General features: G+C 40.0%; 2 protein-coding genes across 4 annotated transcripts; one reads left to right on the top strand and one right to left on the bottom strand.

Annotated features, from left to right (window-relative positions):
• The first annotated feature begins 5,492 nt into the window (after nucleotides 1-5,492).
• LOC104210056 (beta-glucuronosyltransferase GlcAT14B-like) lies at nucleotides 5,493-33,026 on the top strand. The gene is made up of 6 exons (XM_070148286.1): nucleotides 5,493-6,023; nucleotides 9,478-9,653; nucleotides 24,243-24,826; nucleotides 25,630-25,705; nucleotides 25,804-25,919; nucleotides 32,527-33,026. The coding sequence occupies exons 1-6, from the start codon at nucleotides 5,493-5,495 to the stop codon at nucleotides 33,024-33,026; spliced, it is 1,983 nt and encodes a 660-aa protein (XP_070004387.1).
• A 983-nt stretch (nucleotides 33,027-34,009) lies between these two features.
• On the bottom strand, nucleotides 34,010-44,806 carry LOC104237108 (protein SPA1-RELATED 3). Of its 3 annotated transcripts, XM_009791194.2 has the most exons (8): nucleotides 44,222-44,343; nucleotides 43,713-43,904; nucleotides 43,360-43,517; nucleotides 41,590-42,538; nucleotides 41,366-41,512; nucleotides 40,923-41,234; nucleotides 39,399-39,458; nucleotides 34,010-34,581 (listed from the first exon to the last, which is right to left on the bottom strand). In XM_009791194.2, exons 2-8 carry the CDS (start codon nucleotides 43,887-43,889, stop codon nucleotides 34,393-34,395), a joined length of 1,992 nt encoding a protein of 663 aa, XP_009789496.1. In that variant the 5' UTR covers nucleotides 43,890-43,904; nucleotides 44,222-44,343; the 3' UTR covers nucleotides 34,010-34,392. The 3 variants fall into 3 exon arrangements, 2 of the variants coding, with proteins under 2 accessions (XP_009789496.1, XP_009789494.1); XR_011400456.1 differs by having other exon boundaries at nucleotides 41,320-41,512; nucleotides 43,713-44,806; XM_009791192.2 differs by having other exon boundaries at nucleotides 43,713-44,792.
• Between the last annotated feature and the right edge of the window lie 18,380 nt (nucleotides 44,807-63,186).

The following is a 63,186-nucleotide window of genomic DNA, read 5'->3' as shown; positions in this document are numbered from 1 at the left end:
GTGCAAAATGTTTCTTTTGTCGCTTTGATATTATCTGAACTGTATATAAACTGCTACGCAACCCTTCTCTTCTCACCTTCAGGGATGTGCTTACTGGTTGAGACTCCCTATTCTGTTAGTGTTATACCCTGAAATAAGAAAGAGGCCGGACAAGTTACAAAGCCGGACGATCTCGCGCGTCCCCGGTACGTAGCCCCCTCCTCGACTCGAGTTGTCCGCTCGAGTACACAGTCTAGAACAAATACCCAGGTTACGAACCTAGAATAACTCAGCTTCATGCCGGATCCCTAGTAGGAACGTTTGTTTGGATCATGTGCATTTGACTTTGGAGGCTCAACACAGGGGTTGGGTCTGTCTAGGACAGGTGTACCGAAACGACAAAAGACCATCCTGATGCATCCAACTTGCTACCTGTGCATTTGTTTGCACCGGACTTGCATGCTGGCCGACTTTTTAATACTTTGAGGAAAGAAAGATAGAGGTAGTTAATCGCCTGTTTTGAAAAAAAATCAATGTCCAAATAGCGTCGAAACTCTGCCGAATTTTTGAGAAAATAAAAAAAGGGGGTTTTGTTGATGAAAATGGTTTTATTTGCCATTGAAAAGAGTCTTGTTTTCAAAAGAAGTTTGTTTTATCTACCCGAACTACGCCGGTTTGATTTTCACAGGGTGCGGGATACGTAGGCAACCCTCATCGGATCCAACCTCCCCTTTTCAAAAAAAATGTCAAAATTTTAATTTTCGTCATAAATAAGTCGGGTGACGCCGTTTTTGTCAAAATAGCCGAATGTTCCCAAAAGGGACGCCAGAAGGCTGACTTTGCATAAACGACCACTTGTAGTCATTTTTTGGATTTTTGACCGGTTGACTCACCCAGCCTTGAAATCTTCGTTCCTGAAGTGCTGAAAGGCCGTGTTCGGAACCAGATCTTTCTTTTAATCTGTGAAAAATTAAAAATAGCCAATTGGTTGAGTCAAATAAATTTTATTTTTTTTGCTTAATCACCTTAATAAATGTGCAAGATGAGCACAATGCAAAATAAACCTTTTTCAATAATGACTAAAATCCTTTTCAAGTTGCGGCTATGGTGGGATGATTTAGGTGGTGAAGGGCAAGATGAGGTCAAGAAATATCTAAAGGTCTTACGGGTTTATTGGAAATCCAGCCGCGGGGGATATCATAAGAGCTTTGGTCACCTGCTGGGACCCGACACATAATGTCTTCCACTTCTCCGATTTTGAACTCACTCCGACTTTGGAAGAAATAGCCGGGTACATCGGAAATGCTGAAGTTCCATTGAGGCAAAAATACCTGGTTGCTCCAAGAGCTGTCACTGTGCATCAGTTTTTAAATTCGTTAAAGATACCCAGGACGGTCCATAACCCAGATTTGGCCGCAGGGTTTTGTAATCCGCGCTTCATATACGACAGATACGGTCATGTCGGAGGATTCAACAACCCGGGTAACAAGTTATGCAGCAAAAGTAACCGTCAGAAATGGGACGAGCATAGACGAGTGGTTTTTATGATAACCTTTTTGGGCCTTTTGGTATTTCCAAGGAAAGACGGAAACATTGATCTGAAAATAGCCGAGATCGTCAGTACCTTGCTCATTCAAGATGAAAGCACTCTTGCACCTATGATAGTATCTGATATCTTCCGAGCTCTCACAGCCTGCAAAACCAGAGGGAACTTTTTCGAGGGGTGTAACTTGTTGCTACAAATATGGATGACTGAGCATCTCTGCCACCATTCCCAGCTCTTGAGTTATGGCTTCTCGAAGAAAACTTGCATAGAAGAGTTCTACACAAGAATCAAGGGGGTCAGTCTCCCCGAGGGAGTTAGGGCATAGACATCATTCTTTCGGACCCTCATCGCCAGCAAAATACAGTGGACACTAGGATGGTTTCCCGTTGACGAGGTCATCCATATGCCGGCAGCTAGGACCCACTTTCTATTGATGGGGCTCAAGAGCATTCAGCCTTACACTCCATATCGGGTTTTGAGACAACTCGGGAGATGCCAAACAGTGCCACAAGAGGAAGATCTTAGTGCTCAAGTAATTGAGATTAGCCCTGACAGACAGTTTCTCGAAGCAAAAGTCCATCAGATCTGGAGTGAATGCCAATGTTTAAAAGCAGATACTTGCGTGCAGGATCAGGCCAAAGGCGAAGTGGCGCCAGGATACCTTGCTTGGTACATGAGAGAACTTGAGCACGAACGGCCGGCTAAAAGACCCCATCTCCAGGAATTCGTCAAGGCATCGCAAGAACAGTGAGATTGGTTAGCTAAAAAGCACGAGTACAAGGTTGCAGTATGCAAGTTGGAGAAACAAGTTATAGATTTGAAATTTGAGAAAGATTTGCATATCGCTGCAGATGAGGGAGACAAGAGAAAACTAGCTCAGGAAAACGAGGTCCTCGAAGCTCAAATCCAGGAAATGAAAATAGCTACCAGAAACCTGAAGAGAAGCCGGGCCGATGAAAGGCTCATAAACGGTCTAAAGAAGAAAGTCCTCGAGTATCAAGAAGATCTGGAAAAATCTAAAGCTGGTCTAGTGAGAATCCAGGTGAAATGGATAAAGAAGGTAGAAGAGCGAGCCCGGTCTATGCAACAAATGAAGAGGGACTACGAAAGGAACATCGCCATATTGAGAGAAACAATATCCACTCTCAAAGAGCGGATCTTCAGACAAGCCCGAGATGCCAGAGCAGATAGGAAGCGCTACTATGATCTAATGGCCCGAATGGAGAAACAGATGAATGAGTTTCAGGATCAACTCCTTTACAACGCGCAAATGCTGGGGACGCGGAATCAACAAATAGAGCGATTGCTTATGGAAAGGGACAGAATCAAGGGAAGAATCGACGATATCGGGCACTACATCACCATAAAGTGCCTAGCTTGTGAGGATATGTCCCGTACCACCTTCTTTGCTTCAACAATGATTTATGTCCACCGGATCATGGAAGATTTGAAAGATCTGCAAAGGGTCCTTGCACCAAAGCCCGCAACGAGGCCGAACGACGCCCCGCGGGCGCCAAAATTCAAAACTCTGAAACATTCATAGTTTGAGTCTGTATTTTCCTTGTCTTCAGAGTCTGTTGTCCGTCGGAGTTTGTATTTCCCTTTTGGCATAAAGTCTGTAGTCTGTATCAAGTCTGTCAATTTCCTTTCAAAAAGGTTTTGCCTTGTAATAAAACGTTTTGCTAGTAAAGGTTGAAAACTCCAAAAATGGTGTCTTTATTTTCCGCACTTGTGGCAGAACTACGCTCGGTCTGATTCATGCGGGGAAATAATACGTAGGCAATCCACATAAGATTCGACCACCACTAAAAGAAAAAGAGAAAAGGCAAAGTGAATAAAAGAAAGGAAAAGAAAGAAATAAAAAGAGAGATAAAGAAAGTTTCAGAAACACTTAAACGAGGCAGAAACAAAGTAAGCCGGAATGACGCATGCGGTCAAAGCAAAGACATGTTAGAAATGGTTAAACTGCCTAGGAACATTGTATCCCCCCAACGTGAAATTGCAATATCTGTTATACTCTAACGCTAACAAGTTTGTTGATTTCCAGAGATTTCGAACCAGTTAGTTTGTTAGAACGTTCTGGCAGATTACCATTACCAAACAAGATAAAAAAGGCCCATACTAAAAAGCATGACTAGTTCAGACCAATGTGTCGAGGATGAAAGGACGGAGAATCAAATGCTGAAGGAGGAAATGGATAAGATGAGACAGGAGATGAAAGAAATGCAGTTGGCCTTAGCTAGGGTACAAAAGGTGCCTGGCCCTCCCGTTACTCCCACTCTCCCACCAGGACACACGCCGGAATACCCTCCCCCGGTCCTTCGACAAGCTTACCCAGTCACCACTACTATCAGGGAAGAAATACCTATGATCCCCAAGCTTCACAACCCAATCAGAACCCTCCTCCACCAAATGTTCCTGTTTTCATAGCACCCCCACCAGCCACGCTGCAAAGATCATCCAACGAGCCATTGTTTCAGGCTCACGATAACCAATATTGCCCTCCTGAACCAACCTTCAAAGCACCCGAGCCTCATACTTATAACACTCACTTCGAGATCCCAGTAGAGACTGAAAAGACGGCTAAGATCCCATAGCAAGACGAAATGCTCCGAAAGTTTAAAAGCTTGGAGCAGTCCTTCAGGAATATTCATGGGTTAGGCAACCAAGTCAGTGTGGCCTACAAAGATCTGTGCCCATTCCCCGACATTCAATTGCCGGCAGGGTTCAAGATGCCAAAGTTTGATCTATACGAGGGGCACGATGATCCAATGGCACATCTGCGAGGTTTTTGCAGTAAGATGAGAGGGGCCGGGGGAAAAGATGAGTTGTTGATAGCTCATTTTGGTCAAAGTCTAAGCGAGTCTGCACTGGAATGGTACACAAGACAGGATCCTAGCAGGTGGTACACCTGGGACGATATGGCACAAGCCTTTGCAGGCCACTTCCAGTACAACCTTGAGATCGTCCCCGACCGTCTCACATTGTTGAAACTTGAGAAGAAGCCCGGGGAAAGCTTCCGAGAAGTTGGATTCCGCTGGAGAGAGCAGGCAACAAGAGTCGATCCTCCGATGAGAGAGGGGGAAATGGTGGACCACTTTCTGCAGACTCTGGAGCCAATTTACTTCGGTCACCTGGTGACGTCAGTTGGCAAGTCTTTTAACGAAGTAGTAAAAATGGGCGGTATGATTGAAGAGGGACTTAAGTCCAACAAAATCCTGAGCTATTCGGCGATTAAAGTAACCACTCAGGCCATCCAGAGCAACACGGGAGGTGCGCTCGGAAAGAAGAAAAGGGAAGATGTCGCAACAGTCGAGGCAGGTACTTGATCCAGATCCAGAGGTCCCCCCCTCACTACCAACCTAGACCCCATCACTCAAATCACCCACACATTCCATAAGGCCCTCCACAACCCTACTACCCACCACAAGAGACACATTTCTCTGTCCATCACGCCCAAACTTACACCCAGTCTCCGGCTCGCCCGCAATGGCGTGTGCTGGCTCCCCAGAATACATATCCACCTCCACAAAACACATATCCACCACCAAGGGCCTACAGGAATCCTTCGGGACCAGGTTTCCGTGGGAATCAGACTTTCAGGAATAAAAGGGTGCAGAGGCAGAGAACATTCATTCCGCTGGGAGAAACCTATACTACTCTGTTCCACAAATTGAGGCAGTTAGGCCTATTGAGTCCTGTGGAGCCCAAATTACCAAATCCCCTTCCCAAAAATCTGGACCACTCGGTAAGCTGTGAATATTGTTCGGGGGCTCCCGGGCATGATACTGAGAAGTGTTGGAAGTTGAAGACTGTCGTACAAGATCTTATTGACACAAATAGAATCGAGGTCCAGGAGCCGGAGGCACCTAACATCAATCAGAACCCGTTGCCGGCACACCATGAAGCCCACATGATCGAACTAGTGCACGAAGGAGGGAAGCTCAAGAAACCCTCACAAACGGTAATGATGATCCGTGCCAGTCCGAAAGAAAAGTTCATCAGTAGAAAAGCGGTAGTACAGTCGAAAAGGGTAGAAGGCAAGCCAGTGGTGGTGATAGGGAAGAGTTCGTCTGATGTTGCCAAGAATCCAGATCCGGTCAAAGTAACGATGCAAGGGATATCAAGCAAGCCAGTAGCCGTGAAGGGGGCATGCATAGGACCAGTTGCTATCAGGCCAGTAATGCTGTTGCCGATAATCAGCGAGAAAGTTGTACCATGGAGTTACAGTCAAGTAATGGTAATGCATAAGGGGAAGGAAGTTGTGGAGGAAATATGTGAGGCACAGGGGTTAACTCGTTCGGGAAGGTGTTTTGCTCCCACAGAGTTAAGAAAGGCCAATCCAGTAGCGACAAAAAATCCAGTTATCGAAGAAGAGGCGGAAGAATTTTTAAAGAAAATGAAGGCGCAAGATTACTCCATTGTGGAGCAGTTAAGGAAGACCCCGACACAGATCTCATTGTTATCGTTGTTGATCCATTCAGATGAGCACCGCCAGGTATTGATAAAAATTCTGAACGAAGCCCATTTTCTGGATAAAATCTCTGTGAATCATCTGGAGAAAATAGCAAACAAGATTTTTGAGGTCAACAGGGTCACTTTTTTAGAAAATGAGTTGCCCGTGGAGGGTACAGAACATAATAGAGCCCTTTATCTGACCGTGAAGTGCGAAGACTCGGTAGTCACTCGAGTACTGATTGATAATGGGTCCAGTGCCAATATCTATCCTTTGGCCACATTGAAAAAACTAAAGGTCGATGGTGATAGGATTCACAAGAACAACATCTATGTTCGAGGGTTTGATGGTGGTGGTACAGACACGGTAGGTGACATCATACTTGAATTAACAATTGGTCCAGTCGAGTTCACCATGGAGTTTCAAGTGTTAGACGTGGCAGTGTCATATAATCTTCTGTTGGGGCAACCCTGGATCCACGCCGCCAAAGCAGTGCCTTCTACATTACATCAGATGGTCAAATTCGAGTGGGATAGGCAAGAGATCGTAGTACATAAGGAAGACAATGCAAGCGCCGTAAGAGATGCCATCGTACCCTTCATAGAGACTGATGATGATAAAGGACCGTGGGTTTACCAGGTTTTCGATATGGTTTTAGTGGACAAAGTTCCCGAAGGTGAAAGGATCCCACTTCCCAAAATAGCAGCTGCAACTGTCATGGTAGCCTCGGAGATGTTGAAGAACGGGTTTATGCCAGGCAAAGGTTTAGGGGCTGATCTTCAGGGCATTGTTCAGCCGGTTTCTTTGCCCAAAAATTTGGAGACCTTTGGGTTGGGGTTCAAGCCTATAGTGGCGGATGTGAGACGGGCCCGCAAGTTGAAGAAAAGAGTCTGGGTCCTTCCAAGCCAATCCCGCGCCTATCCAGATCATTTGTCAGAGTAGGTATCAGAAAGTTGTCGGTCCCGAAAGTTCTCGGACCACTGATTGGGCCAGATGGAGATTTGAATGAGGGCTTTGAAAGGTTGTTCGTCGATGTCAACATGATAGAAGCTGGAGAAGGGTCCAATAGGTTAGATGTACAGTTTGTGGGGCCTAGGGCAAATATCAACAATTGGATGGCTACTCCCCTCCCTACCCGGAGGGAGTCTTGGTAGTGGGCTCTGATTTTTCTTTCTTGTTTTTTGGATTATTCCAGGGTTGTAATCCAGTTTTGTTTTGTATTCGGCAAAGTGTGAAACTCTGTTATCCCGTATTTTAATAAAGTGAAAGTTTTTCTCTTCTTATTTTGTTCTAATTTTGTTTTCTTCTTTTCTCTTTCTGAACATTTCTCTTTATATTGGTTCTAATGATATGGCATGCACAACAGATCTTCAACCCAGTCTAATAAATCAATCTGATTCCGAACTAATTGTACAAGAGGTCTATTATGATGATGAATCGGAATACGATGAGGATGAAGCCTTCGAAGAGATAAACAGAGAGTTAAGCCAGTTTGAAGAGAAATCCAAGCCCAACTTAAATGACACAGAAGCCATCAATTTAGGGGATGCAGATGATATCAGGGAAACTAAAATAAGCATCCACATTGCACCGAATATCAGGGAAGAACTAATCAAAGCACTTATTGAGTTCAAAGACGTTTTTGCATGGTCGTATGATGACATGCCGGGTTTAAGCACGGATTTAGTGGTTCACAAATTGCCCATTAACCCGGCATGCCCTCCCGTCGAGCAGAAATTAAGGAAGTTCAAAACAGACATGAGTGTGAAGATTAAAGAGGAAGTAACCAAGAAGCTGCAAGCAAAGGTTATTCGGGTCACTCGATATCCTGAATTGTTGGCTAATGTGGTGCTAGTGCCGAAGAAAGATGGGAAGATCAGGGTATGTGTCGATTACCGCAATCTGAACAGGGCAAGCCGAAAGGATAACTTTCCATTACCCAACATCCATATCGTGATCGATAATTGTGCCGGACATGAGATCGGGTCTTTTGTGGATTGCTATGTTGGGTATCATCAGATTCTGATGGATGAAGAAGATGCGGAAAAGACGGCTTTCATTACGCCGTGAGGGACTTATTGCTACCAGGTAATGCCATTTGGTTTGAAGAATGCTGGGGAAACGTACATGAGAGCAATGACTACTGTGTTTCATGACATGATACACAAAGAGATTGAGGTATACGTGGATGATGTGATCATAAAATCCAAGCATTAGGAAGACCACGTAGCAGACCTAAGGAAGTTTTTCCAAAGACTTCGAAGGTACGATATTAAGCTCAACCCGGCCAAATGTGCATTTGGTGTTCCATCTGGAAAGCTGTTGGGATTCATCGTCAGTCGGCGAGGCATTGAGTTGGACCCGTCAAAGATCAAATCCATCCAAGATTTGCCACCGCCGAAGAATAAGACAAAAGTAATGAGTCTGTTGGGAAGGTTGAATTATATCAGCAGGTTTATTGCTCAACTCACAGCAACGTGTGAACCCATTTTTCGGCTACTGAAGAAAGATGTTGTGGTAGAATGGACGGCAGGATGTCAGGAAGCATTTGACCAAATCAAGGGATACTTATCAAATCCACCTGTGTTGGTTCCACTCGAGTCGGGAAGACCGTTAATTCTTTATCTAACAGTTCTGGAGAATTCATTTGGCTGCATACTGGGGCAACACGACATTACAGGAAGGAAGGAGCAAGCCATCTATTATCTCAGCAAGAAGTTTACAGGCTATGAGGTTAAGTACAATCAACTCGAGAAGACATGTTGCGCCCTAACTTGGGTGGCCCAGAAATTGAAGCATTATCTGTCATCATATACTACTTATCTCATTTCACACTTGGATCCACTGAAGTATATTTTCCAGAAGCCTATGCCCACAGGGAGATTGGCGAAATGGCAGATATTACTCACAGAATTCGACATCGTCTATGTGACGAGGACGACCATGAAGGCCCAAGCGTTGGCTGATCACTTGGCTGAGAATCCTGTTGATGAAGAATATGAGCCCTTGAGGACGTATTTTCTTGATGAAGAAGTGATGCATATAGATGAGTTGGAAATGACCAAAGAACCAGGATGGAAGCTTTTTTTCGATGGAGCCGCAAATGCGAAGGGAGTTGGGATAGGAGCGGTACTTATTTCTGAAACAAGACATCATTATCCTATTACGGCTCAGCTGCATTTCTATTATACCAACAACATGGCTGAGTATGAGGCATGAATTTTGGGTCTACGGCTAGCTGCAGACATGGATGTCTAGGACGTCTTGGTCTTGGGAGACTTGGACCTCCTGGTGCATCAAATTCAGGGTGAATGGGAAACGCGGGATTTGAAACTCATACCATATAGACAATGCTTGCTTGATCTGAGTAAGCAATTTCGATCAGTGGAGTTCAAACACATCCCAAGAGTTCATAATGAGGTTGTCGATGCTTTGGCCACCTTAGCATCGATGTTGCACCACCCAGACAAATCATGTTGACCAGTTGCATATTCAGGTTCGTGATCATCATGCTTATTGCAACATGTTAGAGGAAGAACTGGACGGCGAACCATGGTTCTATGATGTCAAGGAATACCTCAGGATGGGGATATACCCAGGGCAGGCCACCGGAGATCAAAAGAGATCCATTCAGCGACTGGCAAATGGATTTTTCCTCAGTGGAGGAGTGTTGTACAAAAGAATACCAGATTTGGGATTGCTGAGATGTATAGATGCTAGTCAAGCCGCGACAATTATGACAGAGGTACATGCTGGAGTTTGTGGGCCATATATGAGCGGATATGTATTGGCGAAGAAGATTCTTCGAGCAGGGTACTATTGGCTTACTATGGAGCGTGATTGTATCAGTTTCATGCAGAAATGCCATCAGTGTCAGATACACGGAGATCTGATTCATTCTCCACCGACAGAATTGCATACAATGTCAGCACCATGGCCATTTGTTGCCTGGGGCATGGATGTCATTGGACCTATTGATCCGGCAGCTACCAACGGTCATAGGTTCATTCTGGTGACCATCGATTATTTCACTAAGTGGGTTGAAGCTAAAACTTTCAAGTCGGTAACCAAGAAGGCAGTGGTAGATTTTGTTCATTCCCATATCATCTGTAGATTTGGGATCCCAAAAGTGATCATCACGGACAATGGTGCTAATCTTAACAGCGGTTTGATGAAAGAAGTATGTTAACAGTTCAAGATTACACACCGAAATTCCACCCCGTATCGTCCCAAGGCGAATGGTACGGTTGAGGCAGCCAACAAGAACATAAAGAAGATATTGAGGAAGATGGTAGAAGGGTCCAGGCAATGGCACGAAAAGTTGCCATTTGCATTGTTGGGATATCGCACTACTGTCCGCACTTCAGTAGGTGCAACTCCTTATTTATTGGTATATGGAACTGAAGCAGTGATACCGGCAGAAGTAGAAATTCCGTCCCTCCGGATTATCGCTGAGGCTGGGATTGATGATGATGAATGGGTCAAAGCCCGATTGGAGCAGTTGAGCTTGATTGATAAAAAGAGATTGACAGTTGTGTGTCATGGCCAGTTATATCAAAAGAAAATGGCAAGAGCATACAACAAAAAGGTGTGTCCCCGGAAGTTTGAAGTGGGCCAGCAAGTGCTGAAACGCATCCTCCCACATCAGGCTGAGGCAAAGGGCAAGTTCGCCCCAAATTGGCAAGGGCCATTCATTGTAACCAGAGTGTTGTCCAATGGCGCTTTATGTTTAACAGATATCGAAGGGAAATGCGTCGACATGGCTATCAATTCTGACGCAGTTAAGAGATATTATGTATGATTTCTTTTAATTGTAATTGTTGTTTGTTTGCATTTGGCATGGTACCGGAGAATGAAATGACGGAGGAAATTTGTTCTTCCATCCAAACACTTCAACCTTTGCTTCCCCTTTTGAGCATTATTTATCCTTTCATATCCCTCTTTTGGAATCAGTAATGAAAATGAAAGAAAAAGAGAAGAGAAAAATAATGATAATAAAGACAAAATAAAAATGTCACAAGGAAAACAAAGGAATTGGGAACTACGTTTGACCTGATTCCTCAAAAGGATACGTAGGTGCCTCACCGCTCGGTCATAGTATAGCAAAAATAAAAATCCCCAAGCAAGAAACTGGGGTAGAAGTTGTGTTTGTAATTTTGGGAAGGAAGTTTGATTCCAAGAGTTGTAATGTTTTACCCATAAAAATTATTTTGAACCTTTTGATACCCTTTTTCTTTTAGCCATACACAAAAACCCATATTGATGTCCAAAAAGACCTCCCGATCAGTATCCGAGAAGTGCCAAGTCACGCAAATGGAAGTCGGGAATAACACTCTGATCCCCAGCAGAGAAGAGGATCATAAGCTGGAAATGAATTGATAGCCGAAAGAATCCCCAGCAGAGAGAGTCATATCGGTAACACTCCAATCCCCAGCTGAAAAAATAAAATAAAATGAGAGAGTCTTATCGGTGAAAACCTCCACAGGCACCATAAGGCGACGGAAGTTGAGAGAAATAAAATAAGAGAGTCTTATCGGTGAAAACCTTCACAGACACCATAAGGCGACGGGCGTTGAGATAAATGAGAGAGTCTTATTAGTGAAAACCCCTCGAAGGGCACTATGAGGCGACAAGACAAGATTGGTGGAAAGGATCCACATTTGGCAAAGAGTTGAGTGCCTGTTTATCCCCAGCAAGATGAGGCCGTCCGAAAGATTGATTGATACAAATAGACTAGGTTGATTAATCTGGAATGCACGACATGATCGTTGGGATCGGTTATATCATTCAGATAAGTTCTTTTCTTTCCTTTTCCCCAGCATTTGTTCAGAAAGACTTCTTCTTTTTCTATCTTTTGAAATCATCACTTTTTTATTTCTTGGTTTAAAGACTTTACCTCCCCAGCAGTTTGTTTTTGAAAAGGATTTTCAGAGCTTATTACCAGTTGCCAAGATGGTGAAAAAACACAATATGGATAGGACGGGCCAAAGATAATGCAATAGAACGAGAAAGACGTTTGTTGCAAGACCCAATGATGGATTGGTATAGGATTTCGGGGAGGGTATGGAGAAAAGTGGGAAGTACAATTGGTGAATAAAGAATCGCCAAGAAACAAGAGCATCCCTGGAAGATTATCGACCAAGTCCCAAGAGGGTCGGACAACATGGAGCAGGGAAAGAAGAAGGGGAAAACCATCCCCAGCAGGAATATGATCGCTAACAGAAATATCATCCCCAACAAGTTTTGGTAATGTAATGGAACACAAAGCTGGGAAAGAAGAAAGAGAAAACCATCCCCAGCAGGAGTGGCACGACCATTCACCATGTTTTAAACTAACAATTTTTTTTCTTTTTTTTTCTTTGATTTGAAGCAGGGACAGGAAATGTTATAAATAATGAAAAGACATCATGATACAAGAAAGATTGTCAAACTGGGGTAGAAAATTTTCTTTCATTTTTGAAAATTTTCTGGAAGTCCGGTACCCACTTGGGGAAGAAGCAAGATAACACAAGTTTGGGGAAAATGGTGTCCCCAGCAGTTTTCGGAAGAAGGCCAAACAAGTTTTAAAGGAAGCAATTTCGGAAGAAAAATAACACAAGTCTTAAGGGAAGTAGTTCCAGTGGAAGGAAAGCACCAGCTTTAAGGGAAGTAGTCTTTGAAGGAGGAAAATAACATATTTTTGAATAAAACACCGGTGTTATCCCCATCAGTTTTCAAAGGAATGAAACACCAGTTTTGAGGGAAGCAGTTCTGAAAGAAGATAATTTCAAGTTAGAAGGAAAATGGTTCAGGAGGCAGGAAGGAACAACAATAAAACGCATTTTTAATAAGTAGTTGAAGTCAGGAGCCCGCCTGGAGAATGGAGGTGTTATATCTTTAAGTTGCAGTCGAAGTCAGGAACCCGCCTGGAGAATGGAGGTATTATCTTTTAAGTCATAACAGAAGTCAGGAACCCGCCTGGAGAATGGAGGTATTATCTTTTTAAGTCATAACAGAAGTCAGGAGCCCGCTTGGAGAATAGAGGTGTTATATGTTAAGAAGCAGTCAGGAGCCCGTCTGTAGAACGGAGGTTGTTATGTTTTAAGTTGAAGAAGTCAAGAGCCCGCCTGTAGAATGGAGGTTGTTATATTTTAAGTTGAAGAAGTCAGGAGCCCGCCTGTTAGAACGGAGGTTGTTATATTTGAAGTTGATAAAGTGAGGAGCCCGCCTATAGAACGGAGCTTGTCATATTTTAAGTTAAAGGAGTCAGGAGCCCGCCTGGAGAATGGAGGTGTTATATTTTCAAGTTGTAGTTGAAGTCAGGAGCCCGCCTGGAGAATGGAGGTGTTATATTTTTTAAGAAGTCATTAAAGTCAGGAGCCTGCCTGTAGAACAGAGGTTGTTATGTTTTAAGTTGAAGAAGTCAGGAGCCCTCCTGTAGAACGGAGGTTATTATATTTTAAGTTGAAGAAGTCAGGAGCCCGCTTGTTAGAACGGAGATTGTTATATTTGAAGTTGATGAAGTCAGGAGCCCGCCTGTAGAACGGAGGTTGTCATATTTTAAGTTAAAGGAGTCGGGAGCCCGCCTGTAGAACGAAGGTTGTTATGTTTTAAGTTAAAGGAGTCAGGAGCCCGCCTGTAGAATGGAGGTTGTTATGTTTTAAGTTGAATATGTCAGGAGCCCGCCTGTAGAACGGAGGTTGTTATATTTTAAGTTGAAGAAGTCAGGAGCCCGCCTGTTAGAACGGAGGTTGTTATATTTGAAGTTGATGAAGTCAGGATCCCGCCTATAGAACGGAGGTTGTCATATTTTAAGTTAAAGGAGTCAGGAGCCCGCCTGGATAATGAAGGTATTATATTTTCAAGTTGTAGTTGAAGTCAGGAGCCCGCCTGGAGAATAGAGGTGTTATATTTTTTAAAAAGTCGTTAAAGTTTGGAGCCCGCCTGGAGAATGAAGGTGTTATATCTTTAAATTGTTGTTAAATCCAGGAGCCCGCCTGTAGAACAGAGGAGTACATTTCAAAAAACGAAGTCAGGAGCCCGCCTGTAAAACAGAGGAATAAATTTCAAGTTTGAAGTCAGGAGCCCGCCTGTAGAACAGAGGACTACACTCAATTTCAAGTCAGAAGTCAGTAAAGCGGAGGGTTACAACAAAATATCCCCAGCATAAATTCCGCTGCGGAAATCAGAAGGAAGACTACAAGAGCAAGTTTGAAGATAGATAAGATGTTGTAATCCCTAGTTTAGTCTAGCTTTTTGTTTTCTTTTAGCACGGTGTAATAAATAGGCCGGAAAGCAGTAGTAATAGCATGCAACAGCAGTAACAACAACATTGCAGTCCCATGGTAGTCCCAGCTACCAAAACTTCCCGAACTACATTAACCTGATTCCCTTTTAGCCAGGGATATGTAGGAAACCTTTGAAGCAAAGGTTCGATTAAGCCTTTCAAAAATGCTTCACACGGAGTATTTCCGACGGGCAAAAATCGCTCGAATCCGCTCACTTTATCTTTGCACGAAAACTCTTTGTGTTTTCGGACAAAGAGGGGCAGCTGTGAGCACGTGATTTTTGTTTCACGAAAACTACTCCAAAAAAATCGAAAAATAAAACAAATGTCATTTGGGTACAAGTTTAAGAATTTCGCGTGACATTTTTCATAATTATTTTGTCTGTGAGTGTTTATTTTGTTTTTAAGAGAAAGAAAATCACAAAATATGTATTTGTTGCATTTTTGTCATTTTATTGTCCCATTATGTGATTTTTTTAATTAATATTTAATCCTGGGTGTCAATTGTTATTTAGGTTTAATTAATATTTTTAATTTAATTTTGGTTTTACAACTTATTTTAGAATTTTTGGTAATTAGGAATTAAAAAGAAGTTAAAAGAAAAGGAAGAAATGAAAAAGTCCAAAGAAATCGGAACTGGGCCGTTTTATTTTGACCAAAATCAGGCCCAAACAGATGCCCAGACCGGTCCAAATCTCACAGACGTTCGAACGACGTCGTTTCAACGGCAATCAATCACAACCGTTGATCTTGCACGATCCAACGGCTCAAAAGTCGTCTCCCTTACCCATTCCCTGGCCCGACCCGTTACCCGGTTCAAACCGACCCCCTACTTAAACCAAACGACGCCGTATTGGTTAATCTCTTTGGTCCTAGCCGTCAATCTTCATTGATCCAACGGATCACATTAATCACCTCAATCTAATGTACCAAAATACCCAGACCCATTACCCCCCTCTCATTTCCAAACACCCCCCTATTCAGTCGTCTCTCTCAGAGACGACCCCTCGAAACCCTAGAGCCGCCACCCACACCTTCGCCTGAAACCCGGCGGCAACAACGCCGCCGGCCACCCAAATAACACCCCTGAACCCTCTGACCACCCTCATTACGAATTCGTTAACCGTTTGCCTCGAATTAACCTCTAGCTTCTCGAATCTTCAATCGAAGATTCGAGCAAAACCTAAACCTACCCCAACCAGTCCCAAGTTCACACCCCAACTCCACCTGACCTCCCTCGTCCCAAATCCCATGTTAGTCTTGCTCAAATCAAGCCGGAACTGGACGAATCCTAAATTGATCGCACGAGCCCTAGAAGAACAAAACTTAGGAATCGATCCAAAAGATTTGAGGTCTTAACCGACTTTAGTCAAGTGTTCTCAGTCGAGAACACTCGATTAAGGTCCGTTTTGGCTTCAAAGTCTCAAGACGAAGTTCAAACTGAAACGGATGGGGTTTGGTCTGGAAGTTTCGAGGTATTTCCTTTTGTTTTCCTTTTCCTTCTATTTGTTTGTTTTATTTTAACTGAGTAGTTCGTCATTTTCGTCAAGTAGTTCTTCCTCCTCTTTCGGACCTGTTTCTGGTCCAGTTTTCTCATCTTGGTCGATTGACATATGTTGAATTTATTAAATGGTCTCGTCAATTGACCCGTTCATGTATATAGTTCAGTTGTTCTTCTCAAGTTATTGTTTGTTGTTTTGTCTTCCGACCTTGGTATTTTCAGCCTCAGGGCTCATAGCCAGTATACTTGCCATTCCAGCATTTTTGTTCAAGGTGAATTTAGAATTGTATCTGTTCCCAATATAGATAGCTTACTCTCATGCATCTGTATGAATTAATTTCTTGACCTTAATAGTCCAGTCTGACTATTGTCCTGAATCATTGAGTCCCCATCTTGGTTGAAATGTTGTTGGATTGGATTTGAGTTCAATTGCTTATTAAGTTTAATGACTTGGATCTACTCGTTTGTTCTATTAAGTTTATTCTGATATGAATCTGGCTTTGCTGAATTGTCTTAAGGTTGTTAATTGGGAGTTAGTTTCATTTGTTTAATTAGTCAATTGTTAGGATTTCTAACTTAGTTGAATTGGTTATAGCTGATGGATTTGGTATAGATTGAAAGGGGTTGAGGTAGGATAATACACAGGGGTTAAGGGGGTAATTTGGGAATTGAAAAACTTTAAAATGGTTAGTTTAAGTATTCTGTCCAATAGGGTACTAAATTACCATTAAACTAATGAATTGTTTAAGTGCTAATGGGGAACAAAACATAATGGTAGGGGAAGGTTTAAAGGAAATGGATTAAGAAATAGGTGCCCATACCTATTTGAATTTAAATAAAGGGAAGGACAAGGGATAATGGAGAAAACATACTCTAGTGGGGAACAAGTGAATTAAAAGGAGAACAAAACATGTAGTAGTGGGCAGAAATACTTTCTCAATTAGCTAAGTGCTCCTTAGAGCTGGAAAGGGGCTGAGGTTTGGGTAGAAATAGGGGTCTGGACAGAATTAGGAGGGGGGCCTTTTTAGTCTGGTCTGGCTGTTCTTTTGGGCAGACTTTAGAAGAGAAGAGATTGGGGAAATCTGAAGGGGCTTGGGAATCTGAAAAAAGGTCAGAGTTATAGAGTAAGGTTAGACTGGATTTTTGACACTAATTAAAAAGCAAAAACAGGTTGGTTTTTTTTGGAGTGGAAAAACCAGTTTTCTTTCAGTTTTTTTTCCAGAGAGTCTAGGCTGGATTTTGACATCAGAAATTCAGAGTTTAAGAGTGAAATACAAGCTCAGTTTTTACCCTAAAGAGTTCAGTAGGTTGAGAGCTAAATACTGAAAAAGTGAGGTCTTCTTTACTACTGAAAATCAGAATCAGTTTGTTACTGTTTAATTGAGGTTCTGAGTGTCTTTATTTGAGAATCTGAAGAACAGAAATCAGAAAATCTACTATCCTGTCTCATTTCTGAATACATTTTGTTCATGTCTGTGAATTGCTTGGTATTTTCTGGTTTCACTCCTGGGTTTTGGACTGTTTGTGCTGGGTGCTATTTCTTCTATGTGTTCTGGGCTGAACTGGTTGTGTTCGTGGCTATTTGAACTCCAAATCTACTGTTATGCCTGCTGTTTGCTACTACTGACTGCTCTTTCTTCATTGTTGTAAATCCCAGGTACACGTCTCAAAACTATCTTGATGTAGCTGTTGAAATAGAAATGAGATCAGCATGTTCATGTTCTCTATGTGTCGTATACTGATGGCTAGATAAATGTAGTTGGTGTGTATATCGTTTGAGGCAAATCAGATTTGATGTGTAATAATCTGGACTTTGAACGATATTGGACTGTTAAATTTGAATTAGAATTTGTTTATTCTGAATAGTAGTTTTAGTGTAGTGTATTTTGAATTCATATGATAATTATTCATTACAGCTTAAAATTGGCTTTAAAATCAGAATGTATATCATGATAATGTTAAAATCGGGCCTAGTAATTGATTTAGTAAGTGCAACACTTTAGTTTTGACACCAGTAATTTGAGCTTAAGATCAGGGAATAGGCACTTGAATTGGTGAAGTGTGTTTGATAGCTCAACTAAGTCGTTAATCACTCCATTGCCTTCGGAATATTGTGGTAATACATTAGTTAGGCATAACCCAAGCTTAAAATTGGAATCAAAATTATCAGTGCTTGCTAATTTGAGTAGGTGTACCTTGTTCTTACTTGTTACAAATTATAGAGGGCACATGGAATAGCTTGAAACAACTTTAGTAGTATTCGTTTTAATTGAATTAAGCTTGTTTGGTACAAAGATCGAGGTCCAGCGGCTTGTTTCCGGCAGTTTGAGCTTCAGCTCCTCTGATGCGGGCCCAGGTCCAGTTTTAATTCCCTTCACGTTTGGACTTGGGCCAAGGTCTGCGACTGGCCAATTCTGGGGTACAAACCTGGATGTAATTTCTCTTTGTTGGGCTTATCATGGAGCCCGATGGCTAGACTGTGGTGCAGAATTATCATTTGGTCCAGTAACAAATTAATTAGGACTTTTTCTTTTATTATTAGAGACAATTAGAAATAGCAAATCATAGTCGCTTTTAGGTTTGCCTTTTAAATAATGAATGAGACGAGCCTCGACAAACAAAAAATACATAAGCTGCGGGACCCTCTATATGGGTTGGTAAAATTACTTAGACTTCGGGATGGGCCGTTTAGCAAAATTTCACGGCCTTACCCAAAATAATGGTATGCTAGTCGCTTTAGGTGCGCCTTTAATAATTTACTTTCTTAAACTCGGGTGCACATTTATGTGACCCAAATCCAAAGCTCATCGGAGTCGAAACGTGTCAATAACTACGGGTGCATTGATGTGACGTGGTTCGAGATGTGTTTCCATGACGTTGCAATTCTCGTTAAAAATAATAATAATAAAAGCGGTAAAAAGTTAAAATTTGCACATAGGTTCAACATGTATTAAAATCAGATAAATAAGCCGAATATGACAGTTGGGCGACCGTGCTAGAACCACGGAACTCGGGAATGCCTAACACCTTCTCCCGGGTTAACAGAATTCCTTATCCGGATTTCTGGTTCGCGGACTGTAATACAAAGTCAATCTTTTTCTCGATTCGGGATTCAACCGGTGACTTGGGACATCATAAATCTCCCAAGTGGCGACTCTGAAATAAATAAACAAATCCCGTTTCGATTGTCCTTTAATTGGAAAAACTCCCTTTGCGCCCCTGCGGGCGCGGCCTAAAGGAGGTGTGACATACATCAATTATATAACCATACTATCTATTACAAACAACAAAAATTAAAATGTTTAGATTTCTACAGATTCACTATCGATTACATGACTTGTTTCTCCTTCTAGGAGTGCAAAGTAATCAGCTACATCCAAATGCATGAAGTCTAAATTATCTTTAAAAATAAAATTTGCTTCACCATTTTTCTCTGTCTTCTTCAGGGCGGCTTGATAAAGCTCAACCAGGTGCTTTGGCGTACGACAGGTACTTGACCAGCACCCTTTTCCTCCACATCTATAACATACATTTTTTGCATTTGGTGCTTGCACCGCTTCATGCTTTTGTTCCTTCCTTTTTCACTGCTGGTGGCGAGGAAGGTTCTTTGGTGCATTATTATTACTATGATTAGAGTTTCTTCCCCGACCACGGCCATGACCACGACTGGGGCCACGACCTCTTCCACGTCTAGCTTAGTGGAAGTTCGTCTCATTCACTTTAGGGAATGGACAAGAACTAGTAGGTCGGCTTTCATGATTTTTCATTAATAGCCCATTATGCTGCTCGGCTATAAGAAGATGTGAGATAAGTTCAGAATACTTTTTAAATCCAATCTCTCGATATTGTTGCTGCAAGAGCATATTCGAGGCATAAAAAGTGGTGAAAGTTTTCTCCAACATATCATGATCAGTAATATTATCACCACATAATTTCAATTGGAAAATAATTCTGAACATAGCAGAATTATATTCACTGATAGATTTAAATCTTGTAGCCTTAGATGAGTTCAATCATATCGTGTCTGTGGAAGAACGACCATCTTCAAATGGTCATATCTATCTTTCAAATTATTCCATAGTATGACTGGATCTTTAACAGTAACATATTCCATTTTTAGGCCCTCATCAAGGTGATGGCGTAGGAATATCATTGCTTTGGCACAGTCTTGGTTTGATGCATGAATTTTGTCTTTGATGGTGTCTGTCAGACCCATCGCATCAAGATGAATTTCAACATTAAGCACCCAAGACATATAGCTTTTGCCCAATATATCCAGGGCTACAAATTCAAGTTTAGAAAGATTTGACATTATATAGGAAAAGAAAGTTCGTACCTCTAATATTTTCAAAGTATTTGCTCGAGATGGCAGAGTCTCGTGCTGATAACACGTTATTAAATAAAGATTGTAAAGTAAAGACAAGTATAGAGAGAAACTGATATATTATTCGAATTCAATCTGATGTACATAATGAACTGAAATCTCTTCTATTTATAGAAGAAAGGAACCTGCTGTGTAAGTTGCTACTATACCAGATATGGATAATCTTCTACTGAGAGTAATGTTTATCCATAACGGAGTACTGAAAGGATAAGCTCATTGTACCAAGTATAGATAATCTTCTACTGGGGGTAATATTTATCCATAACGGAGTACTGAAAGGATAAGCTTATTGTACCCGGCATGGATAATCTTTTATCGGGGGTAATGTTTATCCATAACGAAGTATCGAAAGGATAAGCTTATTATACCCGGTATGGATAATCTTCTACCGGAGGTAATGTTTATCCATAACCGGGTACCAAAGTGATAAGCTTCTTCAGGAAGCTTATTTTCAATAGAGTACTAAATAGATAAACATATTTACGGCGGAGTCCCGTATGGATAAGCTTCTTCAGCAGCAGCGGACCCAGAATTTATATAAGCGGGTTCAAATTAACACGACGATAGCCGCCAATAAAATCAACATTATAACAAGTAATGTTTGCTAGCTACTATGTTTTTCTTCTTTTTATTATCTATCTCAAAAAAGTCATTTTTAATTCTGCGCTCTTAATTTTTAACAAGTAATGCATTTTTTAATAAAAGAATTTTTAAAAAACTACTTAAATTTATCTTTAAGATAATTTATCTACTTAATTTGACAAATTTTGCTTTAAAATATTTTAAATTGATTAACAAATTGAAAGTATTTTAAACTCTGCGACACATAAGAAAAAATGAATTCTTGTCCTTGATATATGAGGAAAACAAATTGTTGTTTACAAGATACAAAATAATCAAACGAAGGAGTTGTCAAATAAACTAGACTGATACAAGATACAAAATAATCGAACGAAGGAGTTTTCAAATAAACTAGACCAATATAAAGAGAGCTTATAAGCCAAATAAGAATAATAATATATAAAAAAAAAAAAGACAACCTGGTACAAATAAACAATTTCAATATAGACCAAATTAGATTAAACTAAAAAATAATAATCATTTTAATAAATATTCTTGTATGTTTTGTTGAAAATCATGTGAGAAAAATAGATCAACTTTGAACTGAGTTTGAAGTAACCATTCAAGCATAAAGCCAAAAAAGTCCAAATAAACTAGGAATGTGTTCAGCCGATTGATCGAACACCAGACTTTCCGGTAGTTCCGAACCCGCTAGGACCATCACGCCACAACGACCATACTGTCAAGCGGGTTCAATTTTATTAATTTATGGTTTGTTCTGTTTTAGTCTTTTAGATAACATTTATATCGTGTATAAATTTTCGACGAAGCGGGTTCATATGAACCCGTTTGACATCATATGGGTCCGTCCCTGTTCTTCAGGAAACTTATTTACAATGGAGTACTAAATGAACATCCATAATATAATATATTTATAACATTAATAATAAATTCTTTTTTAAATTGGACAGTCAATTTGGAAGTTTGCTGGCGGAGTCAAGTTTGTAAGTAAAACTTAAAATTTAAATGTTGCTTTGTGGGCAGGGGGTGTACACAAAAATTTTTATAAGCGATATCGAAATTTATTGAAAAACAGGAATAATAACTTTAATTATTATGCTTTTGGATAAGAAATAACCTTATAGCCTGTTTGGCCAAGCTTCTAAAATCTGCTTAATTTGAGAAGCGTTTTTTTCAAAAGTGCTTTTCAAAAAGTACTTTTGGTGAAAATCAGTTTGTGTTTGGTTAATTAATTTGAAAAGCACTTTTGAGCAGTAATTAGTGTTTGACCAAACTTTTGAAAACTGCTTCTAAGTGTATTTTTCTCAAAAGTGCTTCTCAGAAAAGTGCTTTTGCAGAGAAGCTACATTTTTCTGTTTCTCAAAAATTGCTTCTGCCTCTCATCAAAAATATTTTTTTCCTTCTAAAAGCTTGACCAAACACCTCAATTTTTTATCAAAAGCACTTTTGGCCAAAAAAACACTTTTGACTCAAAAAAAAACTTGGCCAAACAAGCTATTAGTCTATTAATTTTGTTGAGTCTTAAGTTAGAAAAGGTTCAATTCTACTTAATCTATTTTTTAACCACAAGACTCTTTCAAATATTTGCAAAATAAAATGTGCTAGTTGAGGTTCGAACCTCTGACCTCCTAGAACCAAATCAAGGAGGTCAGAGGTTCGAACCTCAACTAATACCGAATACAAACGAGATCGAATAAGTTTTGCTAAAGAAATTCAGAAAGACCTTAATGAAAGAGGCTTTAACATGATATTCACTCTTACCTAAACACTCAATTGACTCTTTTGAAATGCTTGCAGATTCTTTTATTAAAGCTCACGCTGGAGCAAGCAAAGTTTGAGCGCAGAAAGCAAATATCTTCATAATAACTCAAGGAGATTCATAATTACTTTGGGAGTTCATGATCAGGTTCCAAAAGAAAGAATGTTATTACCGGCGGTACCAAATGAATGGATAGCGGAAGCATTTATCATGTGCCTTAATCCTTTAAGCTTAGATGTCTCAAGGAAGTTGAAGGAAGCTTGTTGGAGTTTTAGAAAACCACATGGGCTGATGTTCATACTCGTTATAAATTAAATCAGAATAGAAGATATTCAGTTGAGTTCTCCGGTTTCTTTAGAGTTTCTAACCGTGATCGAAATCTAAAAATGTAAAAAAAAAATAACCTCGACTTAGACCAGAGGCTTCTAGGAGCAAGTTCCAACTTCCAACCGTATGCATCAAACGAAAGGTCAGATTTTCTAGCAAGGCAAGGACGTGAAATTAGAGGTTATCAATCATTAAAAAGACCTGGACCTGACAGGAGAACTGATCGAGGAACATAAAGGAAGCAAGGTTCCTGAAATCAATTCGGTCGGATCCTAATAAGAGAGACACAAATTTGTGGTGTGAATTTCATGGTACACATGGTTATAAAACTGGGGATTGCAGGCGACTTATAAGACAATAATTTTATTCCTATACCAACATAAAACTTCTGTTAAATTAATTAATCATTCATTAATAATTTCAATTTTGATAATTAATTTTTAAGTATATCTTTTTATTTTACTAATAGATGTGCTACGAAGATGCCATTTGGCGGAACCAATTCGTCTTTAAGTCTTTGATTGTCTTATACACTTTTCTGCCAAGTGCAGAGCAGATACTCTTTGAGATAAAATTTAAGATTCTAGAATCAAGTACTTAAATCATTCTTAAAGTATATATAAGCAAGTAAATTTTGTTTAAATCTGTCAAACATATTAAACCTTTTATACTTGTTGCATACTTACATATTTTTCTTCAATAATTCAAAGTTATTAAGATTTTGACAAGACAATTGCCGTCTTGGGGTCAAACTAGAGAAGAAGTATATTTCTTTTGTGTCTTTATTCTGACTGAATTCAATCGAAGAGTACGTGGATATCAGCTGATGCAGGGTAAAATGCCGTTTGCCAATTATTTACTTTCCTATAAAATTCTCTCTATTTCGATATCTCCAAAGGCACCTTTTTATTTGTCTTTTATAGAAAACGTTAACACTAATTTAATAATAGTATTATACAGTACAACTTTGAAGACCATTTTAAAAAAAAAAATAACACTTGCAGATTCATTTATCTGTTCAATACTTAAATTTCATTTGATATTTCCTTTGTGAAATTGACTTTTCTATTATCACTTATATAATACATGTCTCGGTAACTAATGATTACGCCAGGCAAAACTATGGTTCATACTTTTAATATCAAATGAATATCTTAAAATACAATGTCCTATAAAATACTGTCATAAAACATAGTATGATACAAAGTACAAAGTGTATAGCTTCTAGTTCTAAGCTACTAGTTACGGAGTGTTTTGAGAATTTTCTTCATAGTGTCTAACTTCGTAGAAGTCGGAGAATTCTTGGTAATAACAAAGAACGAGGAATCTTTCGTCAGTAGTTGTGAATGACTAATTTTTCAATTTTTTCCGACTTTGGTCTCACAAGAGCAACTCAGAAATATTGAGAAATAAAACCATCTGATTTAATTCGTCTTCAATAGCCCGGGGTCTTTAAACATGGAGAAGAAAACATGTGCAAATCCTCTAGTTATAATCCTACTTGTGTGTTTTTTCCTTCTAGGGACCTCCTTCAACATAAGTCTTATTTTTCCATTTTACACAATCAATTCAATCTTCTCAACATTCTTAGCTTGTGTTATGACAAATAATCAAGCTAGTTCATATTTTGTTGAAGCAAAAATCAAGCAATTAGCTCCATCTCCTCCTGTTAATCCTTCAATCCCGCGATTCGCTTACTTAATTTCTGGATCAAAGGGTGATCTTGAAAAGCTATGGAGAAGTTTAAGAGCATTGTATCATCCATGGAATTACTATGTTGTTCATTTAGACTTGGAATCACATGTACAAGAGAGATTGGAACTTGCTTTAAGAGTGGAAAAAGATCCAATTTTTTCCCACGTTGGAAATGTGCATATGATTACTAAAGCAAATATGGTGACCTATAGGGGACCAACTATGGTTGCTAATACTCTTCATGCTTGTGCTATTCTCCTTGAGAAGCATAAAGATTGGGATTGGTTTATTAATCTAAGTGCTTCTGATTATCCCCTAGTGACTCAAGATGGTCAGTTCTATGGTCTTTTATTTCTCTCTCTCCCTCCTTTCTTTTCCTTTTTTTTTTTAATTTAAAAAGGACAGCCCGGTACACTAAGCTCTCGCTATGCGCGGGGTTCGGGAAAGGACCGGACCACAAGGGTCTATTGTATGCCGCATTACTCTACATTTCTGCAAGAGGTTGTTTTCACGACTCGAACCCGTAACCTCTTGATCACATGACAACAACTTTTATTTTTTTAATTTTTAAAATTTAATTAGACCTCTCAGGTTCTGTTCGAACTTTGAGGATAGAGAATCTCTTGTTCCGGAGGATTTAGAGTCCTGAAAATGAAGAACTTCTTAGTAGAGAGTGCTTTACCCTTCTTAGTAGGTTTACACTGTGCAAATCGGATTAATCAGTCCACCTTTTGATAGGAAGTCCTTTACCCCTCTTAATGGACATATATTGTTCGAACCTAGATTTATTCAGGTCACCTTTTGGTAGAGATCATTTTACCCCACAGTGAGTCTAAATTGCACGAATCGGTCGATTTAGTCGGGCCATCTCGTAGTAGGGCGTGGTTATTGGCCTACACGGCCTATTGCGCGAATCAAAATTAGTCAGATCAATGAGTTTTCAATATTAAAAAAAATAACTAACACATATTGTTGAAAGTACGAATATCTACCAATTTAGCCTTCTCATACCACAAGTTGTCCAGTACCCATCTTTGGGTTACTTTTCGGTCTCGCTTATATATATATATATTTTAATGTCTCGCTTATTTATTCTTTTGTTTAGAAGAAATGTTTGATTTCCCTTTTTTGTAGATCTTCTCTACACATTTTCCGATTTGAAAGGAGAATTAAATTTCATTGAGCATACAAGCGAGCTAGGTTGGAAAGAGTATGTTTTAATTCTTCTCTTTCTGTTTCTCACTTTGTCCTCGATCTTGTTGCTGTATTTTACCATTTAAGCTTTAATTTTCATGTTACCATTTGCAGGGACGGAAGGGCAATGCCAATTGTTATAGATCCTGGGCTGTATAAGACCACAAAGTCTGATATATTTTGGGTCACACCAACGAGAAGTGTTCCCACTGCCTTTAAACTCTTTACTGGTTAGTTTGTGCAATTGTATATGTATTATTGACGTTGTTAACATATGTTCATGCATCACGACTGCAAATAGAAAACTGAAAATGCCATGCCAATATACTTCAATTTAATGCCATAAACTATTGCATTTTAGATTATACATTCTACTTTTCCCGATGATTTGCATATGTTGTACATACGTGCAACATGTTTGACAGGATACGTAGTTTAAGAAATACTGAAAGACTTCTAGCACACACCTAAATTACCCACACAACTTGTTTTGTGACTGATGGAGCATGTCATTAATGATAAAATAGTGAAAGAGATTCCGAATAGAGAAACGTATCTTCTTTTTAAACATATTAAAAAGGAAAATATGCCATATTTAATGGAACAGAGTGAGTAGTAATATTTTTGTAATCTCATTAGTTCTGACAGTTGAAATACCTGTGTGTTAATAAAACATTTGCAATTTATTCCGTGAAAGTTTTTCCCTCAGGTTAATTTTTGAATATCAAATTATCAATATGCAAGTGAGCACATTTTGGATAAGATGACTTGCTCTGATGGTAAGAAATCTCCACTTCCAACCAAGAGGTTGTGAGAAACAGCCTCTCTACCTCAGGGTAGGGGTAAAGTCTGCGTACACACTACCCTCCCCAGATCCCACTAAGTGGGATTATACTGGGTTGTTGTTGTTGCAAGTGAGCACATTTAGCTTTTAGTTTTGATGAACCAATGATAGTTTGCATCAGAATTTCAGTTTCCAGAACACTTTTCGGTTTTACTAAATTTGTCTGTCAGATTTATCAATTTTTGTTGATTTTTAAAAAGATGGGGTAACAAAAAGACTAAAAGTATTGATTGAAAATGTCTCTCAATGATTTTATTAAGCATAACAAGATTTTAAATAGCCAATTAAACAACAACAACAACAACAACAACAACCCAGTATAATCCCACACGTGGGGTCTGAGGAGGGTAATATGTACGCAGACCTTACCCCTACCCCGAAGGGTAGAAAGGCTGTTTCCAGGAGACTCTCGGCTCAAAAAACAACAGAAGCCGATATATTAGTACCATAAAAATGCATAATAAAATAACAGCGATACAATAGATATGAAATACAGAATATGAAATACGAAAAAGATGGCTGGTATAGTAAAACTAGCAGGTAAAGCCCTGCATCAATAGACGACCAATAACCTTCTTAGTCTAACTCCTAACTGGCTAGTCTCACTCTATTGTGCTGTAGAAATATTCACAACTCTCCCCTAACCTACAATCTTAATACTCGACCTCCATAATTCCCTGTCAAGGGCCATGTCCTCAGTAATCCTAAGTCGCGCCAGGTCCTGTCTGATCACCTCTCCCCAATACTTCTTAGGTCGTCCTCTACCTCTCCGCGTGCCCACTACAGCCAGTCGCTCACACCCCCTCACCGGTGCATCAGTGCTCCTCCTCTGAATGTGCCCGAACCATCTGAGTCTTGCTTCCCGCATCTTGTCCTCTATGGGGGCCACGCCCACCTTCTCTCGAATATCTTCATTCCTAATCTTATCCATTCTTGTATGCCCGCACATCCACCTCAACATCCTCATCTCCACTACTTTCATCTTCTGGATGTGTGAGTTCTTTACCGGCCAACATTCAGTTCCATATAACATGGCAGGCCTAACCACTGCTCTATAAAACTTACCTTTTAGTAACGGTGGCACTTTCTTGTCACACAAGACTCCCGACGCTAACCTCCACTTCATCCACCCCACCCCTATACGGTGTGTGACATCCTCGTCAATCTCCCCGATCCCCTGAATAACCGATCCAAGGTACTTGAAACTACCCCTCTTGGGAATGACTTGAGAGTCAAGCCTCACTTCAACTCCCGCTTCCGTCGGCTCAACTCCAAATTTGCACTCGAGGTATTCCGTCTTCGTCCTGCTCAACTTGAAACCTTTAGACTCAAGAGCATGTCTCCAAATCTCTAGCCTCTCGTTGACGCCGCCTCGTGTCTCGTCAATTAGAATAATGTCATCAGCAAATAGCATGCACCATGGCACCTCCCCTTGAATATGATGAGTCAGTGCATCCATCACCAGGGCAAATAGGAATGGGCTGAGCGCAGACCCTTGGTGCAACCCCGTAATAACTGGAAAATGTTCAGAGTCGCCTCCTACTGTCCTAACCCGAGTCTTAGCTCCATCATACATGTCTTTAATCACCCTAATATAGTCGATCGGGACCCCTTTATCCTCTAAGCAGCTCCATAAGACCTCCCTAGGAACCTTATCGTACGCTTTCTCCAAATCAATAAACACCATGTGAAGATCCTTCTTCCTATCCCTGTACTGTTCCACCATCCTCCTAATAAGGTGGATAGCTTCTGTGGTAGATCGCCCCGGCATGAACCCGAACTGGTTGTCTGAAATAGACACCATCCTTCGCACTCTCATTTCTACCACTCTCTCCCAAACTTTCATGGTATGACTTAGTAATTTGATGCCCCTATAGTTGTTACAGCTCTGGACATCACCTTTGTTCTTATACAACGGGACCATTGTACTCCACCTCCACTCTTCAGGCATCCTATTAGTCTTGAATATAACACTAAACAATGCAGTAAGCCATTCCAAGCCTGCTCTACCCACACACCTCCACAGTTCAACCGGGATTTCGTCTGGCCCGGTAGCTCTGCCCCTTCTCATCTTACGCATTGCCTCCATGACTTCATCGATCTCAATATCCCTACAATTACTTAATTCATGGTGACTGTCGGCATTCCTCGATTCCCCAGGTCTAATATCTTGAACTCCTTCTTCACTTAGAAGTTTATGAAAGTAGGTCTGCCACCTCCTCTTAATCTGGTCATCTCCCATCAAAACTTTGTCGTCGTCATCTTTTATGCACCTCACCTGGTCTAGATCTCGAGTTATCCTCTCTCTCGCCTTAGCGAGTCGGAATAACTTCTTCTCCCCGCCTTTGTTCCTTAGTTCCTCATACAGACGAGCAAAAGTTGTCGTCTTAGCCTCCGTCACTACCATCTTTGCCTCCTTCCTAGCTACCTTATACCTTTGACTGTTCTCTCTCTTCTCCTCCTCGTTAGTGCTCCCTACTAACCGCAGGTAAGCCGCCTTCTTCGCTTTCACTTTACCTTGGACAACTGCATTCCACCACCAATCTCCTTTGTGACCACCATTGCGGCCCGTAGATATCCCTAACACCTCTCTCGCCGCCTTTCTTATACAGTCCGCCGTCGTCGACCACATTGTGTTTGCGTCCCCACCTACTTCTCCAAGCTCCCATTGCCGATAACCTTCCTTCCAACTCCTTAGCTTTATCCTTAGTTAAGGCGCCCCACCTAATCCTGGGGCGTCCTTGTACTGACCTCTTCTTCCTCCTTATCCTAATACAAATGTCCATCACCAAAAGCCTATGCTGCGTTGAGAGGGTCTCACCTGGGATAACCTTGCAGTCCTCGCACAACCTTCTGTCGCATCTCCTGAGGAGGAGATAGTCAATCTGAGTCTTCGCCACCGAACTTTGGTAAGTAACCAAATGTTCATCCCGCTTCGTAAAACTCGAGTTCGCAATGACTAGATCGAAAGCCTTGGCAAAGTCCAACAGTGCAATGCCCCCTCCGTTCCGCTCTCCGAAACCAAAGCCGCCATGCACCTCAGTGTACCCACCTACAGATGACCCAATATGACCATTGAAATCTCCTCCTATGAATAACCTCTCAGAAGGCGGTATACTACGAACAATCTCATCCAACCCCTCCCAAAAGCGCCTCTTAATATCCTCATCTAAGCCTGCTTGCGGTGCGTACGCACTAACGACATTTAAAGTACCCTCACCTACCACCAACTTAATAGTCATTAGTCTATCATTCACCCGCCTGACCTCTACCACAGACTCTCCAAGATGGCTATCTACCAGGATACCCACTCCATTCTTACCCCTCAAGATACTAGAGTACCACAACTTATACCCATCCACGTTTTTCGCCATCGATCCGACCCACCTAGTCTCCTGGACACACGCTATATTAATCTTCCTCTTCTGCAGGATTTTCGCCAACTCTATGGATTTACTCGTTAGTGAACCTATGTTCCATGACCCGATTCTCAACCTATAGGCTCCCTTGCCCCCTCTACCTCCCCTGCTACCCGACCCACCCCCTAACCCCAGCCCCCCACTCTGCCCCACCTGAGGACATGCCCTTATTCTATCATTCCAGACTGCAGCCACTACACCTTCAACAATCTAGAGAAGACTCGCTAGTGCATAAATAGCCAATTAAGAACAAAAAAAAAAATTCACATAATTTAAAATTCAAAAAACCTAAAATATCTCAACTAACTTAAACAATCTAATAGAAATTTAAAATTGAAATTCATCCTAAAACTAAGCAACTTATTTTGCTACAAAAGTTACCGAGTAACTTAAAGCAACAAAATTTCAACACTCCTCCTGTGTTTCAGTTGCCGCAATTCAAAAGGTTCCTCTTCCTCAATTCTTGCTTCTGTTGTTTGTCCTTGAGGATTGTTTTGAGCATCGGTGAAATTGTACACTGTTGTAGTGCAATTCTTTTTCTTCTTTTCTTTAAGCTTTTTCGTCTTATGGTTTTGTGCATAAAAATACCCTTATTGACCTTGTCTTATTTGAAATCTCTTTGAAAGTATTTGATTCCGGACAATGATAGAATTTTTTCATGGATTGCTCGTAAGGATTATTCTTCCATTATAATATTCAATAAATCATAAGGTTTTTAGATATGATTTTATTTTCGGAAAGCCACTCAACTTTCTGAAATGGTCTATCCATGCCATCCGTTAAAAAATGTTATTTCCATGCCATTGCCGTTACAAAAATGGCCCATCTATGCCATTATTTGACTAACGATTGGAATTTTTTTTTAAAATATTTATAAGACTTGAATTTCTACGTGTCCTCTCGTCATTAATCCGAATTAACCCATGCCTCACTTAATTTTAACCTTGGTTAGGTCCATCTAATTTTAACCTTACCCAAAAAATTAACCTAACCCAACCCTTCCAAATCCCTCTCCACTCGTCTTCCCTAAATAAAAAATCCCTAAAACCTCCATTAAATTCAATGGAGGTTTTAGCATTCCCGACTTTGACCAAATTCTTGAAAGCGGATAAGACTACGTACATACACGTACCTTAATAATAACCAAATGTGCAGGAAGGTTTACACCCCATGCTAACGTACTTGTACAGACCAACATTTAGAAATTTGCAGCCAAAATGACTCAAATATAAGCTTCAATTTCAGTATATTATTGCTCCTAGAGATCTAAAATTTTCAGATGATATAGTTGCCTGAATCTTGTTGTTTGCAAATAGTTCCTCGACCAATGATCTATCTTTATCATTCAGTCCAGCATGGTGCAATCCAATTCCAAATTGTAAGGTGTGCTTTAAGTTCTGGTCTGTGACTTGAGAAAGAACCATCTGAAGTGCATCTTCTGGCATGTTATGAACTGCCTCGGGTGCTCATCTGAAGCTACAAACTTTGAATTCAGAAAGAAAACAAAACCGATTAGGCAGAAATTAAATTTAATGGAGGTTTAGGGATTTTTGATTTGGGGAAGATGAATGGAGAGGGATTTGGAAGGGTTGGGTTGGGTTAATTATTTGGGTAAGGTTAAAATTAGATGGACCTAACCAAGGTTAAAATTAAGTAGGGCATGGGTTAATTCAGAACAATGACGACAGGACACGTGGAAATTCAAGTCTTATAAATATCTTTTAAAAAAAAATCCAATCGTTAGTCAAATAATGGCATAGATGGGCCATTTCTGTAACGGCAGTGGCATGGAAATAACATTTTCTTAACGGATGGCATGGATAGACCATTTCAGAAAGCTGAGTGGCATTTTTAGGCCTTTTCCATTTTATTTTTACTGAGCAAATCCAATAGTTTTCACCGGTGAAAGTTTGTAGGGCATTCAAAGAGAGGCTGCTTCTTGTCATGTTTGAAAATGGGTTTAGAATTGATATTGGTTAAAAATAATTTGAAAATGGTTATTTGGAAGAACTCACAGATCCTGTAAGACCAATGAAGCTCTGATACCACTATTGGTTTTTTAAAAGATGGGGCAGCAAAAAAATTAAAAGTATTGATTGAAAATTTCTCTAAATGATTTTATTAAGTATTATACGACTTTAAATAGCCAATTAGGAACCAACGAGAGTTGTGGTGGAGTGGTAAGTACTCCTTCATCCTTAACCAGGGGTCTCGGGTTCGAGTCCCTGAGTATGGAGTTGCCTTTGTTAGGGAGAACTTTACCTCCAATATGGGACTTTCCGGGACGAAACTGAAAGCAACAAAATTTCAACAATCTCAGGTGCAGAAATAGAAATGGATATGTTACTATTTTACCACATTGGGAAACAAATACACCATCAAGTGAATTTTGACCTAGTGTGCATCATAATCGTAATATTGTTTTTCTTTTCTTAATTATGAAACTAATTACACTATGAGTGTAATTTAGCACGTGATAATATGCCCGTTATAATTTTTATGTGTAAATTGTATTTTCTACACCGACAGTACATAGAACTTAAACTCTGAAGCATATTACAAACTTGATTACAGGTTCAGCTTGGATGATCCTTTCACGTGCATTTGTGGAATACTGCATATGGGGATGGGATAATCTCCCTAGGAACTTACTTCTATATTATTCAAATTTTGTTTCCTCTCCAGAAGGCTACTTTCAGACAATTGTATGCAATGCACCAGAATTCTCTTCAACTGTTATTAACCATGACTTGCACTATATTTCTTGGGATGTTCCACCAAAACAACATCCACATACTCTTTCCCTAAATGACACTGCAAAAATGATTGCAAGTGGCGCGGCGTTTGCGCGTAAGTTCAAGAAAGATGATCCTGTTTTAGACAAGATTGATATGGAATTACTTAACAGGAGTAATGGTAGTTTCACATTTGGTGGTTGGTGTGCTGGAAATCCTCCTTGTTCTAAATTTGGAAATCCAACAAAACTTAGACCAGGTCCAGGGGTTAAAAGGCTTAGGAGACTTATTGGTAGACTAGTTTTGTCGGCTAAATTTAGTCAAAACCAGTGTAATTAGAGTTTTCTTGTCATTCTACCCCTCTTTAGTTTTTTTAGTAATATTGTATTGAGACGAGCTTAAATGGTATAACATGGATGATGAGGATACATATAGTGAAAACAACTTGCTTGGGATTGAGGAACAAAAGTTGTCGTTATTTTATCTCCGGTTGTTACTTGATCCAAAAACATGAGTGGGGCATTACATTGACATCACATATCAACATTTGTCACTATTTTAGTGTCAACATTTTCATGGATGATTATTTAACTTTTAATTTACTGCACAAAATTTATTCTGCAGCAGCAAATGCTAGTTACAATATGGGTTCCAACGAAGCCAATTTAGTCATTAGTAAAGCCGAAGTCAATGTAATAAAACTAATTGTATAATGGAAAAATAACTCAACTATGTTTACATATTATAAAAAGTAAAAACGACAAAACATGCTAGATCTTACCCCAAAAAACGCAAGTAAGCGGCCACATGTATAAAATTGCTATATAACTATAGCCACGTCACAACTCACGTTACATAATATCCACATGACACTACTTAAAAAATAAAAAGTCAATTTTCCTACAATCATAAGATATAAAGATAAACTATTTATGCGTCACGTGGTGAAGCATCAAATATTAGGTTGGATCTTAAACCAATTGACTTTTTGAAGAAACATGTCTTCTATGTTCTCCTTTGCCATTATCTTTGCCTTTCTCAATCAATCTTGACACTTGCCGAATTAACAGGCGGCAGGCCAGCAGATTAAAATATAACACTGAAAATGTTACCATCAACTGGCTAAAAATAACAAAAAAGCAAATAAAACAATCAAAACAGTTTCAGAAATGAAATGAAATGGAACAGAGTTATCAAATCTCACCGGCCAACAACCTCCCATTGGAAAGATACGCTCCATAACTTAGTAGTTATAATTTGTGCATGCTTTATGTCAAACCAATTGGCTGGTCATGAACAGCATAAACATCCTAAACAAAATATGCTGGAAAATGAACGCGCTAAGACGTCATCACGCCAAGATCTAACATTCCGAAGAATTTCTTAAGAACTTCAAAATTATAGAATATACAAACAGAATAAACACTTGCAACTCTTCACTCCTCTCCAAAACCAATATTTATTTACAACACTTTCCACCACGAGACAAAATCTCATATTTCCAGAGAGTTGCTTCCGCTATGAACTAACTGCAAAAATATTTGTTTCTTGATGGCAACTTGTTACCATGGGATTGTATCTAGTTTATATCAGCTACAACAATATATGTTGGTGTAATCCCCTCATTTACCCGTGCCGAACTCTTCCCCTTCACTTCTTTCCTCTTGTTAAAGTAATGGTCAAGACTTTAGGGACTTGAACCACATTAGGCCATCTCCAATAGCTTGATATTTCCCATAGAATTTGCAGCAACTAAGGTAGAGGACTGACCACGCCAACACACGGATGAGATGAACTGTGCACTGTCATCCACTTCATCACCAGAAAGCGGATCTGTGCTATTAAATTTAAATGATAATGCTGGCATAGGAAAAGCTTTATGGTAAATGACAACCTGCAGCATGATATAAATCACCAAATCCACATTAATAATGGAAAATTGAGCAGTAATCAGAACTAATAGTTAGGATACAGTCGCACAAAGAATAGTTTCTTCCTTTCTCTCTGTGTGCATTATCTAAGGAGAGAATTACCAGATTAAAAAGGACTGTTCAAGATAGTCACACAAAAGTAGTTTTCTTCCTGTTGGCAGACTGTTGAATAGTTAAGATTTGGAGTCGGGGGCTGGAAAATATGGGACTTAGAGAAGCTTTCCGCACAGAATATTTAGAGAATTATCCCAGAACTACATATTCTGCTCTGGAATGTACCAGTCTATCACTTCATCTCTTTGTGTAATAATACATTTCAAAGAAGAATGAGCACTTTGTTCTCTAAAGGATCAATAAAGGCTCAAGAATACAAGAATCAATGTATGTAATCAAGTTAATGAGTTAACTATATTGGATAGTTATCAATTTTTTACTTTCCCATACTTTCCATTATGCAAGTTGTGTTTAAATTGATACGGTTTTAGTAGTACATTTTAGCTGGTTGCAGCTGATAAACGTTTGTCAGAGTTAGTTACGCTCGGCGTAAGTTAGTTGGATAGTTAGTTTTCAAATTTAATTTGGAGGGAAATTTGTTAGAGTTGGTTAGCCAAATAACTACTTATAATCATTCATTTGGAGCTCATCTAATACAATAACACCCACTTCAGCTGTCGATCTTTTGAATTTGCCGAATCTTCCCTTTCCCTGAGCTATTCCACCCCCTTTCCTGAAGGTTAAATTTTCAGTTTTGATTCATTTGCCTGTATCAATTGGTATCTGAGCCATTCGATCCTGACCTCCAGCGTTTAAGATGCCCATAGAAGCATGATCGATCATGGATATGAAGGAGGAGTTAATGAAGAAACAATTCAGAGATCTAAATAGGAGATAAGATCAATTGGGATTACAGCATATGCAAATGATTGCACAGCACATGGATAAAATGAATGCACAAGAGAAAATGAAGAATCTACAGCAATTCGAAAGGAATACTTCAACCATCTATGAGTATGAAAAACCCCGTTTCTTGGTCAATAGATTAACTTTTCAGTCCATTTACTTTCACTCGTTTGTCAAAGTCGAAATTCTCCCAACTTTGATGGGTCTGATTTGAGGACCTAGCTATATAAGATGGATCAGTTCTTTTCAATTGACGGCACTAAGCGTGGAAGGCAACATTTTGCTTATTTACCCAAACACTGAACTGTTATTCTCCCAAATACTTCACTGAAGATCTATGTTGGCACTGACACTTCTCACAATAGGCAGATTTTGATAACTTGGCCAAACGGGCCAGAAGTCAGTATAAATTCTCAGAGATAGTAGATCTTTCGAAAAAGCTTAGCATTATGTGATTCCAACTCTACCTCGACTCATTTTATCACATTCAACCATCATATTGTCACAACTCCAGTTTATAGAGGTCTACATACACCCCATTATATGTGATCATTTCTAATCTTATTCAATCTTTATACAACCACATATCCATCTTATCATTCACATTTATAAAACCTTCATCTTGTTTGTGCCAAGATGCACTCCCATATAACACAATGGTTCTCATTCGTTTTATATTACTGGCCTTTCACTTTGTTAAGCATCTTCCTATCACATACTTCTCCAGTAGCACCCTCCATTTCAATCATTTCTATAAAATTAAATTCTTATGCTTCTACGGAGTTGGCTCTTCCTCTGTAACTTCTTTTCCCTAAATACCCTAACTGGTCTCCGTTGACCCAACTTCAACACGTGTAAATTTGTCAGACAAGTAGCCTGCACTTGCATTGAGGACCAGCAAGTTACTTAAGTTGGCACTTCAGATGAAGAGACGTCCAAAGCTATTCTCTTAGGGATATAAGGTGTACATGAAATTGCCACATGGTGCAAGAGATCAACTTAAGGTACCAAGGGGGAACACTCTGGGGCATATAAACAGCTATCGCTAGGTATACATGCAAGGATATAATTGTCCGATTAGGGGTGGTTATCCCGTTGATGGTACAGATGTCAAATATATGGTCTAGACCAATCAGGTATCCAACGTTGTACATGCTCAATATGATTCAACGGCATATCTATACACATCTGGATAAACACGTTTACTATAGTACACAATGACAATTGTCACATGGTGGAATATGCACAAGGCCCAATGTGTCATCTATAACATGCAGACTACACCCTGCCTTGAGGGTGCCGATGCCAAAATTTCATTCCATAGGCAGCAGCATAAGTGGAAGTTTTGACCAGTTTATGCTTTCTAATTTTCTTCACCACATGGAATTTACTGTTAATAAACTGATTTCTACGTGTAGAAGCAGTTCAAGACGCAGAACAATCAAAGAGTTAGGCCAGTATAATAAACTGTGTCAAACTATCTAAGTACAAACTTAGCATCTAGAACCAGACATATTGAACTGCTAAAACACAAAATAACTGCCAGACCTTACATTTTGCATTTACAGTCAAACTTCTCTATAAGAGCCATCTTCTATAACATTGATGTTTAGCATAAAGCATATATATTTCTATGTATATCGCCTCATATTTTACTTTTGTTTCATGAATTTGGGATGTTAAATGTGATGATTTATATTAATTTGAAGTGTTTTATGTGTAGGAATGATTCGGGAGCAATTGGGGGCGAAACGTGCAAAATTAGAACCAAAACGAACGAAACCGAGAAACTTGCGAATTTGGGCGCCACAGGCAGTGCCTTGGGCCACCTGTGGCGCCGGAGGCAGTAGCTAAATTGTGAGCAGCGCCCTGGAGGGCGCTACCCAGGACGCCGGTGACGTGATTTTGTCCTATTTTGCCCGGGACACGGTTTATTCGGCTCTAGACCTACCCAACACGTATAAAAGCAAGATGAAACCTATTTTTGAGGGGTTGGACGCCACTTTGGAGGAAAAAACACACACGAGATCGTTAGGAAGCGGAGAATTCTCAGTTTTCTTCATCTTTTTCTAGTATTTCCAATTGATTCAACACTTATGCAATTATTTGATTACATCATGAGTGGTTAAACACTCATTGTTCTGGGGTTGTGATTTAGCCATGAATATTGTTGTTTGACATTAGCTTGACCTTGATTATAATTCACTAATATATGGTTGTTTCTTCAATTCTGTGTTTAATTGCTTAATTGTCTGGCCAGCAGTTAGGTTCTATTTACTATTTATGCTATGCTTGGGAAAGTCGTGTTTAGATTAGAGAAGAATTGAAGAGAGCATGATCTTAACCCTTGGGGGGGGGGCGGATTTGTGGCTAGGATAGGAATATACCTAGTCACCGTGCTTAATTAATTATCGTAATCTTAATGCGTTCTTAATAGATTGATTTCATAGGAATATAGGCGTTAATCTATTTTGAATAGGCGAGTAGTACTTCGGGAGAAGGCTATGAGAGCAATTATCGATTAATTAGCAACCATGAGTGAATTATATGAAAGAGAGAGTTAATTAGAACACAATACGAATGGTGAATCGATCACAACCTTGGAATACTTGTCTCTACTGAATACACAACAATCAACTCGTTACTTGATAATTTAGTTATTATTTAGAATCGTAGTATAATATAATCATATTATTGGACTTTGATTTTAGCTTGATTGAATCACAATTTTAGTGATTTAGTGAGTAGTTTATACAAGTCTCTGTGGGTTCGACACTCAATTTATCATTATATTACTTGTCACCACGTATACTTGCGTGTGCGTTTGGGAGCAACAAACATCACTTCACTATAATGGCCAAGTTTCCTATGTAACCAATTTTTCATGTTATGTTGTACGTATGTTCTCTATAACAGCACAAATAGCATCCAAAAAATGTTCGGAAAAAACGAGGAGGTTTGCATGTATTAACTATAGAGATAGGCTTTCCTTTTAAATGACTTTTCTGAGCAATTATAGATAAAAATAAGATGCACCCAAAAGTCACGGATGCGGAATATATGCAGCCCTGATATCCACTAGGGCTATATCACCAGGTCTTGGACTAATTCCAAGCAATCGACACTTTACAAGATGACACAACTTAAATGGAATCATTTAGATAATCTCCTGGAAATTCTTCACCAATTGAATCTCCGTGTGAAGCATAACCGAAATTACAATGAAGTTGAGCTATACATGAAGTGGACTCTTTTCAACAACTCAGCTATCATAACAAAAATGAACTCTTTTGAATAAATCGGCAATTCTAAAAAAAGTTTATTCCTCCGCGCCAAAATGAGCACAAGTATATTTTTGAGATTAGAGATCTCTAGTAGAACCCCTATTTTTGCTTCTAAAGATTCGGTATTGAAATGAAATGTCCGAATTGAGCAGAATATGTGTAGATGATTCATATGGCCGACCCCAACTTGTTTGTGAGGGAGGCATAGTTAATTGGCTGATTGATTTTAGTGTGTATGTAACAGGGAAATGGTCATTGTGAACCAAGATAGTATGTTATAAATGTACAGAAAGCAAGTGTATTACGCTGAAATACAATATCATTGCTGTATGTCATTTATTTAATTTATTTATGGACTGCATTCAGCAACTTCACCACTATGTTTAAAAGTAACTTGAATTTTAAACACAAACTGCAGCCTCATGTATCTGCCTTAGATATGATGCTCAAAGATCCAGTATTAGTCAGACTATTTATCCTTATATATATAGATGTGAACAAACATTTTCTATTACAATGTAAATATTGCTCAAAACTCATTTATAATGCACTCAAGTACGCAAGTAAAGATTCAACTTTGTGGTAATAAATGATACCTCATTTGTCTCTGAGCCAGTTGCTATGTAACCATCAGCTACAGATAGGCCAACGAAGTTCTGAAACAAAGAAATGCTTTCATCAATAGCAAAGTACATTCAGGCACAATTACGCTACCATGGGAAAGGGAAGATACAAAGTACAAGTCAGGAGTAACTTGTAAGAAGAAATTAGAGACACAGTTTGGTTACTAACAATCATGTCTTAAAAAGAACAAATTGGAGGTAGTGTTGATGATACAAAGCATCTAAATTTATATGTATGGCGGAAAATCATTTACCCTTGAGCACATATACACACCTGTTTATGTAGATGCACAAGCTTACATTAGAAAGCAATACAAGTTTCATGCCAGTACTCTACCATTTGAATAAGTGCAATCAACCCATGGTGTATAAAGAGAGTACAATATGACATAAGAATGCTTGACGTGCCTCACAGATTTGACTCGGACTCGATTGTCTAGCTATCCTAGACAAGCTCGAACAAGAAATTCATTAAGCTTATGTTACGTATACACATTTTATCCCTTCCTCAGTCCACCTCTTTTTCTTTGTCTACTATTCTGATTTAGGCCCTGTTGCTGCCCCCACTCCCACTTTCTTTGTCGGCCTCTCTCCATACATTTATTTAGCCTACAACGAAAAAAACTATTCAACTCTCCGTTTCTAACTCATCTATTTAAAGTTCGTCATAAAAGTGGAATAGGAAGGTCCTCAAAGGTAGACTTGTTGCAGTTGGACCCATAGGTAGATTCTACAAAGGGTTGTAAACGAATCAAGCTGTTCGTCAAACCCGACTTCGCTTGTGGTATATAAGGGGGGATCAAAACTGAATTTGCGGTCATAAGGAGGATTGGGGTATGTTTGGGAGAGGGATGGGTTGACACTCATTTGGTGAAAGGCTACTAGCATGAGGAGGATTATGCAGGTATGCTAGCGATGTAGTTCGGAATAGATGATATACAGAGAATCAAACAGTTCAAAATTTGACTATGATTTTGTCAAACTTCTAAAAATATTATGACAATTGTGATTCACAGTATTTCGAGCTTGTACTACTCACAAACAAATATCCTATCCGAGTCTAGCTCAAATAAAGAATACGCTAAATAACTTAGGAACAGCCCCAAATATACATATTGATCTTATACTTGAAACTTGTGAGTGGGGCATGGTTGGGAAAATGGCAAATTCATCTGCACTCGATTTTGAGCTCACGTATCAGGTGAATAGAATTCACAAATTGTAGAGAAACTTGCAGAAAGATATATATTTTTTAAATATCAAGGGTGTACCTCACCTTCTTTTTCTTTAAAGAGATAAAAGAAGGAAAATTTAAGAGAATTGAACTCGTGAAGGATGTAAATGAGATGGCATTTTAGTAGATTGGATTTAACTTAATTGTACGGGCAACTTAGATTTCTCTAACTATACCCCGGAGAATGTTAAAAGACAACATACTGTTCAATGAGGTCACAGAAACAAGATCTTTATTCAGGTGATAGGATCAAAGTACAATACCTTTACATTCATATGACCAGTATAAGACTGAAGAGGAGAATCAAGAACACGAGACGTGCACGATGACAGATCCCACAGCTTTATCGTATTATCTGTAGATGCAGACACAAGAGTTGTTGAATCTATGAACTTGACATAGCTCACTGTCTTGTTGTGCCCAACTAATGTGCATAGCGGCAATTTGGAGTTTCGTAGATCATAGTAATATATCTTATGATCTGCTGAACCAAAAGCAAGGGCCCGTCCAGAATCAACGGGGAACTGAACACAGCAGACGTTAGCTTTTGTTTTTATGGTTCCAACACTTACTCCCTGCAGCAAACCAGGTAAGAAAAACCAACTTATTACACATCCACATTCAATCTATACAACAATAATAATTAGATGACTGTAGTACATTTAGTTTTAAAGCTGACATCCACCAAGTGCAAAAGTAGAATTGCCTGATTGATATTCCAAAGCTTAACAGAACCGTCATCGCTCCCACTCGCCAACATGGTTGGATCTGCTACGGAAAAGTCAACAGACCAAACGCGTTTCTCGTGCTCTCTCATCTCCATGAAAAGCTGACTTCTTGTGACATCCCATACCTGTATCATATTTCTAAGCGAACTTCTTTCGGATTCTGTTAAATAAAAAAGCAATAATGATCATGAATTTGACATACCTGCACCACACCTTCAAAGTTACTTGAGGCGAGCTGGCTCTTGATATAGCCATTCCAACATATACTGCTTAACTTTGATCTATTAGCCATTTCAGCGACTGGATAGTGTATATCACGATCCGCATTTAGAATTGAGTTATATTCAAAAACTTTGATCTTCTTATTTACGCCGGCAGTTGCAAAAAATTCACCATCACGATCAAAACCGAGAGAACATACAAGATTGGAAGAGTTCAGAAGATCCCCTTGCCTTAAATCTGCCTTCACTTCTAACTTGCTAAAAGAAAAATACTTGCACAGACCCTCTAAGTACGAATTGATAAATCCACTCTGTCCATCCTCCTTACACCCTCTTTTTGATGACAAATTACTCAGAGAACTCCTTTCAGTAGCTGTGCCGGAACTTCTACATTCCGTACTTGTTTGACAACGTCTACTCGTAGATTTGTCCATTGTTTTAACAACCCTGCGCCTTGTCATGAAATAAGCTGTCTCCAATTTTCTGAAGTTCTTCATCAAACGGGAACTTTTTGCTAAAATGCTGCCTTTATATTCAATTTGCCTTTCGGGTTTCTGGCTTTCATCTTGATGACCATCGGATTCCTCTCCTGTGCCAAGCCTAAATCTCTTTCTAGATCCAGAGCTCTCGGAATCATCATCTTCAGTAATATCTGTCCTCCGCGGATTTAAGCGCTTAGCTGGTTCTAAGCTTGAGCCTCCTTTTATCTTAAGGGTTGTCTGCATCTTAAACGCCTCTTCTATATCAGACGATACAAAAGAAACAATTTCTTGCAAATTTTCTACAGCTTCCTGCTTTCTCTGTTGGATTAGCAAAAGGAACTCCAGCAATAATTCCTGCTCATCTATTTTTTCTCTAAGCTCTATTGCTGCTTCACGTTCTTCTAAGTCATGTCTTGGAGTTCTAAGGAATTCACTTTCTAGCAACTCGCTGTCATCAATTGAAATGAACAAATGAGGAGAGACTGGGAAAGAATCAAGGATATTGGTGTTAAAATCACTACGGATTAAGATGATCAATTGCATAATATCCATTTTAATGAAAATTCGATGAAAGAAGCAGAGATAGTAGAAAGTTCAAGAGAGTGATGAGACGTCCGAAATGCATTTCATCATTAGAAAGGGACTCACAATATTCAGATAGTACTCATTAGTAGATACCTCTTTTGTGTCATTATTATCTATTTTCTTTTACTATCAACAAGTCTTTAGAATTCTTTTCCCTTACCCTTCTTTCTACTTTGGATGAAACAACAGATCTCCTTATCAATAATCAATAAGGTTCAAGATACACATTGAACCGGAAATCAGCAATGATTTTGCATATTGTCACTGAGACAAGGCCTAAAGAAGAGATTGCAAGATGCAGAATCAAGCTGTCCACAATAGCTAATTATGTGTGAAATCTAGTGCTGTCATATCTTCAACTATAGGCACCCTCAGTGGGTGTAATTAGTTAACTTTCTCACAATGTATATGATCTTACTCCCAAGACGTAAAGCCATTGCATCGACCAATTTTCTTAATGAAAAAAAAGGGATACTGCTGTTGCAAGACATGTAATAGTTTTTCTGGTTTGATAGCAAAAAAACTAGAATCAAGGTTCTTAAGGATGATGTTATAAATCAGAAGTACATATTAGAAGACTACAAACTGATTAGGTTGCATAACAAATCGAGAATGGAATGAGTTAAGGGAAACTTTCCGAGGCAAAAAGAATAAACCAAGTGGGCGTGAAAAAAGAATGCTCACCCCATTTTTGGCCGACTACTTGGTTCCGGATGTAATAACCATAAGCAAAATGAAGCTTCTTTAGGCCATTTCAACAACAATTGTGGGGGTAGGACACGATGTCTTAAACACGACATAGTTGCAATTTTCTCATCCGATGAGTTGAAGGTACAAAATAGCTGCTCACAAATTATAAGCATCAATAAGATAAAAAGATCATCATAGAACAACAACAACAACAACAAACCCAGGGAGGGTAGTGTGTACACAGATAGAGAGGCTGTTTCCGATAGACCTCGGCAAAAAGATCATCATAGAGAACACTAAAATTTAACCAAACACATAAATTTTGCTAAATGCTACTAAGTACTAACCTCAAAGAGAAGGACTCCGAGTCGATAAATGTCCGAAGCACAAGTGCCAGGAGCACCATCAACCTCTTCTGGACTATTATACCAATTAGTTTCCAAGTGCAATATCTGTTTCATTGGAAAAGTATGCTTCTTTTCTTCAACTTGTCTGTTCTTATTAGCTTCCAAAGTCTGCACCATATGACCTGAACTTGACTGCAAACAACTGCTATCAGATACTATGCCAGATTCAATAGGCAAAGGTGAAGATGAACTATTTAGTCCATCTTCACACGAATCGGACCCCGAATCGGAGCAGGATGCAGATTCAATAAAAGCAACACGGTTGAAAGAAGACATGACAAAACATGATGGTCTCACATTATGAACAACTATCCCCTGAGTATGTGCCAAGTTTACAATCTCTACAATTTGAGTAAATATGTGCAAACATTCAAGAACATCAACATTTCTCTCTGGATTATCCAACCAATGTCTCAAACTAACATCTTTACTACTACTACTATTATTACCTATTGTTCTCCTGTCTTGTTGATCTTTAAGACAATTCACATCAGAAAATCCAGAATCATAACACAATCTTGAATTCCTATCCACAACACCTGAAGAATTCAAACCCCTTGAATTTTCAGACCTCTCCCTACCAGACTGAGATGAACCCTCCATTTTTTATCCACGTATAATTGCATGTAGCTCAATACTCAAACCCACAAAAATCAAGAAACTGTGAAATTTTCATACTCCTACCACACCCTTTTACTAAATATGTACAAATATTAAATTTCGAATGGAGCTCATAAACTCCTGTATGATTCCAACATAGCCATGTTGAATCAAGAACTCATTTTTACAACACAAATAGTTCAAATCATCAATCCCACAAAATTCTGTGATATCAGTTATCTTTCCTTAAAAAAGCACAAAACCTAGCTATTTTTAACAAAGAAGCATTAGATATCTGAGGAAAGACTAAACAGCACCGCCAAAAATAATATCAGCAGAAAGAAGCTGAGTTTGTACTACCATTATATCAGCTAAAAGCAAACAAAAAAACAAGAACCACACAACAGATACTGTAGTTTTAGAAAATACAAAACATTTTGATTTATTTTATTGTAATAAAGAAGTAGTAGTGTACTACAGCCTCACAAAATTAGGTGAAAATCTTTTCCTTTTCTGACAGGATGTATGAAAAGAAAACAAGTCTTTCCATATATGGAAAAAATGATAAAAAATAAAAAGAAAAAGGAGTTTATTTTATTAGAAAAAAACACAGTGCTACTGTACAGGACATTAATTTAATGATGTCAATTGATTTTTAATTTTTATATTCCTCAAAGGGGTCCACTCATTATCTACAATCCACTGATTTTAGCTTCTATTACATCTCATATACGTGGCACTTTCACATCCTCAAAGCTCGCTGTTGGCAGTGAGGCCAAATAGTAATGTAGCTCACCTCCTGTGGACCAAATTCCAAAAAAAGAAAAAAATGGTTAAGTGCATATAGTCATTCTCGCCATGTTTATTTAGAGGTTAGTTAATATTTATTTTATTTTAAAATTTAAAATTAAAATTTTTAATTTTAAAATAATTTAAAGTATTTTTATCTCGAAGATTTAAATTGAAAAATTAAAATTCATGATACACTAGTTAATTTTTAAATAGCAACCTTTTAAAGTAGCTATCTGGTGTCATTTCTACGGAAAAAAATCTCATACCAATTTATATAGTGTTTGATTGAACATAATTTTTTTTTAAAAATTAAAATTTATAATATGACAAAGATTGCTCTAGTGGTGAGCACACTCCACTTCCAACCAAGAGGTTGTGAGTTCGAGTAACCCCAAGAACAAGGTGAGGGTAGAGGTAAGAGGAGTTCTTCGAGGGAGGGATGCCGAGGGTCTACCGGAAACAACGTCTCTACCTCAGGGTAGGGGTAAAATATGCGTACATACTAGTCTTTCCAGACCCCACTGGTGGGATTATACTGCGTTGTTGTTATTGTTATTGTAAAATTTATAATTTAAAATAAGTTATAATAATTTATATTCTCTAAATTATTTCATTGAAAATAAGGAAAAGTTTATGTTGCTATTGAAAAGTCATCTCCCTGTGGAGTGTGGACCAAATTCACATAAAAAAAGTTTTGCCATCGCAATTTATGTTCAAAATATATAATATAAAATAAATTATAAATATTTCTGTGGCTTTAGTCTCTCAACTAAAGTAAAATAAAAAATTTAGAACTAATTAATTTTTAAAATAATAATATTTAGATATTTTTTTTAACAGACTAAAAAAAATATACCAATTAAATTGGGACGTAAGGAGCATATTTTTTTAAAACATCAACAGGTGAGTACTGGGAGCATTGAACAAGGACCGTTGATTTTCAAGATGACGAAGTACTCATTGACTATATTTTCTGCTTTTTTAATTATTAAATTCTTGTGGTCATAGTGCTAAGTACTAAGTATCTGTAGAAAAAAAACGTGCAGGTCTATAGTACATATTTATGAGGCATAGTGATATTGAATAAAAAATAGGGTACCGATTTTACGTCATCGCTTAGATAGAAATTTTGAGCCACTTGAATAAAAAAAACTAAAGATAACGCAATTGAGAGGTTTCAGATTTGATTCATTTCATTACTTTAAACTAAAAATGGCACTTTTTTCTTGAACCCTTTTTAAACCCTTGTCAGCAAATTGGTTCAATAGAATATTTTTACCATTTCATGCAGTCGAATTCGAATCAGTCTCGTTACGGTTTTACAAAATATTCAGCCTTAGATTTGTTCCAACTCTATGAAAATAGCAGCTATGCCCAAATAGTATTTCTTTATTAAAAGGATATGCACAACATTATAATATGATATACTTATAATTGATCACGGAATACGTGTGTGTGATTATACTATATAAGAAAAATAAAACTATATAGCCGCTCTTAAAATAATAAGCGAAATATATATATAATTTTGTATATATATACATTTGGTATGTTATGTACAAAAATTATACAAATTTTATATACTTTTTCGACTATCGAATGTCAATAGTTTCTGGCGCAAGCTAAAGTATTAATATGCTTATATATCAACAATAATAAACTCATTGTAATTCTACAAGTAAATTCTGGAAAAAAAAATAGCTTTATGAGCTAAAATTCTAAATATATAATGACTAGTAAATTAAACCGCGCGAGCAAAATGATTTGAGTATTTGACTATCTAACTAGAGATTTGTAACTTAAGTAGTTTTGTTACAAGCAAGAAGAGGAATGGAGAAAGCTGACGATTACATGAAAGTTCGTACTATCAATGTGGAATTAAAAAATGAGGCGGTAGTATCATTGTTCTCCGCACAGCATTCGCAATCATTCTGTATAAATAAAAAAATTGTTTTCTCTTTATCCTACTTTATGTATCATATTTTTATTTTACTTTATTTTAAAAAGAATTTTTTATTTGTTATTTAAAATAATTTAATTTAAAATTTATACTTATTCTTAATGAGATGGTTTATAGTTGTTTACCCTTAAAATGGATAATAATTAGATTTGTACGCGGTTTTAAGGATATGTGGATAGATTCAATACAAGTAATCATGAATGTTAGATAAACGAATTAAAGATGAAATCAATAACCAAACCAGTTGTGACATTGAGTCTGGGCTCGGATTTAGCTTAATAGTGGTTTTACCCTCAATCGGGCCCTCGATTTGAAGCCAAATTTGTATGGAGAACTATGAATAAAGTAAGAACCTTTCAATGGCTAGAAAACAGAGAAGTTTGTATTGCCTTGATATGCGTGTTACAATATATATATATATATATATATATTGAATAAGAAACCTTCCCTTTATATAGTAAGAGAATTTTACTCCTAGTACAACTCTAAAAAGGGTAAAAATCCTTCTTGTACATCAAGCACTGATACGCTACCGGCGTCGGGCGAGATCCACGCCGTGATATCCGATTGGATGCGAATATCACGACCCTCTGTTAGTTGTGTGCAACCGTTTGTAATGTTTTTCGAGGTCTTCGAACTCGTTCCGGGTTCGGGGGTGTTGTATTGTCGGGCCCGGTGGCGAGCACCCTGTTCCGGCCTTAAACCAAAGAGTTCTCAGATTTGTTCTCTATCTCGTACATTCGTACTTCGTCTAATTCACCGAGAACTCGGGGTTTGTGCTGACCCCGAGTTCACCCGTATACAGATAGTCCCCTCGTTTCTCAGAGAGTAGGTTTGGCGAAATGATGGGAAACGATAGATGTACCACGGTTCCTTACTTCGTACGTTACAACCAAGACAATAAAGAAGCCAAAACTGTTTGTTAGTTGTGTGCAACCATTTATAATATTTTCCGAGGTCTTCGAACTCGTTCCGGGTTCGGGGGGTGTTGTCTTGTCGGGCCCGGTGGCGAGCACCTTGTTCTGGCCTTAAACCAACGAGTTCTTAGATTCGGTCTCTACCTCGTACATTCATACTTCGTCTAATTCACCAAGAACTCGGGATGTGTGCTGAGCCGAGTTCACCCGTATACAGATAGTCCCCTCGTTTCTCAGAGAGTAGGTTTGCCGAAATGATGAGAAACGATAGATGTACCACGGTTCCTTACTTCGTATGTTACAACCGAGACGATAAAGAATCTGAAACCGTTTGTTAGTTGTGTGCAACCGTTTGTAATGTTTTCCGAGGTCTTCGAACTCGTTTCGGGTTCAGGGGGGGTGTTGTCTTGTCGGGCCCGGTGGCGAGCACCTTGTTCTGGCCTTAAACCAACGAGTTCTTAGATTCGGTCTCTATCTCGTACATTCGTACTTCGTCTAATTCACCGAGAACTCGGGGTGTGTGTTGACCCCGAGTTCACCCGTATACAGATAGTCCCCTCGTTTCTCAGAGAGTAGTTTTGCCGAAATGATGGGAAACGATAGGTGTACCACAGTTCTTTACTTCGTACATTACAACCGAGACAATAAAGAAGCCGAAACGACCCATCAGTCGCGTCATTCTGACTTTGGACATGTTTCAACCATCGGTTGGTCACCTCTGAATGTGAAACGTCGCATAATGATTAGGTTTTCTCCTATAAAAGCTTCGACCTTTTGTACTTCTTCCACTTTCTGATCTTAGATTTTATCTTCGTATTCCCTAGCAGCCACCAACTCTTTTAAATCTTCATCTCTTTACCTTTGATCTTCAAATCTTCATAACTGTTCTTAAGTTTCTACCCAGATCTTCATCCTACCTTCAAACCTTTATATCCTTTCCTTCAAACCTTCATATCTTTCCTTTAAATCTTCTTATTCTCAGATCACAATGGCCAAGACTTCCAAATCAGTTCCTCAGCAGGCTGCCTCTTCATCTTCTCACCCGGCCATAGGTGTGAGCACGTGATTTTTGTTTTACGCGACAATCGCTCCAAAAGAGTTAAAAATGTATGTGTCATGCGTAATTTAAACCATGACCCGTTTGTTAGATGGAAAATTACAAAAAATACGCATTTTTTCTTCTGTCCTGATTTGTTGCCTTGTTTAATTTTACCTACTTTTAACATTTTATACGCGTGAAATAAATATGTTAAGTGTTAATTAGTGGTGCTTAGTTTTATTTAATTAGGTTGTGTGTTTAGGAAATTAGAAATAAAGAAAAAGAAGACAAAATTTGTTGTAAAATGAATTTGGGCCGTGCCCATTTCAAAATCTGGAACCCAAGCAAATAGCCCAATCCACCGGTCCACACAGCCCACTCCCCAGGCATCAAAACGACGTAGTTTAACACCAAAACTACGTCGTTTCAATGCCAATCCATCCCAACCATTCAAACCAAGCTGATCCAACGGTCCGGATCTCTCACCCATAACCCCATTTGCCCGACCCGTTACCCGAACCAACTCTGCCCCTAACACTTGAAACGACACCGTTTCCCTCAAGTGGAAGGATCTTGGCCCTTCGTCATGCCTCATCCAACGGCTGAGGTCCATCCACTCACTCCATATATAAGCTGCCCCTCATACCCCACCCCCTGTCCAAATACCCCTGCCCTTCATCGTCCTCACAAAGAACCCCGGAACCCTAGAGCCGCCCCCATCTCCCTTCACCAGGAACCCGGCGGCATGAACGCCGGTGACCTTCCCCTGAACACCATAGAACCCCCATGCCATCCTGAACCCAAATCTACCAACCCCATGCTTCGAATCTTATCCCACCTTCTCGAATCTTCATTTGAAGATTCGAGTCGGAACCTAATCTATACCGATCTGCTTCAAATTCATACCAGACACTCCCCAGACCCCCCTCGTGACAAAACCATACTTGGTTTGGTCCGAATCTGATCAGGGAAGCCTGAATCCCAGATCTAAGTTTGAAAGTTTTGTTCCTCCGTCACTGGTTCAACCGAAGAGATTAAGGTCTAATGGACTTTAATCAAAGTGTTTCTCATCTGAGAAACACTTCGTTTAAAGTCCATTCAGCCTTAAGAAAGGTTGGTCCAAATCCAAGTCAAGGTTTTGATTTTTCAAAGATTTGAGGTGAGTCTTGTTTTCTTTTCTTTATTTTTGTTTTAGTCCGTTGATTTGTTTTAAAAGTCTGTTCATATTTGTTTTAATTTTACCAACTTTTGTTTGTCCACTTTGCCTGAACTTCTGTTTGTTTGAATGAGTCTTTCCATTTGTTCTGATAATGTGTATGTAAATGTTGTGCAAGTAGCTGATTTTCAAGTTTGGACTGACTAGTTGACTCCTCGAGTGTATTTCTGCTTAGTCAGTATAATTCGAACCATGTATCGATACTGTTTAAATGTCTGATTTTTGGCTACGATTGTGTATGTTAATGCTAATATAGTCGAGTCAACATGTGTCGTCAATTAGTTTCAACTGTCTGAACAAAGTAAATCGATTTGCTTCTGATGAACATTTGCCTGGATCAATTAAGAACCAGTTTTGTTTACTTATAGCTGTTGAATTGGATCAGTAGTGCTTAAATTCTGAATTGGAAGGCATGTGCACTCGTGCACAGCATGTGCATTGGTGCACCTCATGTGCTTTGTGCACAGCCTGTTTCCTTCATAAAAGGGCTTTTAATTTTAAAATGTGTTGACAGCATATGCTGTCAGACATATTCTACTGCCCATACCTTGCTTTAAGTTTCAAAAGTATTAAACCTTTTAAAAGTAAGTCTGCCAGGGAATGTTGATGGAGGTTATATACTTAAATAACTAATTGGGATCTGAAAATGTAAAAGACATATGGGAGGGGTACTGTGACATTTTGAAAACAGGCTGTTAAAAGAGATGGTGTTGAGGATTATAAAAGGAGGAGGACCTGGGAGATAAAAGATAGACAGAATTGAGGGGGAGAGACAGAATTGGGGGATACAAAATTAGAGAAGAAGAGGATATACACATTGAACCTTAAAAGCTGAAAAGAAAAACACAAACACAGATAGAGAGAGTTGAAATAGAAGCTGTACAATCAACAATCAGAAACTGTTTCCTCCTATTATTGTTCGGGTTTCAGCTGTTCAATTTGTTCAAAATCAATTCTGATTCTTTGAAATTCCAGTTGTGTCTACTAGTCGAGTGTTTTTGGTTCACTACTGGCTTGGTCTGTCTGGAGTCCTGAGTCTACTCCACTTGGGTGTTGCTGTCATTTGGCTACTGCTTTCTATTGGCCATAGTTGCATTTCTGCACTCGAGCTTGTTTCTTGCTGTATTGCTTTGTCTGCTGCTATCTTGCCCTGCTGCTGCTGCTATTTTGTTTCTTGCTGCTGCTGATTTCCCCATCTTTTTCTTCTTCTCCTTTGCATTTTCAGTGTTTCCATGTACACATTTCAAACCCAACTTTGGTGTTAACTGTAACAATTCAAAAGCATGAAATGAAAGGAGTTTCCTGAAGAAGATTTAGATATCTGTTTTGTAATGCTTGTGATATACTGACTTCAGATTGTATAAATTGATTAGTGTGATTCAGTAATGAAAGATTAGTTAGATAATACTCAATCAAGTTTAGCCTCTAGCTTCTTAGTTTGTAGTTGTTTGCTGGTACAAAAATGTAACGATACAATACAGAGAGGGCATGGAGAATTAGTATAGATTTTGACTGGATTCCCGTTCAACTGAACGACATGCATAGAATAGAATATTTCCACCTTACACAAATGTTCTTTGTTCATTTTAGTTTTCTTTTATCATAACTCGTTAGGCAGTACATAATATTATATTCAAATCCCATTAGTGACAATGCCTAGTAGTTAATTCCTTTAATTCAGCCCCAATCAGTCTAGTAAATTTCAATTCAAGAAACGTTTGGACACAAGTATAATGTTGGGTCAATCTCGAGTGTAATTTCTTTGTCCAATTAAAGTATGTTTCATAAGTTATGACATCCCTCCACTTTGTAAATAATCAATCAGAAATTGATAAGAATCCGAATTAGGCAAAAGCCTATAGTTGAATTAGCACGTACCTTTTCTTCTAGTTTTAGAGACAAATGCATTAGAAATGTAGCCACTTTAGGATATCCTTTCTAAAAATAGAGATGAGCCTCGCCAAATAAAAAATGCAAAAATTGCGGGGCCCTCCATAAATAACCATGATAATTATTTAGAACTCAAGATAGGCCATTTGATAAATTTCATGGCTTTCTACAAAATAATAACGCGTTAGACTCTTTAGGCACGGTTTAAGTAAATTATATTCCTAAATTCGGATGCACATTGATGTGACCCAAATTCAAATCTCAACGGAGTCGAAATGTGTTAACAACTACGGGTGCATTGATTGTGACGTGGTTCGAGATGCATTTTCACGACGTTGCAATTCTATAAAAATAAATGATAATAATAAAAGCGGTTTAAACTTAATAAAAGCACATAAGTCACAACATGTATTTAAATCAGATATTTAGCCATTATAACAATTTAAGCGACCGTGCTAGAACCACGGGATTCGAGGGTGCCTAACACCTTCCCTCGGGTCAACAAAATTCCTTACTTAGAATTTCTGGTTCGCAGACTTCATTTGGAAAAGTCGAAAATTTCCTCGATTTGGGATTCAAGATAAACCGGTGACTTGGGACACCAAAAACCAAACCTTTCCCAAGTGGCGACTCTGAATTAAATAAATAATCCCATTTCGAATATTGTCACTTAAATTGGAAAAACTCCACCCGCGCATCTAACCCTTCGGGGCGGGGCGCGCAAAAAGGAGGTGTGACAGCTCTGGCGACTCCGCTGGGGAAATTGAACCCAGAAACACTGGTTCAGGGTTCAAGAATTCGAGCTTAGAATAATTGTTATATTTGGCTTTATTATCTGGTCTTTATTACATGTTTTTTGCATAACTTGCTAAATGTTGTCTTTTACCGCTTTGATATTATCTGAACTGTATATAAACTGTGCCGAAACCCTTCTCTCTTCACCTCCGGGGAGAAGCTCGCTGGTCGAGACTCCCTATTCTGTTAGTGTCAATACCCGAAATAAGAAAGAGGACGGATAAGTTACGAAGCCGGACGGCCTTTTGGTTCCCGGTAAGTTGCCCCTCCTCGACTCGAGTTGTCCGCTCGGGTACACAGTCTAGAACAAATACCAAGGTTTAAACCTAGTATAACTCGACTTCATGCCGGATCCCTAGTAGGAACGCTTATTTGCATCATGTTGCATTTGACTTAGGGGGCTCAACACAGGGGTTGGGTCCGTCTAGGACAAGCAACCTGAAATGAAAAGACCACCTTGTTGCATCCTATTTGTTTTGCGCATTTATTTGCTTCGATTCCGCATGCTGACCGGTTTCTAAAAAAAAAAGAAAAATAGCAGCGTAGGGAGATAATTACTTATTTTGGAAAATAAAACCAATGTCCAAGTAGTGTCGAAACCTCGTCGGAATTTTTCTAAAAAAATATAAAACCAAAAGTTGTCTTTTAGTTTGATTCATTAAAAAAAAAAACATATAAAAATTGTTCTTTTCTTTTTAAGAAAAAAAGGGTATTTATTTTTTTTAAAAAAAAATAAAAAAAATGGAAAACTCATGATTCAAAAAATGTGTTGTTTCTTTTGTAGTACCCTTTTATAAATTCGGACTAATAGTCCAAATATTGCAAAAAACAAAAAAAAATATTTTTTTTAGTATTTATCTTTCTCCAAAAATAATACTTATTCTTGATTGCTAGGTTTATTTGATTTTCTCTATTCACGATATGACCGAACTACGCCGGTTTGATTCTCGCACGGGGTGAGATACGTAGGCAACCCTCGGCGGGTCCAACCTCCCGTTTTTGCAAAAAATCTAGATAATTTTAATTTTTGAATCTAATAAAGTTTATCACCCTAAATAAATGTGCAGGATGAGCACGATACAAAATGAATCGTTTTCAATAATGACCAAGATCCCTTTTGAGTTGCGATTATGGTGGAACGACTTAGGCAAAGAGGGGCAAGGCAAAGTGAGGAAATATCTGAAAAATCTCCCGGATTTACTAGACATTCAGCCTCGGGGTGATATTATCAGATCATTGGTCACTTACTGGGACTCGGCGCACAATGTATTCCATTTTTCAGACTTCGAACTCACCCCGACGCTGGAGGAAATAGCGGGATACATTGGGGGTGATGAAGCTCCGTTAAGGTTCAAGTACTTGATTGCACCTAGGGCCGTCACGGTACACCGATTTTTGGATTTTCTGAAAATACCCCGAACATTTCACCATCCAGATCTTGCCAAAGGTTTCTGCAGTCTCCATCTCATGTATGCTAGATACGGTCATGAGGGCGGGTTCAATAAGCCGGATTTCAAACTATGTAGTAAAGGCAACCGACAAAAATGGGACGAACACAGGCAGTTGGCTTTCATGACGGCCTTCTTAGGTCTTATAGTGTTCCCAAGGAAGGACGGCAACATCGATCTAAGAATAACTGGGGTTGTCAGTACTTTGCTTACCCAAGATAAAAGTACTCTGGCGCCTATGATTATGGCTGACATTTTCCGGGCTCTCACTGTTTGTCGAGCCAGGGGTGACTTCTTCAAAGGATGTAACCTACTGTTGCAAATGTGGATGACCGATCATTTATGCCATCGCTCCTCACTTTTGGGTTATGGTTCGCCAGAGAAAACTTGTATTGGAGAATTCTACACGAGAATCAAAGGGCTCAATTTACCTGAGGGAGTCACATCATGGACCTCATTTCTCCGAACTCTCACTGCCAGCCAAATCCAATGGACGCTCGGATGGTCACCTATCGAGGAAATCATATACATGCCGGCAACCCGGCCTCACTTTCTGTTGATGGGACTGAAAAGTATCCAACCCTATGCACCGTATCGGGTTTTGAGGCAACTTGGGAGGTACCAAGTGGTACCGAAAGATGAAGATTTGAGTACCCAAGTGATTGAAATCAGTCCGAACGGTCATTTCCCTGAAGAAGAAGTTCGCCAAATCTGGAGTGAATGCCAACATCTGACAGCAAACACTTGTGTGATCGATACGGCAAAAGGGGAAGTCGCCCCAGGATATCACGCTTGGTTTAGAGGTAGCCTGTCTTACGAAAGACCGGCTAAGAGGCCGCATCTCAAAGATTTCGTAGAATCATCCCAAGGGCAATGGAACTGGTTAGCAAAAGAGAAGGGTTATCGAGCAGAGATTGGCGATTTGAAGCTACAAATAGATAGTTTGAAATTCGATAACAGCGTACAAATCGCGGCGGATCGAAGCGAAAAGAATAGGTTGATCCAAGAGAATGAAGAACTTAAGGCCCAAGTCCAAAAATTGAGATTGTCTCTTGATGAGCAACCCAGAAGTCAATCAGACCAGCGGTTGATAAAGGGTTTGAAAAGAGAGATCACGGAATGGCGAGACAGGTTAGAAGAATCCGAAAAGGTCATGACAGAGTTCAAGGCACGGTGGGAAACAAGAGTAGATAAGCATCGCCGATGTTTGAACCAATTGAAACGTGACCACGAGAAGGCTGTTTCCAAAATAAAGAGGGAGATGGCTACACTTGAGTTTAAAGCAGTTAAGCAGGCCAGGGATTTCCAAATGGAGAGTAGATACTGTTACGACTTGTTGGCCCAAATGAAGGAAGAAGTGCGGCAGCTGAGGGATCAGCACATACAGGACTCACAGGTATTCAAGACGTGCAGTGATCAGATAAGGCACCTACTCATAGAGAAGAAGCAAACCAGAGATAGGATCAAGGCCATTGCCCATGCCATCACCAGACGATGTCTACGATGTGAGAACATGTCCAGCGCTACCGTCCTCTCAGCAGTAATGGGTTATGTCAAGCAGACTATGCACGAGCTGGAGCAACTTGAGAGGGATCTCACGCCTAGGACCGCGGCGAGGCCGAACGATGCCCCGCGGAAACCAATTTTTTAAAACATAATGCATTCATAGGTCAAATATGTATTTTATCATCTTCTGCCTGTTTTTTTCATCAAGGTGATTTTCAGTCTATTTTGAGTCTAGGTTTATTTTCAAAGTTTTCTCTTTCTTTTGCAAAATGTAGCTTGTAATAGAACGTTTCAACAATAAAGAGGTTGTTTCTTTTACGCCCATTTATGTTTTTCGAACTACGTAATGATCTGATTCACGTAGGTATCGTGATACGTAGGCAATCCTCATCGGATCCGGTCGCATTTCTTTTACTGCAAAATAAATAAAACAAATAAAAGAAAAAAAAAAGAAAAAAAAAAACTAACAAAAAACGCCGGAATGACGCATGCTCTCGTAGCAAACATATAGTAATCCACTTAACTGTATAAGTGCATCATGCCCAACGTGAGATTAACTATCTGTTATTTGCTACAAATTAACCGTGCGTTTGTCATTGAGCATTTTTCCCAGGGTTTTTGAAAAGACGGTTGGTTTGGTGAAAGTCTGGCCTCGCACTCATATTTCACGAGGTCAAGAAGAAGTGTTCAACAACCTGTTGTTAGGGCCAGAAGCAGTACTCACACTTACTTCACCAGGTCGAAAGGAAGTGTGGAAATGTCTTTAGAAATTCCATTGCAAACGATCCCTGTTTCTGAGGAGAGCTCAATCTCAGCCGTCCTCACACCTGAATCCACAACTGCGGAGGAAAATAGAATCCTACGGCTCCGCATGTTGGAAATGCTGGACGACTGGAACAATGGGAAAGAGCTGCCAAGTGTCGTCCCCGGATTCCCTGAATTATTCTCCAGGTCAAGTGGGACTTCTAATGTCCCCATAAATTATCCTGCTACCCCATTCGGGTACCCAGCCACCTCAGCCTTCTCCGCTGGATCGCCTTCTGAACCTCATCCCCGAATGTCGGCCACTGATGCAAGCATGAACATCTTTACTGCATCGCCTTGCCCGGTTACGGCACAACCTACCACATACAAGCCAAGCTTTGACTCATCATCTTTTACATTCCAAGCCCCATCGTTCTCAATGGAACCAACTAGGTTCGCTACCAATACTAATCCTCTACCGCCTCAGTGCGAGCTTGCACCCGGGCAGGATCAGAACCCCAGATTTGCAGAACAAAATGAGATTGCCAAAAGGATGAGAAGCCTTGAACAAAGTCTGAAGAATATGCAAGGATTGAGCGGGCAAAAGAGCGTCTCTTACGCCGACCTGTGCATGTTTCCTCACGTGCACCTGCCAACGGGTTTCAAGACCCCCAAGTTTGAGAAATACGATGGGCACGGTGACCCCATTGCACATCTTAAGAAATACTGCAACCAATTGCGGGGAGCCGGCGGAAAAGAAGAACTGCTAATGGCATACTTTGGGGAAAGTCTAGTAGGGATAGCTTCGGAATGGTATATGGATCAGGAAATGTCCCGATGGCATATATGGGATGATCTCGCCAGAGATTTTGTAAAACAATTCCAGTATAACATCGACATTGCGCCAGACCGAAACTCTCTGTCGAATTTGAAGAAGAAACCTTCAGAAAGCTTTAGAGAGTATGCTATTAAGTGGCGTGAACAGGCGTCGAGAGTGAAGCCTCCCATGGATGAAGTGGAAATGGTCACTACCTTTCTCCAGGCTCAAGAGTCAGACTATTTCCAAAACATGATGTCGGCTATGGGTAAGCCGTTCGCGGAAGCGATCAAGATTGGAGAGATGGTGGAAAATGGGTTGAAAACGGGAAGGATTTTGAGTCAAGCAGCCCTAAGGGCAACCTCCCAGGCCGTCCAAAGCGGGTCTGGAGGGACGACAAGGGGGAAGAAGAAGGAAGAAACGGCTATGGCAGCCTCTGAAGCAAGGGAGTATCGTCATCCCAGGCCCCATTTTCCGGAAAGGGCCCCACAACACTACTACCCCCACTCAAATGTGGCATATGCTCATCAACCTTATATGGTCATGAATGCCCAACCTTATAACCATCCACCACAACAAGCCAACCGAGGCCCAGCTCCACCTCCCAGAAATCAGCCTCCTTACCGCAACCACTATAACCCACAACCCCCGCAGAATAACTACCGCCCCCAAGAGCCACCTCGACGGCGGACTTTCACGCCCATCGGTGAGCCATACTCGACTTTGTTCCCAAAGTTGGTCCAGTTGGGTTTCTTGCAACCAATCCCTCAAACAAGGCAAAACCCGACATCTCCTTCTTACAAAGCCGGAGTCAGATGCGCCTATCATTCAGGGGCCGAGGGACATGATTACAAACGACTGCTGGTCATTGAAAAGAGTGGTCGAAAATTTGATAGAGCAGGGGAAAATAGTGCTAAGGGACGAAGAGATCCCAAATGTGACTAACAATCCATTGCCCGCTCACAATAATGGGCCACTGATCGGCATGATTTGTGAAGACAAAGAGTTCGACCCTGCTTTGAAAGACATAATTGCCATTGTCGACACAGGGAAGAGGCCTGAAATAGACCAGAAATCAGAAAAGGGGAAGGAGGCCAAGGCTGTAAAGAGCAAGCCTGAAAAGAAGGTGGAGAAGAAAGTAGTACCAGCAAAGGGTGGAATTCTTTACATACCGCGAGGTCAAGCCGAGAAGACGCAGAACTTCGGGATCAAAAAGACAAAGCTTATGTACATGCAGAAAGGGGCCTATGTGGTCCGGGGGACGATTCAACCACCTCGGCTGAATGAGCCAGTGGTTATCGGACGCGTGCCACAAAAGCCAATGACCAACCCGTCCACAGTGCCGTGGAATTATCAAAAGACTTTGGTAATGTACAAAGGTAAGGAGGTCATGGAAGAACTTCCAGAAAATACTTTCGTTAGAGGGTACTCAAATACCCAAGAACTGAACAACGCCACGCAAAGGCGCTTCCCTCCAAAGAAGCCCGTGAGTGTTGAAGAAGCGGAAGTGTTCTTCCAACAAATGAAGATGCCGGATTACGAAGTGATAGATCAGCTGCGCAAGCACCCTGAGCAAGTATCCATGCTGTCATTATTAATGAGGTCAACCGAGCATCAAAAGATCCTGCTGAAAACCCTGAATGAAGCATATGTACCGGTCGAAACCTCGGCGGAGCAACTAGAGCGGATGACAGAAAGATTCTTCGCCGTCAACCAAATCTCTTTCAGCAAGGATGATTTACCCCCGGAAGGAGCAGCACATAACAAGGCCTTGCACTTAACAGTTAAATGCGAGGACTACTATGTCAAGCGGGTAATGCTGGATGGGGGATCAGGTGTTGATATTTCCCGCTCTCCACGCTACAAAGAATGGAAATTGGGGCAGGAAGAATCCGACCCAACAATGTCTGCGTGAGAGCTTTCGATGGCATCAAGAGAGATACCATGGGAGAAATAGACCTGTTGTTGGTCATAGGACCAGTCGAATTTCGAGTAACCTTCCAGGTGATCGACATGGACACATCCTACAATTTTCTCCTCGGCAGACCTTGGATCCATGCGGCAGGAGCCGTGCCTTCCACTCTTCACCAGATGGTGAAGTTCGAGTACGAAGACCAAGAGATCGTGGTCCATGGGGAAGACGAACATGCCATTTATCGGGACCCATCCATCCCGTATCTTGAACCGAGAGAAGGGAGCGAACATACGGTCTATCAAGCTTTCGAGGTGGTACTGGCAGAGCAGCACGAAGAGGGAGTACCTTGCCCCCAGCCTTTCTTGTCTAACGCTTCGGTCATGGTGGCCAAAGAGATGATCCGGCACGGATTTAGGCCAGGGAAGGGACTTGGACGAACCCTTCAGGGAATAACAGAACCCATTACTTTACCAGTCATCAAGAAACCTTTTGGACTAGGTTTCAAACCTACTCCAACAGACGAAAAATGGGCAAAGAAAAGGAGAAATGAGGGCTGGAAGTTGCCTCAACCACTGCCGGATTTATATGCGACTTTCGTCAGGCCAAGGTACGCTGAAGAAGAAGATGATGAGGTCTTCACAGCTGAGGAAATCGAGGAAATATGTGGGGCGATGAGAGAAATGCTCTACGAGGTCCACATGGTTCAACCAGGTGAAGGCACAAGCACTGCTGAGATGCTGTACATGGGACCGAATGCCCAACTTCAAAACTGGGAGACCACGCCATTCCCGACTAGACGGAAGTCCGGGTAGACCTGCCCTGCCACCTTTCCTATATCACAAGTTATCTACGGGACATAACTTGAACGTTTTCTTCTTTTCATTTGTTGTTTTGAATTCCTAGTTGTAAACATTGTTGTCTTCCAACTTTCCAAAGAAAATATACAAAAATACAACAAAAAATCATCATTGCTTTCCTATTCTTTCTTTTGTTCTGATTTTTATTACTTTTCCTCTTATCTTCCTTTTCAGTCCTAATAATGCGGCTTTAAATATGACATGCTTGCGGACTTCACGCCCAGATCACAATGAGTTATTTAACTGCGAATTAATGAACCCAGAACCAGAATATGATGCGGAAGAGGCTTTTAGGGAGATAAACCGAGAGTTGGAATATTTCGAGAATAAACCTAAGCCAAATCTGAATGACACTGAACCGGTAAATTTAGGAACCCCGGAAGAAATCCGGGAGACCAAGATAAGCATTCACACGGACAAGAAAACGCGAGAGGCGATAATTCAACTTCTTTTTGAATTCAAAGATGTGTTTGCTTGGTCATATGATGACATGCCGGGACTAGGTGTTGATCTGGTGGTTCATAAATTGCCGATTCATCCTGACTGTCCTCCAGTCCAACAAAAGCAACGAAAGTTCAAAACTGAGGTCAGTGACAAGATTAAAGAGGAGATCACCAAACAACTGAAAACGGGAGTGATTCGGGTAGTCCAATATACAACATGGTTGGCGAATGTGGTTCCAGTACCAAAGAAGGACGGGAAAACTCGAGTATGCGTAGATTACCGAGATTTGAACAGAGCAAGTCCTAAGGATAATTTCCCGCTGCCCAACATCCACATCCTCGTTGATAATTGTGCCAAACACGAGATACAGTCTTTTGTAGATTGTTACGCTGGGTATCATCAGGTACTGATGGATGAAGAGGACGCCGAGAAAACCGCCTTCACCACGCCTTGGGGCACCTACTGTTACCGGGTCATGCCATTTGGTCTGAAGAATGCTGGGGCTACTTACATGAGGGCCATGACTGCCATTTTCCATGACATGATGCACCAGGAAATAGAGGTGTACGTGGACGATGTGATAGTCAAGTCCAGGACGCAGGATAATCACATCCAAGACTTGAGGAAATTCTTCGAGAGGCTAAGGAAGTATGACTTGAAGCTAAATCCAGCCAAATGCGCTTTCGGAGTTCCGTCGGGCAAACTTTTGGGTTTCATCGTAAGCAGGAGAGGTATCGAGCTAGATCCAACTAAGATAAAATCCATCAGAGATCTACCTCCCCCGAGAACGAAGAAAGACGTGATGAGTCTGTTGGGCAGGTTGAACTACATCAGTCGGTTTATTGCCCAGCTGACAAGCACGTGTGAGCCCATATTCAAGCTGTTAAGGAAAGATGCGGCGATTAAGTGGACAACGGAGTGTCAAGAAGCCTTTGATAAAGTCAAAGAATACCTTTCGAATCCCCCAGTCTTGGTCCCTCCAGAACCAGGGAGGCCACTTTTCTTGTATCTGACAGTCTTGGAGAACTCTTTCGGTTGCGTCCTCGGGCAACACGACATAACCGGAAAGAAGGAACAAGCAATCTACTACTTGAGCAAGAAATTCACCAGCTACGAGGCCAAATACACTCTGCTGGAAAGGACATGCCTGCGCTCTCACATGGGTTGCTCAAAAGCTGAGACATTATCTCCAAGCCCACACTACATTCCTCATAAGCAGGTTGGATCCCTTGAAGTATATATTTCAGAAACCAATGCCTACTGGGAGACTGGCTAAATGGCAAATCTTGCTTACGGAATTCGACATAGTTTATGTCACTCGCACGGCAATGAAAGCCCAGGCGTTAGCAGATCATTTGGCCGAAAACCCGGTCGATGAGGAATACCAGCCATTGGATACCTACTTTCCAGATGAAGAGGTAAACACCGTAGAAGTGATCTCGGAGGAAGCTCATGTTTGGAAGATGTTCTTTGACGGAGCCGTGAACGCCAAGGGTATAGGGATTGGGGCAATTTTGATCTCACCTGCCGGTCAGCATTATCCCGCCACAGCTAGACTTCGTTTCTTCTGCACAAATAATACAGCTGAATATGAAGCCTGCATTATGGGCATGCATATGGCAATCGATCAGGATGTCAAAGACTTACTGATTATGGGAGATTCTGACCTGATCATCCGGCAAGTTCAAGGCGAGTGGGAAACTCGGGATGTCAAACTTATCCCATACCGACAACATGTGGAGGACCTCAGCAAGCGCTTTACCTCAATAGAGTTCAGGTATATTCCGAGGTGTCACAATGAACTGGCAGATGCACTTGCTACTCTGGCTTCTATGCTACCCTACCCGGGCAACGCCCACGTCGATCCTTTGGAAATCCAAATCAAGGAAAGACACGGTTACTGCAGTGTAATCGAGGCGGGATCAAATACGCAGCCTTGGTACCATGACATCAAGAGGTTCCTGAAGACGCAAGAATACCCAGAGCATGCTACTGGAGATCAGAAGAGGACCATTAGGCGACATGCAAGTGGTTTCTTTCTAAGCGGTGAATTGTTATATAAGAGGACCCCGGACCTCAATCTCTTACGATGCGTCGATATCGAGGAGGCAAGAAAGATCATGCACGAAGTACACGCAGGTGTGTGTGGACCTCACATGAACGGGTATGTCTTGGCGAAGAAAATCCTTCGAGCAGGTTATTACTGGATGACCATGGAAAAGGATTGCTTTAGTTTCGTTCGGAAGTGTCATCAGTGTCAGGTGCACGGTGATTTGATTCATGCACCTCCCACGGAACTGCATCCCATGTCCGCACCATGGCCATTTGTCGCCTGGGGCATGGACGTCATTGGACCAATTGAACCAAAGGCCTCAAACGGACACAGGTTTATACTAGTTGCCATAGACTACTTTACGAAATGGGTAGAGGCTGTCACTCTCAAGTCGGTCACCAAGAAAGCTGTAGTGGATTTT

Source organism: Nicotiana sylvestris, chromosome 6, assembly GCF_000393655.2.
Source record: "Nicotiana sylvestris chromosome 6, ASM39365v2, whole genome shotgun sequence".
Lineage (NCBI taxonomy): Eukaryota > Viridiplantae > Streptophyta > Magnoliopsida > Solanales > Solanaceae > Nicotiana > Nicotiana sylvestris.
The sequence above is the reverse complement of the archived record's forward strand: the minus strand, read 5'-3'. Positions and strand labels throughout refer to the sequence as shown.

Excerpts from the sequence above, each read along its gene's own strand:
- LOC104210056 (XM_070148286.1), top strand. The coding sequence starts at position 5,493 with ATGATGATCCGTGCCAGTCCGAAAGAAAAGTTCATCAGTAGAAAAGCG. Across the intron at positions 6,024-9,477 it reads ATTCAGATGAGCACCGCCAG|GTTCGTGATCATCATGCTTA; the intron begins GTATTGATAAAA and ends TTGCATATTCAG. Across the intron at positions 25,706-25,803 it reads AGCGAGCTAGGTTGGAAAGA|GGACGGAAGGGCAATGCCAA; the intron begins GTATGTTTTAAT and ends TACCATTTGCAG.
- LOC104237108 (XM_009791192.2), bottom strand. The coding sequence starts at position 44,375 with ATGGAGGGTTCATCTCAGTCTGGTAGGGAGAGGTCTGAAAATTCAAGG. Across the intron at positions 43,518-43,712 it reads TCGGAGTCCTTCTCTTTGAG|CTATTTTGTACCTTCAACTC; the intron begins GTTAGTACTTAG and ends ATTTGTGAGCAG. Across the intron at positions 41,513-41,589 it reads ACTTTGAAGGTGTGGTGCAG|GTATGGGATGTCACAAGAAG; the intron begins GTATGTCAAATT and ends AATATGATACAG.